Raw genomic sequence first — 72,089 nt, 5'->3', positions numbered from 1 at the left:
TCAAGACTGATAAAATGCAAATTGCTGCAGTGCAAAAAATTCAAATGAATTCAATGAGAGAGCGCTAGGCAAATTCCAAATGAGACATAGACAAGGCTGCTGCTAAGATTTCTAACTAACAGTTCTTGAGTGTTGTTAATGTTGTTGTTGTTGCTGTTGTTGTTGTTGTTGTTGGTGCGTGCTGTGCGGCAGTCATTTAATGCCATAAACTGGCGCCAAGCCATTCGCAAGTCTCAATGACACCTGCACGAATTGTCGTGTAACACTTTGAGTTTATTTTTGTATTATTTGTTATACAGAGTCTCACACACACACACACACACAGTGGCTGTCTGTGTGTGCCAATCAACAACGTGTTTTGTGCGTCTTTATGATTTCAAACTGTGGCAGCCCAAAACGAATTGAACATAGCGCATTGGACCAACGCGGCGTATGCGCAACGTAGACATGAAAAAATGTTGGTCGCGTGGGCGTCGCGTCTTCGCGTCGAAAACCGGCCCCACAACTCTAGCCATCTAGCCATTGGGATTTGTTTTTATTTTATTGCAATAATAGCCAACAACAAATGACAGAGAAAAATGCTAATAACAATAACAAAAAAAAAAAAAAAACACATAAAAAACGCGCAGCCAAAACGAGTTTAAGACTCTTGGATTTTTGTTTCTCGTAAAATTTAAGCTACGTATGCTCTATAAAGACTTACAATTCAATTGAAGCTTAAATCTTTAGCCATAGAGTATAAGCCGATGCGGAGCGCCCAAAGTTTAGTTAGCCAAGTTTTTTATTGTGTCGCCAGCCTCAACTTTAATCAAGTCGCATATCTTTGTTCGCTTCGCATATTAAAATTTTGTTATCGTGGGTTTCTGCGCATTTAATTTTTATATTTATTTTCGTTGTTGTTCCATCGCTTTATATATATTTTTTTGATATTGCTGAACTACCTGTTTTTTTTTTTTATTTTCAAACAAATCACAAAACTGCAGTTTTTATTCTTTATTTATCTTCATTTGTGTGTTCGTTTGTGTGTGTGTGTGTTGCTCACTTTGTGTTTATTTTTGGCAGCGCCCACTCGCTCATTGGAATCGCTTAGAGTTTGCTGCTTTTTTTGGTCTGCACAAATTGAAAATTGTCATAAATAATTTTCAACAGCAAAGAAAATCAATTAATTTGTTGTAGTATTGCTTTTGTTAAAACTTTGTCTGGCTCTTTCTCAAATGCTAAAGCGTAGGCGTAAGCTTTTGTTTGCTTAAAAGAAAAATCAAATAAATTGTAGCGTATATAAAATTTAATAAATTTAGACACTTTTGCTTGCCACTTGCCACACGCAGCGACCTTCAGCGTCCTGTTGCACTTTCACTTTTGCGCTGTTGCATCTTTTCATGTTCAACAGCTAAGCAAACTCATCATCAGCCCAGCGAGCGAGCAACTCAACTTCAGAACTGAATTTAAGTGCTTAAGCTCTCAAGTTGCACTTAACTGGCAATGCTTAAGTTTGATTTGAAATTTAAGTTGGCAAAATATGAAGCAGCGCTTAGCGTTTGTTATCGATAGTATCGATTGCGCTAAGTGCATAGTATGCAAAAAAATATTTAGTATAATATAATATATTATTACACTAGCTAAATAAATTTAACATATATTACATATAATTAAAAAAAAAAACGCCTTAGCTATAATAGCAAATAATATCGGTTATATTTAAGCGATTTGAATTATTTTTTTCCTTTTTATTAAATCAATTTAATATAATAATCAATTCAACTTAAGAATTTTGTTTATATAATAATCACAAAAAGTACTGGAAATAAAAAAAAATCATTGTCTCAAAACAGATTTATTATGTTCCTAGTGAAATCGAAGAAATTTATGTATTCTAGGTAGCTCTCTAGCTAATCTGCTACGATGTCTATATAGTTCTACCCAGTTTTTGCCGCTCCAATTGATTTCTTTATGCATCGAACGTAAAAGTTTAATTTAAATTGAGTTTAAACGTAGTTTGGGTAGCTTCCAATTCATTAATGAATCTTTTAAATAATAGTTAGAAATGCTTTAAAGCCTTTTGCATATTTTGCAATTGTCCTTAAGCACTCAAATGCTTTGAGCAAACTTAAACGCTAAACTAAGCACTTTGGTGCAATTCAATATTTGCTCAGCTGTTGGCCATTGCCCATTGCCATTACCATGGCTATTGATGTTGACATGAATATTACTGTAATTTGGTTTCATTAAGCAGCTCGGAGTGAGCCAACTTTTGGCTCTTTTGTGGCTGATGATGTGCAACAGAATGTTTTGCGCTCTAGTAGCTGCCAGCTAAATTATTTTGTTGCTTGTCAGCTGAGACAGACACAGAGAGAGAGAGAGAGAGAAAAAGAGACTGCTGAGCAAAAGGTAGCAAAAGTACGTGCAAAAGTTTTTTTGGGTACAACGAAAACTTTGGCAGTCAAGTTAAGCGTGAGAGAGAGAGAGAGAGCGAGACAGCGATACTTTACTTGCATTCTAATTAAGCTCTAGATTAATTGTGCGCTGTGCTTTACTTGCCACTGCAACTGCCACTCAAATACACGAAACTCTCGGCTCTGGCTCAAAGCCGTTTACAGCGAACAGAATTGTAAGACACACTGCGCTAATAAACTTGATTGCTAAGCGAGTGGGGGTGGGGGTGGGGGTGGGACGACTTAACGTCTGTCTGCAGCTTCTTTTTCTTTAACTGTAACTTTAGTATGTGTGACTTGCACTGGATTTTAATTAATTTACAAGCTGCGTGAGAAAATTTACAAAAAAATTTATTATACGCATATTTATTGCCTAAAGTTAAGCCCATAAACTTATAGCGCTTTATCAAAGTCTTTGCGCGTGCGCAGCGACTATTTGTTATAGTTGTGATTGTTATAGGTGCTGACAAATCCAAGTGAAATAAAAATAAATAAAAATCTTCAGAGAAAAACAAACAAGCGTTCAAATTAGTCAATGTTTGAATTTGGCAAACACATCGTAAATCATTTGCAATAAACTTTAAGCAAACACACAGATACACACGCATACTAATGCAAACGAGCGTAGCCCGAAAACCCAAAGAGCTGTCAAGGCGTCATCATCATTTTGGGCTTTTGTTGTTGTTGTTGCTGCTGTTGCTGTCGCTGTTGCTGTTGCTTTTGTTGATAATCAAAAAAGTAGACACATATTTTATGACCACGCCAAGCGCTGATAATTTGTAGTTGTTGTTGTTGCTATTTTAAAGCGTATATATTTTATAAGGCATTTTAAGATGGCTTCAAGATATAAAATATATTTTAGTAAAGCATTTAAAGTAGCACAGCAATTTGTTACTAGCACATCTCATGCCGCATACGTCAAAGACGCTGCTCAGGTTTCAGTTCGTTGTAGTTGTGCGTTCGCTCTCTCTCTCTCTCTCTCTCTCTCTCTCTCACACACTCTATTTCTGTGTGTGTGTCTTGTGGTCTACTTCTGGTCTGCTGTCAATCACAATTAACTAATAGCTCTGCTCTGCTTTGATTGCCACAATTTCTGATATACAAATGAATGGGCAAATGTTTAAAATATAGACATACCATTGAGCTCATGAGCTTCAGAAAGCTTTTAAGGCAAATTCTAGCTGCAGTTAGCATCATTTTAAATCATTTTTTGCACTCCCAGTTAGTTATGGGCCATTAAATGTTGTACTATCTTCTTATTTTTCAGTTTGACGCCTTAGAACTAATAAAAAAAAATGCTATGTATGTAAATATTTTAATTTATATTGCATTTGTTATCGATAATATCGATTAATTACAGCACTTATGCTAGAATATTTATTTAATACTCTATACTAATTTATTTATAGCCGATAGTATCGATTGGTTACTTAATTTTAATTACTGTCTTGTCTATTTTACATCATTAGCTGCTTATTATTTAGCATTATAAATTGAGAAATTGTTATTAATTGTAATTAATTTTATAGTTTAAAGTTCAGTTGCCTGTGTTATCGCTAGTATCGATTAAGCACAGAATTTAAACTATAATTGTCAAGTGCAGCCAAATTATTTGAAGCAATCTAATTCTAGTTCAAGTTGTTCGTTTTATAATATTGTTTAAATAATAGCATAAACAATTAATTGTATTAACTGTATATTTAATTCCCAATTACAAATTTGCGCCTGTTATCGATAGTATCGATTGACCACTGTATTCTATTTTGTGTCACTCACTTCAAAGCTTATCGACATAAATAATTTAACAATTAATAATATTAAATGTATTTTTTGCTTGTTCAAGTTGCGCCTGTTATCGATAGTATCGATTGACCAGCGAATTGCTGCTTGCTGTCCGCTGTCAAGACAATTTACGTTTTGTTTTTCGCTCGACTGTCAAAGTCTTATCTCAAGCCATGACTGCCTGTCTTGCTGCTTAGCAGGTTTGCATCATTTGTTATGCTTATGCAAAAAGTGAAAAAAAAATGAAATACATACACATATTGTTATCAGAGCAAGACGATGGCGGCGGCGGCGGCGGCCAAAAACGCAAGCGAAACACCCAAAAAAAAAAAGAAGTCAAAAAACTTATAAAAGCAACTCCCCAAAGCAAATGCTAAAATTTTGCACACGCCGCCGCGCGCTTATCAGTGGCTTGTCAGGCCTGCCTGCTACACCCCCCGCCCAGTAACGCTGCACCCGCCCCAGCGCCAGCACCAAAAAGTCTGTGGTTAAAGCTGAAGCTGAAGCTGAAGCTATTTCTCATTTTGGTCGGACTGTTGGAGTCACTTTTAACCTTTAGTCGGTTTTGTTGGCGGCTGTGGCGACGTTTCGAAATTGAAAGTTTTAGTTGTTGTTGTTGTTGTTGCTGCTGTAAACTGGTTTACTGGCCAAAAAATCAACTGCAACTGCAATTGCTGCTGCTGCAAGCGAATAAAATTCAAATCCGAAATCCAAAATCCACAATAACCAGACCCAACCTCAATTTCTGTTCTGCGGTCTCTGCCGCCAGAGTCTGAGCCTGACTGCTGGCCCTACCCTCAGCCACTGCCCGCGCCGCCTTCTCTTTTATTTCAGACATGCAAAGCTGCAGCTACGACTTTGGCTACAGCTACGACTTCGACTTGGTTTTGTTTATGGTGCTGGCCCACTAATTTCTGTGCACCTCCTGTCAAGGCACACACACACACACATGGACACAGTGTGTGTTGGCAAGTAGACAAGTCAAAGCCACTAATTGGCACAGTAGCAGCGCCAAACGTGGGCGTGGCTGCCTACACTCCCCGCTTGGAAAATCCAAAAAAAAAAAAAAACCCGCAGGCGAAAAGCCGTTTTTCAGTTTTTCCAGCAACTCGTTGTTGCTGCTGCTGCTGCTGCTTTTGCATTTTCTACATCTTCGATGCACGTTTGATATTTTGCTCAGGTTGCTGTGCAACTTTTTGAGCCAAACCCGAAATTATTTACAAGTTTCTTTTTTGTTTTTTTTTTGTTTTTTGCGGCACATACTTTAACCTTTTGCGCAACGCTGATGACGCATGCACCTGCCACACGACACATATTCGCTCTCTCGCTCACTCTCGCTCTCTCTTTCGCTTTGTCTGTGCTGCAGGCAAGCAAAAGTTTTGGGCTAAACGCATTGCCAGAGATTAGAATTTATTTCCGCTTGCGTTTTATGTCTTTGGCTTTTATTTTTATTTCTTTTGCATTTTGTATTTGGTGTTTTCTCTGTTTTCACTGATTTTGTTAGCACTTCACTGCGTTGTTGTTTTCATTTTCTTTTTGCGGCTTTGTTTTTTTTTTGTTGAATTGTTGCAAAGTTTTGTGCTGCAAACTTTGTTGCCTTTTGTTTCTTATATTTTTTTTTTTTTTGTCGGCTAGCCAGACTCAAGCCTCACCCTTCAAGCGAGCACAACGCATTAATTTTTAAAATGTAAAAGGCATAAACAGCATCAGCACAACATCCGTATGTGCATAGACTGCTCCACCCTCTGATATATATACACACATGTACAGGCAAGGGCAGGACACCGGAACGGTACTCCAGACAACTGGGTTCGTAGTATTTGGCATAATTTCAAGTCTGACTTGCTTCTCTCTCTCTCTTTCGTTTTTGTTTGGGGGCTTGCTGCGGTCATTGCAGTTGCAACTGCCAACTTGCAACTTGCCACTTGTCTTTCTGGGCTACGACAGCTGCTAGCATGGCCAACAATCTGTGGCATGCCGCGCTGTGTCAGCGCAACAACAATTGCTTGTCATTAACTTTATTAAATTGTTTGCTAATGCCTGCAATTCAAACAGAGCCCACAGAGAGAGAGAGAGAGAGAGAGAGAGAGCCAGAGGTGCATACAACTTTATATATCAGATTAGCAAATCAGAAGAAGCAGAAGAAGCAGCAAAAGCAATTAGAATTCATTTTGAAAAGTAAAACATTTCACTCATAACAAGTACAAAAAGTTGAACATTAAGGATTAGACTTAAGTCATGGCTAACAAATTTAAGCTTGAACTAGCAGAGCTAGAGCTTAGTTTATTATGCTAATGATTTATAATTAATTTTAATTATTATAAATACTTCTAATTTCAAAAACATGCGGATTTAGTTATGAAATTTGTCTCGCTTTTTTTGCAATTTGTCGATTTGGTTCCCAGTACGTCTAATTTTTATAATTTCTAGTGGCTATTCTGGTAGACATTTCATGCTTAAACTACAATAATTCAAACTTATTAAAATAATACCAAATATATAATTTTTCGAAGTCCGAAGTTGCCACTGAAAACTGTGAAATCTCTCAAAGTGAATCGTAGGCGAATCGCATGACATATAGAAACTTTATTCTAGCTACTTGCTGAGTTCTGAACAGTTTGAAGTTAATTTTGGTTTAGCTTGAATTTGATTTGAAATTTGTTTGATGTTGAGCTTGATGTTATTATAAAGAAGAAGCGCATTTTTATTCATTTTCAAATGCTTTGTAACGAAAATAGTTGATTAGTATATGGTTAATATAATTTCAAGGAATTTTGGCTGCATATTTTAATGTAATATTTTAATTTAATATAAGCAGCAAATTCAGAGGCAACAGCAGCAGCTTCTCGGCTTCAATTGGGTTTTGTTGTTCTGTTGTGATTAACAAATTTAGAAGAAATTGACGGCAACTGCATAGACTGACTGACTGAAAGCCAAAGCTCAGCTTTGTTGCATATTAATTCTGATTGCAACTAAATCAAGTACTAATTTTTTAAATCTATATAATTTAGCTGCAGTTCTAATTGGCTTAAAGTTGACTTGCAGTCGTCGTTTGATGCTGCAGTTTGTTTAATTGCGCTTTAATTAGCTTGCAATTGTTGTTGCCTTAGCTAACACACAATGCAAACATGCCACGCCCACGCCCGAACAAGCAACACAATAATATAACATACATATGTCTGTTTATATATGCGAGTTGCTGTTGCTGCTGTTGCTGCTGCTGCTGCTGCTGCTGCTGTGAAGAAAGTGTGCGCACTAACGTTGAAGCTTTGTTTGTATTTGTGTTTGCCTTAAAAAAGTGTTGGCTGTATGCGTGTGTGTGTGTGTGCGTGTGCCAACTCAAACAGTCAAGTGTCGTGCAGTGAACTGTCAATAGAGTGTACCAAGCATTTTTTTTTTTTTTTTGCTGTTGTTGTCGCTGGCTGCAGATGAAGCAGACAAACAAAAGCGATCAACTGCCTCAGCCGCAGGCCTCTGTGCGCTCTCTCGCTCTGAGCTTGCTTAGAAATTCGTCTAGCACCTTGGGCAGACCAGCGCTAATGAGTGCTCGAGTCCTTAGTCTGCCAGCCAGCCAGCCAGTCAGCCAGCCAAACAACTTCCTGCTTCCTACCCAAGCAACTCCCATGCTGACTAATCCATTTCATTCAAGGCAGCAGCTACAGCTTCAGCTACAAATTTGCCCAGCTGTGTTTTATTTTATGAATGAACTCACATTTCATTCATTTCATTCATACTGCGATGCGCTGTGGTAAATACTACGGCCCGTACTACTCGCTTTCGTACTTCAAGCAGCTCCAGGTGACGACGACGACAGCAACTCAACTCTCGAGCAACATGCAATGGCATGCGCTTATTATGAGTGCCACGTCACAAGGATATGCTTCCGTCTTGCCCCAACCACCAAAAAAAAAGAAAAAAAAGAAAAAGAAAATAGAAAACCCACATATATTGCATACTGCTGACATCGCTGCTGCTGCTGCTGCTGCTGCTTCTTCTTCATCATGCTGCTTGCCAATTAAAATGCCACCGCCAGGCACATGTGCCTCTCGCTCCTGCTGCCTGTCTAGCCCACTCCCCACTTGCTATGCGACCTCTTTAATGACGCTAAATCAAGCGTGCTTTGCATTTTTGCCTCAGCAGCGGCTGAGAGTGAGACGCAGTCACCACATCCTACTCAGCATCCTGCCCAGCTTGCAGCTCTGCTCTGGTAGCAACATATCCTGTTTGGCTAACGCTGCTGCCTGCAGCCTTGCACTGTTTACACTGTGCTGCAAAATTTTGTTAACCAATGCGCACATTTATTTAAGCAACTGCAACTGAAATTTAAAGCAAACTTCTTAAGCTTAGCCACAATTTATTTTGCATTAATTTTGAGTTTAAAAAATTTAATTTACACTTGCTGTTTGGCAATTGTCTTGCTGCTATTTCAAAATTTCGTCATGTTAAGTTAATAACAAATTTTTGGACAAATTCCGCTGCCACTTGATTTGCTGCAGTGTTACCAGGGCCAACAACCCATGGTGACATGTGCTCGAACTTTCAAGTGCCCCTGACGGCCCAGACTGCGACGATTTTTTTTATATTTATTTTTTGGGGCGGCGGGGCGTGGCCAATTAGCAATGGGAATAGGCAAAAGGGTTAGCGCCTGGCCAAATGAGTCACGTGGCCCAAGCGAACGACAACGCCAGCGACAATTTTGTCGACCCTGAGAATCTCAATAGAGAGCGAGAGCGAGAGCGAGAGCGAGAGGCACCCACAAAAGTCAGGCTGACGTGACGTTGACAAATGCTGCGGACCGTTAACGAGCCGCAGACTTTTAGCTTTACCGTTAGCGTTGCAGTTAACGTTACCGTTACAGTCAGCGAGTGAGTCAGTCAGTCAGCTCAGCCATCGAGGGTTGGTTAACGCGAGCGTAATCAGTGCACCTGCAAATGGACACGCGACTAAAGCGAATATTAAGCACGTATGGATGTGCATTAGGGTGTGCCAATTTCTATGAACTCGAAAATAAATTAAAGTTTTAGCTAATCAAACTTACTTTAACGAAAATTACTTTGCTGCTTTGCTTAGATTTAATTTTGATAATTTTTGTTTGTCTGCTTGACTTACATAAATTTATTTTATTTTTATTTATTTATTTTAACATAGAATTAATTCTATATTACAATTATGTAGCCAGAGCAACTGAGGCCTTTAGGCTATATCTTATATTTAATTTTTTTTACAAGATTTTTGAATATCACTTTATTTTTTGATATGCATATATTTTTATTTTATTTTATTTTTCTTATGCTTGTCTCTGTTTCAGCTTAATTGGTCTTTAATTTAATATATTCTGTTAAAAAAAAATTATATTCTGTTAAAAAAACATTATTTTATTTTTTAGTGTCAAACAGAAATTAATTTTAGCGCTTTACTTTCTTGATATATATTTGAATACAGCAAAGATTGGCATATTAATTTATTTCCAAACTATTATACAAATAATAAGTAAATTTTATAACTAACATTTAATGTAATATAAATAACAGTTATTAGACTCAACATCATTTTTGCTTATTATTCTTAGTTTAAAATTAGGCATCGTACGAAATCGATGCACCCTAATGCACCCACACTTTCGCTCTCCCTCTCTCTGTCTCTGTCTCTCTTGCATAGCATTTACCAAAAGGAGAGACGTTCATCACTCCACTCTCAGTCGCCTTACGCTTCAACTATCTCTTTGCATGCCACTGACTCAGTCAAGCGCAAGTCGTTGCCGTTACCTTTTTTTTCGGACGCACTCCCACTCGCTCCCTCTCACACTCCCTCTCGCTCTCTATGTGTTTGATAAGCGCAAATTATGCAAAGCACAACAACAACAACAACAAAAACTGCTGCCTGCACTTGATGTGCTTCCTCTCTCTCTCTCTCTCTCTCTCTCGCTCTTTCGCTCACTCTTGACTAATTGCAGCGCACGTGACGACGCGTCGCTCGTCGTTGACTAAAAGCATTTGCAGGTAATTGTAACCAAATCGCCTGCAAACGTAATGCGAAACTGATTGAACGTTGTCCAGTCCTCTTTGTCTTCTTCTTCTTCTTCTTCGTCCTGCGTCATTATCAGCGATCGTCCCGTCGCTGCTAATTGCCAACATGCATACATAAATAGATATCGAACTGTCTAAGAACTGTAATACGATATGCATTACTTATGACTCACTCAGCCGAACAGACTCTTTACTTTTAATTCCGAATAGCAAATGCATTCGATTCCAACTCGAAGCCGTAAATAAAGCTAAAGATATAGCATTCGAATTCAGCTGCGTCTTCGTTTCAGCGCTCAGTTCCAAAAAACGTCCCAAAAATGTTAGTAAAATATCAATGACTTTATAAGTTGTTCCAAAAAGAATAAAAATATTAACCAGAGAGCAATCTTTTCTATATCTATTATTCCATTTTTTATTGCGTTAGACTTTGAGCAGACATGAAAAGTTTGCCATTTTCTCTAATTTGCGCATAGAATTGAAGTGAACATGGAAAAAAAACCTAAATTTTGAATTTCTTCTTCTTGAATCATACGTTGTAAACTCTTTGGACTCAATGAACATTAAAGTATTTATATTTATTTTTTAATTAAATATAACAAAATATTTTATTCTCAAAAAATAAAATATAAAAGATAATATCCTTATAATTCAATCAACATTAATGAAACTTGCTATAAAATTTATGTAAATTTATTTATAATATATCTTAAGATATTAGGCAATAATTTGAATACAAATTGCATTACATATATGTATATATTTTTATTTAATTATATTTTAAATATCTTTTAGGGCATCACAGCATTCAAAATCAACATCACTTTGAGCTGCTTCTATTCACTTAAAAGCAAAAGGTAAGTTTTATTTGTATTACAATTTTCATAAATAGTACAATTTATTAAGCTAACTACCAACATTTAATATAACTGTTAGCTCTGCGCTGTCTACGATTTTGTTTGATTTTAAACAAAAGGTATTAAAGATTTTTGTTGGCAGTGCTGACTGCACTTTAAAGTTTTAGAATATGAAAACCGTTTTAACATAATTCATCGCCTGCTTATTACTCAATCAACATTTAATTGCATTTATTTGTAATAAAATTACATGCATATGCATAAAAATGAGATTTGAGTGAGTGCGCAATTTAAAATTCCGTTTGGTCGTCGCCAAAATGCAACGTTAATTATCTTGTGATCTATGGTATTGTGTGTTGCATGAAATATGAAACAATTTATATATGGGACATATGTATGTTTGAATGTGTATAAATGCCCTGCACTAAAATTGCAATACTTAAATTAATTTATTGTTTGGCAACATTTTGCTTTTTGTCCATTTATTATGTGCTAGGGACTTTGGGCATTAGGCCTGCTGACCTGAACTGACCTGACCTGGCTCAAATGCCATAGTTTGTTGGTCAGAATGCATTAATTGTGTGGCTGGCTCTAAAACAATTCAATGTAGATTAGGGTGGCTCCTTTTACAAAAGTGTAACAAATTTAATAAAATGAAATTGTAAATTTTGAGAAATGTTACCAAGCAAATTAATCGTAACTATTGCAAAATAAATATAAAAAAAATCTTGTTAAGCAATAATTTAAAGCTTAAAATAGTAAAACCTTAGCCATATAAAAAATTGCATAATTTATATTTAATTAAACAAATTTACTTAAGCAACAATTTTAATTATATCGATTATTATTATTTATTTATTATATATTATTTATTATTTATTTATAATCTATTTATTATTTATTTATTATTTATTTTTTTTATTTATTATTTATTTATTTTTTATTATTATATTGAGCTAAAAATAATAAAACCTAAAGCATTAATGAATTGCATGATTAAAAAATAAATATATAGCTTTGAATTACACGTCAGAATTAAATTTTTCTTTAAAAAATATGCTACAAATTTTGCGTAAATTTTGTTAATTATTTTATAAATTTTTGCAGCCACCCTATTAAATATTCATATGCATATGTGTTGATCTCTTTGAAGCCTGGCACTAAATGCTTTGCAATATTGCAATAAATATTTATTGATTAATTAGCTGCTAGCGTAAATTAAGTGTCCAGAGTATAAGTGTGTGTGTGTGTGTGTGTGTGTGTGTGTGTGTGTTCTTAGCCTTGAGTGCCATTAACCAAAATGTTGCAACTTCTTCTGTTGCTCACTCAATATTTGCCACTAGCATTATTTTCGCTGAGCACACGATAAATAATCATGTTATGATAATGTTTAAACAGAATACACTTAATGCGAATGACTAAGCTTGGACGGGGCTTGGACGCTTAAAGCCAAAAAAAAATGCATTAATGCAATAAATATGTTTGTTTTAGCACTCGCCGGAAATGCAGGCAGCTGATGCTTTCTATAGAATGTGGTGGGGCTCATCATAAAAGAGAACTTGAGATTTAAGTGGCCATATAAGCTGCTCAGATTTCTGGCTAAACATATTAATAATATGCATAAAGAAATACGCTGGAAGGCGCAAGGCTTAAGGCTTTGGCTATGTCCAAAAGCAGTTTATTGCATTGAAAACAAACTGTAAAAAAATGTGCTTAAGCCAAAACAAGTTTAAGTCAAAGTAGGCAAGCTAAAAGAATACTGTAGTTTTAATATTCTTGTATTAATTAATGCAATAACAAGCTTAGCCAATAGTTAGTGCAGCCAATTGCTTAAAAATCTTGCTTAGGCTCGGACTCTAGCTGCGGTTCAGTCTTAACTTGCTCCTGGTTAGCCTCTTGTTGTTCACGCTCCAGCTTCTGCAGCTCTTCCAGCTCCAAGGACGCCAAAGAATCTGCCAGTTGCTCCATATCAGCCAAATAGCGATTCTGTATATCAATGTCTTCCTTCAGCACCACCAGAATCGCCTCCACATGCTGCACACTGTCCATCAATGTGAGGATGATGCGCACCAAAGCGTTGATATATTCAGGCGAATCTTCTAGATCAACCATTTTGTTTTGAAACGCGTTTAACTTTTGCGCTGGAAAAAGAAAGAAAAAAAACTTGAAAACTTTTATTTTATTGGAAAATTCAGCTAGACAACTGTTTGGGCAAACGATTTGTGAGCAAGTGAAAAATGTAGCAGCAAAGCCAATGACATGTGAAAAACAATTTGACAGTATGAGCAAAGTTAGCTGCGATTAGATCAAAAAATAAGCAATTAAATATATTTAATAATTATTGCTTTAATTTAAAACATTTGCTGTTTTAAAAATGCTGCAGCTTGATTTATTAATTAATGAAATGAGTTTGGCATTGATTAAAAACATACAATAAATTTAACTATACTGCAGGGTTGCTTATTCGATACTCTTGACTTTTTTGCGGCTTATTTAAAATGATGAATTATTATTGGAATTGCTATTTCATTTGGACAATTATAGCGACTGTCGGCATAAGTTGCTTTGATTATGTATGTGATTGTTATTATTATTGTTGGATCAGCGAGTGTGTTTATAATAAGCCAAGTGGGCTAAGGGCTAAGGGTTAACAAGAGCAAGAGTAGCAACAACTGTTTGGCAGGTAGCAGCAGCAGCAGCAGCAGCGACTTGTTATCGACGACTGGCGACGCGTTAATTGCTCAACAAGGTCGCTTGCCCCAGAGTGGACACGCCCACGCGGCGGCAGGACACACAAAATTATACAACTAACAAATTATGATTGTGGGAAACTGGCAGTGACATGCCAGACACAGACACAGACACAAATACAGATACAGATACAAAACTGTATGCCAAAGATGCTAAAGATGCTGGCACGTCTCTAATCCAAACGGCAGCCTCATTTCTGTTTGTTAATTACACTTTAGTGTGTGTAATTTTCACAGGATCTGACAGCGACGATGCGTTCACAGGAAGCGAAAGAGTGAGAGAGTGAGTGAGCGGGACAGAGCGAGAGGCGGCAGGTACAAAATGACTTCACACAAAACTAGATAAATAAATGCGCAAGAAAAAAAGAGAAAACGAGGCAAGCGAAAAATTCAAAGAAATCAATTGCAAGCCAAAAGGCACGTCCCGAGCCCAGATGAGAGCAGCGAGCACATGAATGAACCGCACACGCACACGCATCAACACACGCAGTTGTCTCTCTCGCTCTCTCTCTCGCTCACTCCTTTTTCAATGCGGCACAGCAGCTACCGGAAATGCAGCACATTTCACAGACTCTGAAGAACACAAAACCAAAACAGTTTCTAGCAAATGTTAATGGCATCGGGGATTATGCTGCAGCTGCATGAGCAGCGAGGGGTGCGGTGGGGGGTGTGTGCAGCTTGCGGGGGAAAACTGAGCAGCTTGTCTTCCCTTAGCCCAAAGAGCGAGCGACTAAGCGATGCGTGCGTCTGCACTCGCTTCAACTCTCAACTTCAGCAGCAGCAGCTGCTGTTATTAGTGGAAGATCCCTGGGCCTGGTTGCTGAACTAGTTACAAATCGCACAAATTAGTGCACAGTGGTAGCTAAATGGCTGCAAACCAAAATGAACAATGCACAATTGTTATTGTTTAGTAAATAATAAATAATAAGCGTTGACTTAACTTAAATAGTTAAGTTTAAGTTCGAATTTTATAAATTAATAAAATAAAATTCACTGCGAGTTGAAGCAAAATGGGAGTAAAAACAATTTTTAATTTAGTTTGAGCACCAAATCGTTTAAAAAATATTACAAAACAATTTTACAAATAAAATTAAAATATTTGTAGACTTACCCCACTAAAATAAATGAAATTAAATCTAGAAACTATTCAGTATAATTTGAAATAAAAATATTTAGCAACAGTTTTATATTTAGTAAGAGTTTCAAATTGAATAAATTGGCAGACAAATTTAATTCGAGCTTTGTGCTTATTAAAATTAAAATTACAATCAAGTAAAGATGAGTTCGAGCTTTGCATAGAAATAAAATTAATTAGCAAGCGAATGCTAAATAAAGTTTGAAAAATCAATTAAGCAATATTTATTACTATGAATACCAAAAATTGGCAAAGCAAAATATAAAAATTAAATAAGATAAAAGTCAAATAAATGTAGAAAATTTCTAGAGCAACTTAAAATTTTTTTATAAAAAATTTCTTTTTAGTTTGATGAGTTTTAAAATAATATTAGCTTGCAAGCTCAATTTTTTAATAGAAGTTAAAGTATAAAGAATCTATAAAAACCAAACAAGTTGTGAGCTTTGCTTATTTAAATTAAAAAAAAAGAACAATAATTTTTGTTAATTTTTGCTAGAACTATTATTTATTTATTAAATTCATGGACAGTGTGCAGCTTCAGCAGCTACAGTTAGTAACTCTGGCAATGCAGTTAGCCTTGGCTAGAGAGACAGAGACAAAGGCCAAAGTTAATCAGGCGAAATTAAACGCATTGCAAATTGTCGCCGTGGCTGCATTTTTCCCATAGGCTGGCGGCATAATGGAAAACTAAATGGAATAATGCGCATTGGTTGCATGCCTCCTACTGTTGCAACTGCTGCTGTTGCACTTGTTCCCGTACATTTGCAGCAAAAGCAGCAGCATTGACCTTTGAGGTCCACCCAGCGTCTCGGCGAGCATGAGACGTGGCGCAGCTGCAACACACATGTGGCACAGTCGCTGTGGCAGCTCCTAAGTGAATTTAATTGACACCACAGTCGGCAGCATTGGCGCAAATTCGCGCCTGCAATTAGCTTGCTGACTAGAGTGGATCTACCTTAGCTGCCGCTCCCGCTCCCGCTCCCGCTCCCTCTCACTTGGATGTGGGTTGGAGTGGGGGGTAGTCGAAAGAATGTTGTTGCATTAGTTGTGCTTTCATCGTTTTCCCACATGCTACTAACATCTTTTCCGGCCAAGGTTATTATCACTTTATTGCATTTAAATCAGCAGCGCTGCTGGCGGCTGCGCTACTTTTACTGCCCTACAAATTATGCACAGATTTGTTGCCAGCAACAACAGCAAACAACAAACAAATAAACAACAAACATTGTTGTAACCATTCTCAAGACTCTCTGCAATTGAAGAAACTTTTATAGCAACTTCATTGTGCAGGCGATTTGCCTATGGGCCAAAGCCAAGGCCAAAAGCAACAGCGTCATGCCAAAGAGAAAGAGAGAGAGAGAGAGAGACGGAGAGGGAGAGGCAGAGTGTGTGGCACAAATAACAAATAAACAACTGCGCTAAATATTACAAAATGGAAAGGCAAAAAGGTTTCAAATACAAATGTGAACTACAATTAAAATCAAAAGGCCACATGTGATTTTTTATTTTGGCAGCTGCAAATATCAAATTCGCTGATTAAAATAATTATATATAACAATAATTAATACTGACGTGCATTTTAAACGCAATTAATACAAATTTAAAGTGCAAATATTAAAGCAATTTGCTTACAACAGACATTTGATTATTTTCTTCAAAATCAAATTAAAATCAACTATTTTTGTTTATAAAAAAATTTATAGTTTAGCTACGCAAAATAATTCAGTAAGCAATTAATACAAAATGTGTTTAGCAAAATGTATTAAGCGCTTAAATTATTTAATTAAATACAGTAAATTTATATTTCCAATAGACATTTAAAAATATAAATATATATCATTGAAAAATGATTAAATATATTTGTATACAGCTTTTTAATTAATTTCCTTAGATTCTTAAAATCAAAGCGAAAATACTTTATTACATAAATATGATTGTTATTTTTTTTTTTTTATTATTATTTATATAATATTGTATTTTAATTTAAAAATTATTCTTAAGCTGAAATAGTTAGTGCAGCCATTTAATAATAATAAATAATATGTTCAAATATTTGTGAATTTTTTTATATTATATTCATATTATTTTTATTATTTATTAAATTTTTTTTTATATTTATTTTGTAATTGTAAATTATTTTTAGATTTCGTTAAGATTTCTCAAGCAGCTCGTTAAAGTTAACTATTGTCATAATGGGTGCATATAATTGTTGGATTTGCTTTGGAGCTGGAGCGCCTGTTGTCGTTACAATTGTCATTATATTTAACTGAGGCGGAAGCTGCCAAAGAGTTGCAAAGATCTTTAGAGTCAAAGAATGCGACGCAGGTCTAAGTCAGAGTTCTCCCAGACACAGACAGAGATACAGAGACAGAGTCTGAGATTCAGGTTGAGGTGTTTATTGTTGTTGTTAACGCACGCAATATCAAAATGACACAAAATACCTGAAATCGTATGTGTGTGTACGCATGTGTGTGTGTTGTAACAATAATCATAATAATAATATAAGAACAACAAGCGCTGCACTGGACTGGACATGCCATTTAATAGCCCCCCCGAGACGAGTGAGTTGGCTGTGAGAAAAAATAAAACAAAAGTGAAGAGAGCCCCGAGAATCTGTGCTAAGGTGAAAGAAGGCAAAGAGACACGAAAAAGTGTAGAAAAGAAAAACAAAAGGCCAATGCATGTGCATGAGGAAATTATTATAAATTTTATTTAATTACGACAGTTTGTTTGTTGTTTAGGAGACAAATGAAAATGTCAGGATTTTGGTAACAATCAAATGGGCTATGGGCACTCATAAAAATGCCAACAGACAGAGAGATAGAGAGAGAGAGAGAGCGGGTTCAGTAAACTCGCCTACTCAAAAAATTATAAACAAGCAACTTTAATATCTCACACACATTGATCATCATTCAAAATTGGACTTTTAAATTGACATATGAACCAAAAACTAAAGAAACGAAAGAGTAAGAGGCAACAGATCACATATAGATATAGCTACATGTACAGTAAGCCCCCCACCACACCAACACTTTCGATCAAAGTCAAAAAATCAAAACCAGCTGGGCCAAGATCATAAAATTAACCAAAAAACTGGAATTCTTTTTACGTTGCCATCCTGCATAACCTTTTTCATTTCATTAGTAATACACACACACACACATACATGTTTATATATATATAGCTGGCATATGTAGTTGTCAGGCTACGATTATCTTATCTTTGCTGCTACAGCCGCAAAACTCACGCTTCAGCCTCAGCATATCAGCTGAGAGTTCTCATCAGCTCTACACACTCTTCCGCTCTCTCTTTCTCTCTCTTGCGTCTCTGGCTCACATACTAATGATGCTCATTAGATGTCTTGTATGCGCATCAAATGCAGCAATTCCTAGGCGACAGTTCCATCGAATTACTCAACAGCCAAAAAAACATTTTTGAAATTTTAGACAGTTTGCAGCTATTTTCGTATATGAAATTCTTGCTTAGGAGGCTTCCCCACTACGCGCCTAGAGCACTTTAATAGTTGAGAACTGGCACCATATGCACTTGAGTTTGAGTTTGAGATTGCTATAGACGCAGTTTTGCTTTCTTCTACGGGGTGATGATTTGTGGCAGACAAGGCTCGGCTCAGGCTCAAGGGTGGTTCTAAATTTAGTTTTTAATGGTTTTCGGGATTTTCGAAAAGATTTTTACAGCGTCTTGTAGCAGTTTGTTGAAAATTAGATTCGAATTAGTAGCAGATTATTATGCATTGCATCGATACTATCGATATACGCAATCAATTTGAAAGCAGCGATTTAGTTTTTAATGATTTTATGATTCGAATAGATTTCGTAACTAATTTACTAAATCTAAATTATTATGCACTGCAGGCCCAGCCAAATCAGCACATGCTATCGATGCTATCGATATACGCAATCAATTTGAATGCTTTTGTCGTCATTTGCTGCTATCGATAAATACTGCATTTTAAGCGAATTTATCTGCTCGCTAATCAAACTCGTGCTGATGATCGTGTTAAAAAATTTCAGCTCAACCTGGTGCAGCTTTCATCTGTAATCTGTATAATCTGCAGTTTGACGAACTGCTTCCCATATTTTACTTTTTTTTTTAGCTCTGTGAACAAACGTAATACAAAAGGCATAATTACCCAGTCGCTTTACTTTTACGAGTAGTTGAGATTTTTCCATCGAGTTTGCTTTTGTTAATTTGTTGGCGTTTATACCTGTTTTTGGTTTTGTCGCTTTTCATTTGAAAGAGCGGCCCAGAGACAACCGCAACGAGGTTTTCCCAGGCTAAAGTAAAAGCTACGCTTAACTTAACATGCGCCGACTTAATTAAGTTACCAACCAGCTAAATTGATATGCGGGGCGGTTACAGCGCGAAAAGTAAAGAGTTATGCGCAACGGTTAAACATCAAAAAAATGGCTAAGGGTATATTAAAGTTAAGTTCATTTATTAAATGAGGCTGTATCGACACATTTTTGATATGATGTTAAATTTTAATTAGGAAATTCTAGGAAAATAATCGCAAATGTGTTCACGTGAAATATTTTCTATTACTAATAATTGCAATTTCAAATAATCACAAAATATTTAATTATTTAAAATGATAATAAAGAATAATTTTTAAAGTTGTCAGCCTTATGTTACTTATAACTATTATTTTAAAGTATTTTAGTTAATCCCAAATTATTTTGTTATTTTTGAAATAATTGAGCACAACAGCAAATAATTATTATTTAATTTTTAGTATTTAGTATTTTACTATTTGTTTTTTATTATTTATTTTAGCATTTATTATTTGTTTATTTATTTTTTAATATTTAATATATTTGTTATTTAAAGTTGGATTCGCCTAGCCTATTAATACACTTTGATTAAACAATAAGTAAATATTAGTTAAATATAATAATTATTTATTGTTTAGTCAAAGTGTATTAATAGGCTGGCTGCATCCAACTTTTGCCGCTTGTTTTTGTTAAGTGCGTTTTCATAATTTATTTGAATGTTTTAGTTAGTTACGTGGGGCCAGCTAACGACAGCAAATAAATTGAATCGCAGCGAATTAAATCAAATGAAAAGAAAAATAACTAAAAAATCAAAATGCGGGTACAGTCTGCATAAAATTGCTGGCAATTTTTCATTTGCCAAAAAACAGTGGCAATCATAAAATATATATATATATATATATGCTTCGATGTGGTAGTATATTGAGTTAGCTAGACAAAGCTATAGAGATAGAGCCATTAACAACAGAAGCAACAAAATATGTTATAATAAAGAAAAGCGTCGCATAAAAACACGACAGTTTGTTATTATTTCTAGGTGTACATATGTGTGTGTGTGTGTGTGTGTGTGTGAAACACAAAATAAAAGTGCGCATAAAAATAAATAAAACAAGCCCAGCCAAACAAATAAAAATACAAGCATATAACATAAGCTTAGAGTACGCCGCACCACTCAGAGTACCACAAACAAATTGACATTCAGTTGCAGACTCAATTTGAATGGCAGCTGCTTTGTTTTTTATTTTCATTTTCATTTTTGTTGCTGTTGTTATATAAAAATCTGAAATAAATCGCCGTAATTTGAAATTCAGTCAATGGCGTTGCAAATAAATCAAAAATTTATTGTAACGCATTTAAATGCATGCATATTTCATCTATTAAACCGTCGACTCAACTGCGACAAAATAAAGCGCCATTTACCGTTACACAGCTAACAGAGTTTAGTTTAGTTTAGTTTGAACTGACTGGTAAAGCTCTAACTAGCAAATTGAGCTTATCGATACTATCGTTTGCAGGTCGCTAGCAATTGTTTCAAAGTGCAGAGCGGGCTTTTTATATAATTCGATTGCTTAGTTGTTTAGTTGCTTATCGATATTAACGATTGCTGATGCTAGAAAGTTGCTTGAGAAATTGTATCAAAGGGTGAGCAGCAGCTTTATATTATGCTTTATTTAGTTATCTATCGATAACACAGTTGAGTCAAACGTACATTACTAACTAACCGTTGAGCTTATCGATATTAACGATTGCTGATGCTAGAAACTTGCTTGAGAAATTGTATCAAAGGGTGAGCAGCAGTTTTAAATTATTCTTTATTTAGTTGTTAGTGAAGTGTTATCGATAATACAGTTGAGTCCAGCGTAAAACTCTAACTAGCCGTTGAGCTTATCGATACTATCGATTGCTGAAGCTTTAAAGTTGCTTTAGCTGAATCTAAGCAGCTCTGCAAGTTAGTTATATTACTTAGTAGCCCAAAATTCTTAGCTGTAATTAAACTGAAGATTTCTAAAGCTGTAAACAAGTGTCGATAGTTGAGACTTTATGTTGTTGCTTCAACTTAAGCCTCTAGCTGAAACTTTTATCTATCAAGCTGCAATCTAAGCCATTGATAATTTAGATTACGACTGGCAAAGCGCTAACTAGTACTTGTGTCTATCGATCATAAGTGTTAACGCTAAATCAGCAGCAATTAGACTTGACGATAGTATCGATAAGCAGACGCCAACTCGTTATTCAAGTCTCTAAATAGTTTTTTGTTTGCCAATGCTTTCTAATTAATTGTTGAAGGCGACTCAAGACGAGCAGCAAATGCATTTGAGAGCTGCCACCTTACGCGCTGTGCAGCGGGAATCATCATGTTAAATGAATGAAATTGTCAAAAGCATTGTTGCCAAGGGGGCAGAGAGGCAACAGCTCAGCATTGTGGCAAGCTGCAGGCGGCGCTGTTTGGGGGGCAGCAGAGCTCTGAAGCTTGCAAGACTGACGCTGATGATGATGACGCTGAATGCGTCGCTGACAATGACAACGTTGATGTTGAGGCTGACGACGCTCAATGAGTCAACTCTCTGTGTATGTGTGTGTGTGTGTGTTGCAGCATTGAAAACACATTGAGGCTGCTGCTGCTGCTGCTGCTGCGAAAGGAATCAGTTTGTGCCTCATTTCCATTTCGTGCTCAAAAGCTAAAGTTTATCATTTGGCGCTAAGTGTAATTATTATTATCATTCCAATGTATGTGTGTGTGTGTGTGTGTGTGTGTCTGCTTGTCTATAACATTGAGTGACTGATAAAACATAATGTACGACATGCGCTGCTCACTTTGCCCCACTGCAGCTACAAGAAACGCTGACGAGTTGAGTTTTGTCCCCAACAACTCGCTGGCAATGATTTTTATTGAATTGCTTTATGCTTTGAAAATTTATTGTTATTATTAGAAGCAGCAGCAGCAGCAGCAGACGCTGATGATGTTGTCTTCAAGCAATTTCCACACACAACATGTCGCTGTTTGTATTTTGGGAGTAAAAAAATTTATGTGAAAATTCATAATTGGATTATGGCATTTGTTGAGCGTTGAGCGCGTTCATTGGCATTGAGGGGGTCGTCTTGTGTGCCCTGAAGCAGCAGCAGCCGCAGCAACAGCAGCTGCATGCAACATTTGTCGCTGCCGCTGGCTGACAATGAACTTGAAAGCCAACCAGCCCCTAAGCCAACGACAATGACAACGACGACAACGACTGACTGCAACATGTTGCAGTTGTTGCCTGGGCTGGGATTATAAATGCCACAAAGCTATGTTTAACAATGTGCAATGTGCTTTGGCTTAAGAGCTTTTGTTTTGTTTCGCAATAAATACAAAAGTCGATTAAATGAATCTGCATAATTTAATTTGAAGACTGCTGGCTGTGGCTGTGGCTGCAATTGCTGCATGCCTCACATATCGAGTGATCTGTGGCAAGTGCTTCGCACTTTGCTCAACAATGCGCCATAAGTGGGGGACGGGGGGGGCGACTCTTTGCTTTCAATGTGATTATCAGCAAATTTTCATAAAGAAATGGAAAATCGAAACGAAATGAAATGAAAGCAAAGTGCCAGACAACGTGGTAAAGTGCCACTGCCACGGCTTCGACTTGCCACCATTTGCTGCGTCTACGTTCGAATGTGCTACGTGCCTTTTTGGCGTTTTTGCAGCCTCTTTCATACCCAAAAAAAAAAAACACACACCCAAAAAAAAGGAACGACTCACACTTTGAATTTAAACAACAACAAACAGTCAAAAAATAATACAGCAAAGCAGGCAAAAGAAAATGTTGTTAACAAACAAAGCGCTGAGAGTCGGATGAGCGACTGAGCGACTGAGCGACTCAGCGCCTGAGCGTTGTTGCATGCCACTTTCGGTGGCTGCTGCTGCTGCTGCGTGTGAACCGTTGACAGTGACTGGGCAGTGCGTTAATGAAAACAAACCCAATCACCCACTACTGCAACTAGCTTGCCACTTAGTGTGGCAGCCACAATTGTCTGGCATGTGGAGTTTTGGCTGCAAGTTTCAAGTTTCAGCATTGGCAATTTTAATTACTTACATTTCACTTTTGGTTTTTTCTGCAGCCGCGCAAGTGCATAGACACGCCCCCCGCCGACGCCGCCGCCTCCCACAGCATTTACTTATAGCTTTGACAAGTCGCAAGTCCCAAACGTGCTATAAACCGTGCCACACGCACAAGGCGACCCAATGCAACACTCGAAACGCCAAACGAAACGAATCGCGTTCAAGTCCGAGGCTGAGGCTGAGGCTGAGGCTTTGAATTTGACTTGCGTTTGAGTTTGAGTTTGAGCTCGCGACGCGGCGGGGAGTTTTTTAAGTAATTACCGTTCGCCGTTCGCCGGTTTGCCATTCACCTTGAGTCAGCCCCCAAGAGCCGTAGCTCAAATAACCCGAAACCGTTTTTTGCGAAATTATTTAGACAGCGAAAGTAATCGCATGGCTGGACATACATTCGCTTGAGGGGGCGCGAGAGGGCGCAGGCGGGCGGTCGACAAAGTCAAGTCACAAGGCGCGCTAAAAAAAATGTAAATAGACTGTGCTGGCTGTAAAAAGAAATACCAACACGTACTCTTGGATACATTACACTTCGATACGGCCACCCACCCACCAGTTACTCGTTACTCCCTACTCCCTACTCCTTACTCCTTACTCGTTGGGGAAGCACTAAGACTGTGGCTGACTTCATTAGCGTAAATGTTTGGCAGCCAAAGTAAAAAACAAAGTGCAGACTTTTCCAAGTTCCAATCAGCTGGCAATTCGAAAAAAACACTTGAATAGACACAGTGCTGAGTTCTCTATGGTTCGCTTGATTAATTGCGAATAGTACTTAGTAGTGCTTATATACGATATACGATATAAGTTATGCTTTAATGGCATTTTCAAACTAAAATATTAAAGTTGATATTGAATTGATTGTTATTTAGCTTAAAACTTGCAGCCTAACTACATTTAAATATATTATACAATTTAATGTTAAACATTTTATTAAATAAATTTCAATTTATACGATATTTATGCAAACGATATTAAAGTGCACATTTACTATTATTATCAAAACGCATATTAGGTTATATTAATTTTACGATATTTGATACTTACGATATTCGATTTTTACGATATTCGATTTATGCATATTATTAAATTAGACATCCATTCATACATGCATTAAAATATATTAAACAGTATATGCTTATGATATAGAATAAAATTACGATGTACATGCATACGATATTCAACTTTAATAACAACAAATTACACATGCTTACAATATAAGCTGCATATAATTGAATATGTTGCATTGACTCATTTAAAGTTTTCTTTTTACGATATTCAGTTATACGACATTCGACTTGCATGCTTAAAACTATTAAATTATTAGCTCTTGTACTACACTTAATAACGTTTATTAAGTATAGCTATGAATTATTTGTTGCTTTACGATAGCATATATATACGATATGTTGTGACTGCGACTGCGACTGCGACTGTGACTGTGACTATTGTCAGCGCCAGCAACAGTAGACGACATGTCCCCCCACCACAAAGATTTCTTTTTTGTCAACGATAATTACATGTCGTCTTAAGCGGCTAAGGGCAGCATTTGAGTTGAGTTGAGTTGTGTTGGGGAAGTGAGGGGTGCCCCAAAGGGTACTGGGCCACCCCTTGAGCTGCGCCATTGTAGCTGCTGCTGCTGCTGCTGCTGCAGTTTACCGAGTGTTAGTTACATGCCCGTTGCCATAGCCAGTGACACGTAATTTGCTGATTTTGAATTTTCGTCTGGCGAGGCGGCAAATGAAATGCTTTTGCATTTTAATGCGCCCCAGACTGACAGCTGGCTCCACAATGTCCCGCTGCGTAATGAGCGGGACGAGCAGGGAGTGTAAGGGGGGGGACTACCATAGGCAGAGTCGGCAAGTTGATCTTTTGCTGCTTTCATTTCGTATTTTTATTTTTCACTAATTCTTTTTTTTTTTATATTTTTGCATAGGGGTAGTTGTAACTACAGGGGGCGTACAGCGGCAGGGGGTTTAAACTATTTGTTGCTGCCGCTGTCAACTCCAAAGCTCCAGCAGCAGCGGCAGCAGCAGCAACATCTCCAGCCAGCCAGCCTGGGCCTGTCAGCGGCCCCGGGCCATTGGCTCTCCCCCCTGTTTTTGGAACATATTTGCACTGTCTGGCAATTTTTAAGCGATTTCAGCTCGGCTACATGACTCGACCTGCTGCTGCGAAAGGGGCGCAGCGACAGCGACAGCAACAGAGAGAGAGGGAAAGAGATAGAGCATGAGCTAGAGAGGAGTGGGGCTGGTTTTTGGTGTTTGGCGCTGCATCCTGTTTAAATGTTTTCCCTTTTTTACATATCGTGCGCTCTCTCTTTCTATCTCTCGTTTCATTTTTTTCACAGTCACTCCAGTTGCTGGCAACGCGTCGTTTAAATTAAAAATAAATTTCACAGTAAACACACATAAACGCGACGCGCCAGCCAACACCAAAAAGAGTTTTTCCACTCCATGCAGACAGTGAAGCTAAACGAATTTTCAATACACTGCAAAAAGAGAAAACATTAAAATCAATTAAAGCCCTAGATCTTACGAATTTTGGTATATATATATTTTTTTTTAAATTTAGTAGGCAAAAACATTCAAATTCTAAAAATATTTTCTTGATTTTTCCATTTTATTTACACAATTTAATTATTTGCTATTTTAAACTGAATAAAATAATTACTAAAATTTTGGAATATTACAAAAAATTATTTCTTGTATATAAGTTATGGAATTTCGCGTATTGAAGAATAATTTATAAGCTAAAGCATTTAAAAATATTAAAAATTTCATGAGATATATTTATTTTTAATATTAAATTACTAAAGAATATTCAAAAGGCAAGCAATGTATTTCTTTATTAAATATTTTCATATATATTTATTTTTAATATTAAATTACTAAACAATATTCAAATTACAAGCATTGAATTTCTTTATTAAATAACTACAGTATAAATTTGAAACTCAAATATTAAAAAATATAAGCCAAATATATTAAAAAATTAAATTCTTTATTTACCAATTACCATTTAACTGTTATCAATGCTAAAATTCTTTCAATTAATGGTTTTTTTTTTTGTAAATTCAAATTCAAAGAATATTTGCTAGCCTCAATTCAAAAAATGCGAGTAGATCTGCAGATGCTAGAGCAGAGATAAACCGAAAGCAACAAAAACGTGCATACGGAATTGCTTTGAATTGAATTGGTTTTGCTTATGCGTTTTGCATTAGGAGCAGCAGACAGTGGAGGGGGATAGAGCGGGAGGGACGATGGCCAAAGGGATTTGCGGAATGGCATTGGCATGGGCGGCGTCTTGTCTTTTGTGCCGTGAAATGAGCCGCGTTTGCCCTTGAATTTGGCACAACTCATTTAACGTTTTATTGCCATTGTTGTTGTTGTTGTTGTGGCTGTGGCAGTTGCAGTTGCAGTTGCAGCAGCTGAAGATGAAGCGTGCCAAATGCCAACTGCCGCCGCTGTCTGAATGAAATACGTGTCTACTTCGTGCTGGTGGGGGGTGTGGGGTGGTACACCCTAAAATGCAACTCACAACACGGCAGATATTTTTAGCGCTGTTGCATGCAACGTCGGGGCTTGTGGCACGCGTTTTTGCAAACATGGAAATAACTTCAATGCGTGGCTGCCATGGCCGTTGGCAACAACGGGGGTCGACACCAAACTGTCCAAAGGGTCTGGCGTTGCACTAATGAACAGCAAAACTGTCAACTAAGCGTCGCATTTGTGGTGGGGTGGCATGCAACAGCGACGCGACGTCGACGCCGACGCCGACAAGTAAAACGGATTACATTAGATTTGATTTGATTTGATTTGATGGAATTGAATTCATTTGTGTTTTCCCCTTAGGCCCGTTAACTAACCCCCCCACTCCGCTAAATTAAGCCTCAACTTCCTCTGTGTGGGGACAAATTTTAAAAATAATTTCTGCTGTTTAAAGGAATTCATAATTGCTTCCAAGCATTTTAAACACAAAGTGCTGCTGCTTTATAAAAATATCGTTCGCTTCTATGGAAAGCGGAAAGTCATTAAAACTCAAAACTGACTCCAAAGTGCAGAGAGTTGTGTCAAATCAAGGCGAAATAGGAACAGATAGCAAAGGTAGATGGATAGAGATGTATATAGATAGATAGATGGATAGGTATATAGATAGATAGGTTGATCGATAGATGGATAGATAGATAGATAGGTAGATAGATATATATATATATAGATAAATATATAAATAGATAAATATATAGATAGATTGATGGATAAGTAGATAGATAGATATATAGATAGATAAATAGATCGAATAAATTGACAATTATTTTTAAATATAAATAAATTTAATTTCATTTGAAAAAAGTTATAAATATTAATTTAAAATATTAGAAAGAAAATACAAATTACTTTGTTTAAATTATTTAGAATGAAATTTATTATTTTACTTATTTTTTATTTTATTTTTAAGAGCAGAAATATTTAGATATGGTGATTTCAACATTTATTATAATATAAAAATAAATTATTTGAAGCATAAGTTTGTTTGTAAATTTAATAAAATTTTTTTTCTTTATTTTTCAATGTTTCTGGGTTCGCTAATTCTAGCAAGTTATTTTTATTTATTTATTTAATGTCGCCTATGGACACGCAAAGGTAAAATGAGAAAAGAAATTAAATTTCAAAATTAAGTTTTTATAATGGAATTGGAAAAACCCAAACAGAACTGGATTTTTATTAGTTAATTAATAATTTAAGAAGTGCGCAGCTAGAATAAAATAAACTTAATCAAAGAAGTTAGTGGTGTAACACAAAAGATTTTAAATATATTATTAACATATTTATATGACTTTTATTTTCATTGCAGTTCAGACAACTTGCTGCGAAATGTGGTGAGTCTTTGCTAAATAATTAACAAAGTGTAGCTTGGCTATGCGTTTTGGTTTTATCATTTGAATTATCTGTGCAGCAAGTGCAGCAAAGATTTTGAACCCAACACTAGCGTCTTGTGGGGATAATTGTGAGCTCGCTGGAGTTTGTGACCTACCCGACTCTCGATTCTCGGGCCAAGGGCAATTGTTGATCGCGCCGCATTGTTTATAAACAATTTTTGGTTATCGTTGAAGTAATGTTGATGTTGCTATCAGCAGCAGCCCCCCAACACACACACACGCTTAGTTTAAATGCGTGTGTGTGTGTTTGTGTGTTTTGTTTAAATTTAGAGCTGGCAGCATTGATATTCCCATGCGTGGAACATAAATTACACGACAATTACCCAGAGCCAGCAACTGAAACAAAGAAGCAGCCAAAAAAAAATAACACACACACACACATACAGTGAGTGAGTGTATGTGTGTGTGTGTGAGTAAATTGGAAAAAGCGCAACGTAGCGGACACTTCATCACTTTGGGCTTCCAGCTAGAAATACCAATACCAATACTTGCCCCCCACCCCACACCCCACACCCAACAGCTCACACCACAGACTCCAGTCAGCCACATGTTATTGCTGTCTCGCTTGCACTTTACTCACACGCGTAGTTTAAATTGCGTTTGCGTCGTGCTATAAATTTTCCACACACACACACACACGTATGTTGTTTATTTTTGGTCTTGGAAAATGTCTTTGTGTCTGCACCCCCCACACCCCCGCGCTCAGTGCAACATATCAAGCAGTTATCTGTCAGCTCAGTCAACTCGGGCTGGGCTGTGTATCGATTCAATTATGCATCGCTTCAGAATCGGCGCATCATGCAGACAACTGATTAACACGTCCCTTGGGCTCCCACAGCATCCATCAGTCGCTCTTTCTCTCTTTTCACCTTCTACACACATTTCTGTTCTTTTTTTTTTTTTGGCAAGCGAGTTTGCTTCGATTATTCCAACGATCGCCATATGCTGCCCCAAGTTGAGCGCCAGCTCTCAAGCAAGATGTTGCTCCCACTGATTGCCTGTCCCCCCCCTTAGCCGCCGCTCTGCCCATTTGGCTTTAATCGTGGGTGCCAGACTTTGATGACCAGCAACAGCTGCTGCTGCTGTGGCTGCTGCTGCTCCAGCTAAGCCAGTCCGAGTGTCATGACAGCATTGACCTTAGGCTACGGGCTACGACGACTCCAATGGCAACAGTTGCAATTGCAATTGCATTTTGGTCTAATGCCGTTTGCCAGCGCGGTGGTCCTACCCACTGCTCCCAGTTCCACTAACAGCAATAAACTCACAATTAAGCTTTGCAGCTCGACTGTGCAGTGGGTGGGGGGCATGCCGCTTGCTCGTTGCAGTGGCAATCTGCAGCGCCAAATTATAGTTTCAACTACAGCAAATCCCCAGCAATCATTTTAATGATGAACAGCAGGCACTGCAGCTAAAATAGCTCAACAGCTTCGCTCTCTCTCGCTCAACTGAGAGCGCTTGACAAGGGCAAAGATCTGTTACCAATCGCAAATACTAATGAGCGGCTGTTATGACAGCTGGGAGTAAGTGCAGCCGCCTGCCGCCAACCGCCAGCTCCAAATCCAAGTCCAAAGTCAGAGTCAAGTGCAGTTGAGTTGAGAGTTCTGTGGCTGCACTAACTAAAGTGGCTGCTTTCATTTAAGGTTCAAGCACTTTCAAAGTGCTTAATATTTATAATAAATATTTATGCGGTTAACAATAAATAATGCTTTATATTTATTGCTGACAACAAGTTTAATTTACTTAGCCCTTGAATTAGTATTTTACATTAAATTCGAAGCACAAGTTTTTGTATTTTGCATCGAGCAGGCTGAAAGAATAATAAACAATTATAAAAATTGACTTTATTAAATTTTAAAAAAATTCTAACTATTTTGTGCATATTAAAAAAAAATAATAATAATAATAACAAATGCAGAGAGTGCTAAGCCAATATATTTATAAAAGAATTGGAATTGTTTATAAGCACTTTACATTGCTCGAACTGAGAATAGTCTGTAATAATAAAAATAAAATAAAGAGATGAATATATTTAATACCATTGCCGAAAAAAAAATAAATATTAGTGAACTGTTTAATGCAATTTTTCAATAGTTGGTACGATTTATATAAAACTGTTGCCAATATAGATAGCAATAAAAATATAAAAAAAATATTCTATTAAGTGCAAAATGAATATTTACTTTGAAGCAATTAAACAAACAAGCGTATGACGCATTTATTAATTTTTAAATTTTAATTAAAGAAAGAAAACGAAACGTTGCAGCAGTTTTAAGTCAAATTAAATATGCAGCTTAATTTTAATTTTAAAAGTTATTAATAAACTCAAATTATTAGTAAATTGTTTAGAAATAAAAAACAGCGTGGCTAGAACTTCTTTGCTTAGGAGGGCCATTGCTTGCGCTGTTAGCGTTAACAGCGGCTGCTAACAGCGCGCAACATGTTCGAACATGTTGGGAGGTTCGCTCATGCCACTGCGAACGAACCGCGAACGAACCGAACCGCATGTTGTTTGATTTTTTTAATGTTGTTTACGTTCTCGTGGCGTGCGCATCGTATCGGCGGAATCTGTGCTGAGCGTAAAGAAAATTTGAGCAGGCGAGCAAGTGAACCAAAGAGCGTCTTTGCGAACTCGCGTAATAAACAGAAAACAAATTGTTTTTTTTTTTGTGGTGTGTTGAGAGCAACCTGAAAACAAACAAAACACAAAATTCTAAAAATTAAATCGTTAATGTGCAGTGTGTTTGGTGTGTGGATTACCAGTGGAAAATTCAAACACAAGCGGAAGAAATGCAATGCAGTGGCGCCACAGCAGCCGCTAGCTGCAACATTGTCAGTTGAATGCAACAAATTACAGTAATCGAATTTCGAAATAACTAAAAGTGCAAAATATATACAGTGCATAAAATCTGTTTCTTTTTTTTTAATAACAATTGTGTGACATTTTGCAACAAGCGCAGCAGCTGACAAAACGTAAGTACTGCACATAAACCGCTTTTAGCCAGGCCAACAACACTTGCCACTTTTACTTTTTGTCGCCCGCAAAAAACAAAAAGCAGCAAACAAACAACAAATTAAGCAGCTAAATTTTTTAGCATAAAGTGCATTTTATTTATTTATATTCACATTTGCTGCTGCTGCTGCTGCTGCTGCTGCCACTCAACGCCTTGTCGAACTTTAACCTTTGCGCTTGTTTGCTTTTGTTTTTGTGTTGTTTTTTTTTTTTTAGCACGCTCTCGTGGCTTTAGTTAGTTAGTCAGCTTAGTGGGCTGCGGATTGCCCTCCAGCTGTGGCTGACATTTTGATTGAACCGCGTCCAGAGACGCCCTTTCAACTGAACTCTTATCTACCGTTATTGTTGTTGCTGTTCATATTGTTGCTAATAGTTCTTCATAAGCCGCTGAAGCAAACGCACAGCATTTTGCAATATTCTCAGCTTCAGTTTGATGCTAATAAATTGGAAAAGAATTAAGCTTAAAAATAAATGCAAGCTTATAAAAAAAAAAGTTGCTTTGATTATTGCTAAATCTAAAATTCTAACTCAAAATAAGCTCTAAAATTATTTCTTACTATATTAATATTTTTGTTATGCAAACTCCATAATTTTCTTAATTATTTTGCTTTTACTCTAGATTGTTGCTTAACTTTAAAATCAGCAAGATTATCAATTCTATATATATATATATATATATTTTTAGCACTCAAATTTAGCTGCAAACTAAATTCGAAATATATTAAAATTGAGTTTATTTTGTTCTATAAAAACTTTGAGTGGTTGCTTAGCTACGATTATGCAAAAATATTTAAATATTTTTGGGAATTTTCTGAGAGATTCGAGACGAGTTAGCAAGATTTTATGGCTTGGAATAAATTAAATTAATAAGCTGAAGTTGGACTTTGGGTGGGCTTGTTTGGAAATAAAACAAAAATTTGATTAGCTGATCTTAACTCCAAGTCGCTGACTTAACAAAATATTAACAGAATATTAAGTTATTAGATCTCTTGTGTTCAGCTGAGGAATCTTTGGCTTGAACTTGATTTGAAAGCTAAAGCTAAGCTACAAATTTAATTAGCTTAGCTTAAATATTTTGCTAACAAATTAATATTAATAATACAAAATAAGTCTAAAATATTCAATAGAATTGATTAATACCGATTGTAAAATGAATGAATTCTTCAGTTATTAGTGCTATAATTAATTGCAAATAATTTTAAAATATTAAAAATATTATTAAATCAAATGAAACAAGCTTAAAATTTTATAAGCTGATTTGTTGTTGTTCTCTAATTTTTCATGTTAATGTACCTAATTGCAAATTACGCTAAAATATTGCTAAAAATTATATAAAAATATAATAAGCTTGCAAATAATTCAAAAATGTGTTTATGTGATTTGAAATCGTTGAGAAAACAAACTCAAGTTCCACAAATTGGAATTGGCTCTTGGCTAAGCACACGCTGGTTTGGCTTCAAGTGTTTAGGCCCAAATATATAACTGACTGACTTTGTTGCTTCGACTGGTTGCACACTTGAGTTTGAATTTGAGGCCTAAGTCGCTGATGGATGAGAAACTATTGAACTGCTTTTGTTTTTGCTTTTGACATTGGCTGCGGCTGTGGCTGTCACTGAAAAGTGCTCGGCGTTCGTTCTTTTTGTTGTTGCTTTTGCTAACAACAGCGACTAAGATTTAAAATTGATTTAAGCTGAGCGCGGACCACACGCTTACATAAAAAAAATGATTTATGGCTGCAGTCATTTAAAAAAATAGAAATAGAAATAGAAACAAAGAGAACCCAAAACGATTATCATTGTTTTCGAATATACGAAACTTAATTTTTGTTTTTCGTTGTTAATAGTTGGGGCTGCGAGTGTGTGTCAGTGTCAATGTTGCAAGCAGCGCTGCCGCACCTGTCATTAAACTGTGAGGAGGCATGAAAGTTCTTTTTTGTTTTCGGCCTCATAATTTGGCCCAATTTGCTGGCGTTGCAAATTGCTAAAATGTCTGACAACGACAGCCGGCGGAAGTGCAACATGCTCATGTTACAGCTACTAGTAGTAGTAGTAGTTGCCTCTTGCCTCTTATTGATTGTGCAGCGTGCTCTCTTCGGTGGCAGCAACACACGTTCGATCGTTTTGACGCGTCCTCGTCAACATGTCGAAAGTTTTTGTGCTTTTTTTTTGTCGCTTTATTTTTGGTTGGCAACGTTCGCCTGTCGCTTTGTTAGCTCTTTGCATGCCACAAATTATGTTGCTGCCACGCCACGCCCCACCCCGCTGCCGCCTCCCCAGGTCTGTCAGTCAATTTGTGACAGGCGACAATGCGATCGAGAGAGCGAGCGAGAGCGGCAACGTCTGTTGCTGCATGCAACAATTTTTGTAACAGAGATTTTTTTTCTTCTTTTTTTTATGGCAGCTGCTGTGGCAGGCTCAACTTTCAATAAGTTCTGGTAGTTTGTACTTTCATATTGAAGACGTCGCTCATTGTTAATTTGGTTAATTGGAGGCAATTGAATGCCGCCGCCGCCGCCGCCGCCGCTTTGCAGTTCATTAAGCCTCATCATGCTTGCCACAATTTTACGAGAGCCTCATTCTTTTTTATTGTCTGTCGCCAGGCTAATTAAAATATTTGCACTCAAATGCTTAAGCAATAAATATTTGTCAAGCCATAATCATTAGAAGCGAACGACAGAGCGAGCGACTGAGCGACTGAGCGAACGAACGAGTGGCAAGTTGCACTTGTGTGTTGCCCCTTGGGCAAAAGCGAGCGCAAAGTGCTTTGACCATTGCCAAATGGAAATGGAATTTCAGCATGAAAATGAAAATGAAAATGAAAATGAAAACGAAAATGAGAATCTATGAGCGGCTCTTCTTTAAAGTGCTCGGCGGCTTGGCCTGCATTGCTGATGAGCTTTAATGGTGCCGCCTTAATGCAACTGCCACCACCCCCCACCCAACCATCCCGCACAGGCAAACAGAACGCCAATTAATAGTCATTGATGGAAAAGTTGAACGCAGCGCACATTCAACTTGAAGTGTGTCCCGTTTCTTTTCTCTTCGCTTTGCTTTTTTGACTATCTTGAGTTGAGGGTTGCCAGCTGCCTCAGAAATGTATCTGTGTGTGTGTGTGCGTGCGTGTGTGTGTGTGTGTGTGTGTGTGTGAGGGTTGGCATTAAGCCCATGCAGCTCGCATGTTAAATTAGCTCAAATCTGTAGCGCAAATAGAAAATCCAACTGTGTGGCAATGCCCATAAAATTTAGCTCATTGTTCTGCTCTCCAGCCAGCCAGCTACTTCTTCTTCTTCTTTTATTATTATTCAATATGACAAAATGTTTGCCAACAAATTTATATGCCAATTCTTAAAGTTGCTTATTGCGCTTTGAGCTGCAGCTAAAATAAAAAATATTTAAATTTGTAATTTAAAGCGCTAAGTATGCAAAATAATTTTAGGCAATTTATTTATAATTTTTTTTTTAATTTCAGCAGCAATATAAAATTTATTTTAAGCAATTTACTACTTAATTTTATACAATTTATTTATAATTTTTTTTGAAAGCAAAATAAAAATTATTTTAAGCAATTTGCTGCTTTACGCAAAGAATTTGTTATAGAAAAATGAACTGTAAAATTGAATAAATGTTATTTTAATGCTTCGCTAGAGCTTTTAACTAATTAAAATATTTTTATTGTTTTTAAATTCATAAACTATTGTAAATGTAAATTCGGAAATTGCTAATTATTAATTTTCTAAAATTTAGTTAGCGTAATTTTTAAATATTTGCAAATAAAAATTATTTTTCAATTTTATTTTAGCTCACATGAATTTAATAATAAAAATTGAAAAATATTTCTTTTGTAGTCTAAATATTTTAAATTATAAATTAATTTATTAAGTAGTAAAACTTTCTTAAATTATTAACAGAAATTCGGAAATTGGTAATTGCAATTATTATTAATTTTATAAAATTCAGCTAACGTAATTTTTATATATTTTAAAATACACATGATGAAATAAAAATTATTTTTCAATTTTATTTTAGCTCACATGAATTTTATAATAAATATTTAAAAATATTTCTTATGTAGTCTAAATGCTTGCATAATAAATTAATTTATTAATATTAAATACTGCTCATGTAGTATAAATGTCTTAAATTATTAATGAATATAGCAGAAATATTTTTTAATATTTAAAAAAATTCGTATGTAAAATTTCGAGGTCGCTAATTTATTTATTTATATCAAGTTTGTTGCACAACAATTAAACAGCAAACAGCGAATTGTTTAATTGACAAATAGCTGCTAAAATTCTGCGACTAAAAGCCGCAAGCAAAGTGACTAACTGCAATTGAATGTTTATTAATTTGCCATTTGACTGTTAACAATTGTGCGGATATTGGGAATTTCCTGTCGATCAATGTGCATGTGCATCAGTAGTTGCTATAAAAAACACACACACACACACGCACACACAAACAAACACAAACGCATTTTTGAGCTGCTCAACAGTTTTTACGAGCGCGTTGTTCCTGTCTGAGCCTTTGGGTTGTTGTCTAAGCAGCAGCAGCGAACTTATGAAAATGTTTTACAATATCCTTTTTATGTTATTACAAGTGTATGTCCTTGTCGCCAGCTTTGTCAAAAAAAGAAGAAGAAGAAGAAAATGTCTGGCAACGCTGCTGAGAACGCGAATGCAAACGCTCAAGCATACAATGTCGACTCTCGCTTCCTTTTTATTTGTGTGCCTTAGACGAGAATGAGAATGAGGATGAGGCGGTGGCGAGGGCGAGGCGCGGCGCTTGGCTTGGCTTGGCCCGTCGACAAGTTCGCGCTGCGTTTGAATATGTCATTACTCGTGGCTGTTGGCTCACCCGCATCCGTCGACGAGCAACTACAATGTTGACGCCTTGCCACATGCCCCACCAGCCCCAGCCCTAGCCCCAGCGCCAGCGTCAGCAGCTTGGAATGCTGATATGTCCTCCTGCAATGCGTGTTGCCTGCCTCGGCAGGCGGAAGTGACAGTTGAACATTTATTCAGTCAGTCAGCCAGTCAGTCAGTCAGTCCGCCAGTGAGCCATGCCCAGTTGCCAGTTGCCAGTTGCGGGTTTTGCCGGCTGTCAAGACAAAAATCAAGCATAAAAGCCAAGAGCTTCAGCTGAAAGTTGAGGGTGGGGTGGGGGCTGCCACACACAATTCTATGGCAATTTGCCTGCACATGTGTGTGTGTGTGTGTGTGTGTGTGTCTTGGGCGCTCCTTTGCCGGAAACACAACGCAATGACTGAGCGGAAGTTTTTTGGAAGCGCATAAAATTATTATGGAGTCGTCTTCCATTTTTTTGTTGTTGCGCTTCTTTCTCTTTCTCGCATTCGCTGTCTCTGTCTCTGTCTCTGTCTGCTTTGCCGTCGTCACGTCAATTGCGCGACACTGAAGCTGTCAGGACCTTTGGCTAGCTCTTCATAGCAAATGCGAAGCTTTTATGGCGCTTACACTAACTTCAAGCCCCTCTCTGGTCTCGATGTTTGAATTCACTTTACTTAAGTTCAAGCGACGATTGGTTTGGGCTTGTCCTCAGCACTTCCTTTGGCATATCTTTTGGCCATATTATTTTTATGCGCAAATTTAATATTTACATTTGGCCAGCACACAGACTCTCAACATTTTTATCAACTGCGAGTTGCGAGTTCACTGGCCCCCCACCCAACCGCAAATGGTTAACTCGCCTTAACTTCCAGTTATATCTGCCGCTGCTGCTCACCAAATGGCAGTTAGATAAGCTCAACGCTCAAGTTATCAGCCGGCCAACGCTCTCAGCTGGCCTTGGCTACTGCCAAATATTGGGGGAGAGCGCGCGGCGAGTCTCCAGCTCTGGCATAATTGCTAACTAGACTCGAGTCGCGTCTCATGCAATTTAGATGAATCTGCATTTGGTAATCTTTGCATAAAATTTAATGTGGATTAATCAGCGCTTGACAGCCAACAAAAGTTGCTTAAAGCTGCCATAGATAAGGCCATAGGCATATGCAGGGAATTAAATTGCAGAAGCAAAAAAAAAATAAGCACAAAATTGTTGCAAAGCAAAAAACTTAACGAGCTTTTAAACGAATTCAAGTACAAATAAAATATTTACAAAAATAAAAAAACAGCCAAATTAAAGCACTTTAGTAGTTTAGCAAAAATATAACAAATATAAATAAAAATATTTTAGTTACAATAAATTAACAAAACATATATTTAAATTAAATTTTATATTTGATTAAGTTTATCAAATCTAAAAACAAAAGTATAACTTTAAATAATTTTTAAATTTAATTTGCAATATTTTTTGTAATCCTTTAAATAAATAAAATAAAAAATTTAAATTCAATTTGAATAAGTCTAAACAAGTGTTTGGTAAAACATATTTTGTTTAAATATATTTTAAGCAAAATTCTATATATTTTCATATATTTTTTTATTTCAATTTAATTTATTTTATGCAATTTCAATGCTCAATGTTTTAATTTCCTTTTGAATAAAATTAGCCAAGAGCTTGGCTTGGCTTGCTTGATTTCTAAACAGTTGGCTATGACTCATATTTGGAACTCAACCCTCGTAACCCCCCCGCCCCCCCCTAGCACACCCACACCAGTAATAGCAGCAATTCCAATTGCAGCCCCTTTAACGCTGACGAATTCGAAATTCTTTATCTGGGCCTGGGCCGCCTTCTTTGTGTTAAGCTGCCAGTTAAATTTTTCGGGTAGTTGTAGTTGTAGTAGCAAAACAACAAAAAAAACATAAATAAATAAATAAATGAAGAAAACGCAACCCTCACAACTCAGTTCAGTTCAGCCCTTAGCTCTTGCTGATCTGCCCACACCCACCCAAGGATAACTATGAGTCATGCTTTGTCTCTCATTTGCTTTGCCCATTTTTTGTTGTTACACATTTTTGATTCATTTATTGGGCACGTCTAATTTCAAGATTGGCCAGCTGACTTGGGACTGGCACAGCTGACAAAAGTGGCGATCAGCCGGCGCTGGCCGGCAGTGGGGTGGACAGTCAACCCCCAAGCAACGCAACACACACACGCAGCTTTTGTTTTTTTACTTTCAATATATAAAAATTTTTCTGTTGAATTTGTAAAACATTTCAAAGTACAACAAGGACAACAAGCAACCACTTAACGGTTGTTGCCACATTCATCCATTTTGTAGCTGTCTGTCTGTCTGTCTGTCTGTCTGGCTCGTGGGCATGTCCTGGAGTGCGTTTTTTTATGTTTAACTCCCACACACACAGACAGAGAGAATAACTGACAGACAGTGCGACAGTCAGACAAGCAACTCGACTGATTCATTCAGCTACGTTTGAGTTCCATTTGGTTTGTTTCGCTTTCGTGCCACACGTTCAGTGCCCCCTGCCCCCCTCCCCGTTCACTCAGCTCTTCATAGAGAATGTTTTGTTATTTTTTTATATTTATGTGTATTTTTGTTTTTATTGCATTGCATGTTTTCTTATGAATACGTCGCATATATTTCACTTTTATGCCTGCCCCACTCCCCCCACGCTCTGCTGCAGTTCGTCGGCTCCGGTGCATGCAAAAGGATAATAGAGCCTGGACTCATGAATCATGCCCTACTGTTTATCAAATGCAATCGGCCCAAAAAGTTACTGTTAGTACAGGGGAGTTCGGGGGGTTTCTATCTGTGGTTACGTTTAGGCTCCACCCATCCACAAATATGTCAATTTTTCAATTTGTTACGTGTACGGCTGCCAAACAAGCTGCAAAAATTTATATGGCCAGGCCAACAATAGAACTCGAACTCGAGCCACACTGAGCACTGTAAAAATGCTGATTGAAAAATAATAGAAAATTTAGAAGCACAGCAATGTGCATATTTCATTTAAATTAAATCAAAGTACTGAGAAAATTATGAACTGCAATTTGCACATTTTGAGTAACAAAATTGAGAAATTTATAAACTGCAAAATATATTCAAAATTAATTGTTAAATATTTGCAAATTTATATTTGTATTTCAATTTAGAAATGCATTTATTTAAGCCAATTAATATATAAATTTTCAACTTGCTGCAATTTTTAAAACCTTTACAGTAAATACAGCTGCTGAATTTGCTTAGCTAGTGTTGCTAGCTCTTTCACACAGCTAGAGACAGAGACAGAGAGCTGAGAGCTGAGAGCTGCTGCGTAATTCAATTAAAAACTTGTATTTGGTAGCTGAACGAAAAACATGAAAATTTGTGAGCTGGAAATTCCATTTGATATGCATACAGATACACACACACATGTGTGTGTAAAGGTGTGTGTGTGTGTGTGAGAGCGAGAGGGAGGGAGATAGAGATTGAGAGCCTGTGAGTAGACTATGAAACCAATTGTGGTTGAGGTTGAGCTGAGATGTGAGGTGGGAACTTGAAACCATCTCAAGTGGAGTCAAGTTGAAATCGAATGCGACGCTGGGCAGTCGATAATCAATTTGCGTTAAAGCTGCAACAATTAGAGAAGTTCGTAGGCGGCCTGCAGTGTAATTATGAGAAAATGCATAAAAATGTCGATTTTATGCGAAAAATGCGTGCCCCAATGGCTGCCAGCAGCCCCTGCCCCCCTTTTTTTTCGCTATTATGTCTAATAAACATTTTGTGCTTTACCTATAAAAGGCCAAAGGCCTGGGCTGGCCTGGCTTGGTCTGGCCGGGGCCAAATGCGGAAGCCGGCGCGACCTAACACGACTCGTGCGTGTTTATGGCCAAATAGTAGCAACAACAACAGCAACAACAACAACAACAACAACAACTTTAGCGCACAATAACAACAATTAATATGTACACAAGAAAAACCTTAAATTAATAAGCTCACTTCTTTTTTTTATATACAAACCTATATATGTATATTTATATTTATATTTCTATTTAATTATTTTTTGCTAACATTATTTTCTCTCTCTCTCTCTCTCTGTCTCCCTCTCTCACGCCCTCTTCTTGTATTTAACAGCTTTTGACAAAGTCGTTGCCGAACAGCCTTGAGCACCACCCAAATACAACGGTAAGTCTAACTGACAAAACGACAAATTGCCATTAAATAGTAGTAATCAAGTACAAATAGTTGTGCGATGAGCCAAACGCTAGGCGGGGGGAGTGGGGGGGGGAGCGCTGCCTAACATTTCTGCACTCAACTTTTCGAGGTACTAAAATAATAATGAACATAAACTAGACAAAAGACTTGCTACAATGCATAGATATAAAGCAAACATACTTAAATATATATCCAAAGTATAATTCAAAGTAATAGTAATGGCAGAAAATAGCACATACAACTGCAATATACACTTTGTTTTCAAAATATATAAAGCAATAAATTATATTAACTCTATATTAAGCAAACAAAAATTATTCATGGTAGTAATAGCAGCAAATAGCACATACAACTGCAATATACACTTTGTTTTAGAAATATATAAAGCAATTAATTAGCCTAAAAAAATTATTCATTCATACTTTGCTTGAAAAGATCAAGTTTATGCTTATTTTATGTATTTTAGTATATTTGTAATAAATCGACTGCATTATACACTTTGTTTTGTTAGAGAAGATTAGTAAATAGATTTACTTTATATACATAGTACTAGCATATTTCAAACTATTACTATTATATTTTACAACAGGGAAAAATAAAGTATATGCGACTACATTATACACTTTGTTAGCATTAAAGCTTTAAATTATTTTTTTTATCAAAATATATTAATGCAAGCTAAACAAAATATTAATAAAAAAAATCTAAAAAAAAATGCATACACTTTGTTAAAAAAAAATATTTTAAATACTTTTTTTCATTAGCTTTAAAATTCTTATAAATTTAATGCATTTGCTATTAATTTAATGCTTAATAAGCTAAACAAAAGTTGAGCATAGCCGTTTTTTACTGCCTGCAAAGTGTATAACATATAATTTTGGTGTGTACATAATAATTGTAAAAAAAAAAACTTTTATTAAACAAGAAATTTGCTGAAACTTTATTGAGCTCGTTAAACAAAACAAGTTTTCATCTATTTTTTATTTTCGCTTGCTTACAAGCTTTGAAATTTTAAATACTTGTTCTGGAAGCTATATACGTCTTTATTATAGACAAATTTTAGAGCATATGCTTAACAGTTAAAAATAATAGTAAATGCAATTGCGCATAGTTTAAAGAGCAGTGAAAAATAAAAAATGTGCGCATATAAAAAATAAAATAATGTTGAATATTACAAAATACAACAACAACAACAAATGGCTATAACAATGACAAGAGCTGCCCACGCTGTCAAATGCTTTGGGGCCACCATCAGAGCTGCAGCTTGTAGCTTGGCCAGGTTTTGAAGTTGGTCAACAACAACAACAACAAAAGCAACAACTCAAAGCTTTGGCGTTCATAATAATTAGTTATAATCGGATTTAGTTGCTTGACGCTGGCGATGGCGACAACGTTAGCAAAGGTGTCGCTGCATGAAGCACACACACACACACACACACACACACACACACACATACATACACATGCAGTTAAACGCCCACACAGACACAGAAACTGGACCGCAGCTCTAGTCCAAATGAAAAGCCATAAAGAAAAACTTGAACGCCGAACGCTCGCGCCTTTGCCTTTTGCCTTGTGAGTGGGTCGCAGAGCTGCCAGTTGTCAATTGTTGTTGTTGCTAGTTTGTTGTTGTTGTTTGTCAGTTTGATTATTATGCGCTTTTCTAACACGTTTTGTTACGTTGCTTGCGTTGCCACAAAAATAAATTCAAACTGAGCTCAATGCACTAACTAAAACCAAAACTCAGCGCACACATGCAGCTGCCTGTGTCTGTCTGTGTGTGTGCGTGTGTGTGTGTGTTGGCAGGTAGACTGTAGCCCCACACCCCGTCTTAGTTTTTTTTTCTTACGATTTTATTGAATTGATTTTTGTTTGTATTTCCACGCTGGGATTTTTTTATTTGATTTTTATTTTTGGTTGCACTTGCTGCTGCGTCATGTGGCTCGCTAGCTGTGGCATATAACTCAATTAGCTCGCTGTGGCAAGCTAAAAGATACAGAGAGGGGTTGGGGGGGACAATGCCACATTGATTGCTGCTGAAAATTGTCAAAACATTTTTATTATAAACTAAACATTGTTCGATCTTAGCCATATTATTAAAACTTTAATTGAACAGCCAAAAGTTTCTAAACAAATTGAAATTGGAATGTGTATTGATCGGCGGCTGGGGCAGCAGCCCACACGGCCCTTGGCATGTTTTAACTGTCAAAAGTGTGGCTCCAAAGAGAGTTAAAAAATATGTTGGTGTGTGGGCGAGCTGGAACGCACCAAGAGCAGCGGGCAGCGGGGAGGAGACATAAAATATGTTAATAAGGCTTAAAGTTATACAAAAATCTAAAGACGCAGACGGCGAACGCGAGATAAAAACCCGTTCGTTCGATCTGTTGTAATACAAAACCATAAACATGAATTTCTTTAAACCAAAAAAAAAAATTTATTTTTTAAAGATTTTTTTTTATATTTTTGACAGCACTTTGGCAGTTGCAAAGTTTGAAGTTGAAGTTGAAGTTGAAGTTGCTGCGACTGCGTGTCAATGCGTAGCAGGGATCTCTGTGTGTCTCTTTCACACACACACACACACACACAGTCGCTCTCGCTCACACGCTGTTAGCTGCGTCTTAATTTCCTGCTGCGCCCCTTTTTGCTGCCGCTGCTCGAGTTTAACTTTCAAAACATCTTCTGCTCTTTTTTTTATAATTTTTTTTCTTCATTTCGTTTTTGTGCCTGCTTCTCCCCAACACAAGTAGCGTCGCCTTGGCCAGTTCCAGTTCTCTGTTGGCCAAGACCCACAGCACGAAATCAGTTAAGTTCAGGTGTTCAATTTACTGATTGAAATTCTGTTCGACGAGCAACTTTCGTTGCGCGTCCAGTTTTTTTTTTATATTTTTTGGTGTCAACCTGCTTCTGATTTTGCTGCTTCATAATTTTGTATGGCCAGCTGGGCAGGAATTATGATAGAATTATGCTAATGAGCTGGTAGCTTTAATTAGTTGCGCTCAACAAGTAAAGCAACTAAACAGAGAAGAAAAGAAATAGTTTGGCCAGAGCTGGCAGCTGATTAAACGTCAAAGCCAAAGCCAAAAGGACGCACACACACACATATGTCCTTAACTACTGCTGCTAAGCTGTGTGTGTGTGGAGCCATTAATAGGCGATTTGGCCCATTGACAACAGCCCTGCGCTCTCTCGTTGCTTTGGTCCTTTTAGGCCTTTTAGTTGATTTGCTTGTGTGCAAACAAATTGACAACAAAGTGCAAGCCTAAGCTCGAAATAAGCAACAGAGAGAGAGAGAGAGAGAGAACAGAAATTGATTTTAATTGTTAGGCATTGCCTTTTTTAATTGTCCTAATCTCTGCTGAGCGCAAGGCCCTGCCAATATTCTTAACCCTTTTTTGCCTTTGGCCTTTTTTTGCTGTTGCTGTTGCTGTTGCTTTGTTAAGCCTGCAAGGCAGAGCGAGGTACAGTTAACACTTGAGGCTGTCTTGCTACAAAAGCTGACTGCTATATAGCAGTCAGTTGGCTGTCATGTGTGCTGGTGGGTGGGCAGCCAAAAAATTGACTTAGAAAGTAGCTCGACTAAGCATTTTATATATATATGTGTGCAACTTGCAGCTGCGCCTCTTTCTTTTCTTTTCTTTTTCTTTGCTTTTTTTTTATTGATTTATGCGGCAAGTCAGTTTGGCCGCTCGTTTGGTCATTTGTTCAATCGACGTTTGTGCTCTCAGCACAAAACGAGGCCAAAACTGTAAATGACAAAGGCTGAGGCGAAAGGAAGCGCAACATCCGCAGCAGCAGCAGCAGCAGCAGCTTGCATCTAATAACTTGAGCGATCGAAACTGGTTCGCTGCGCTTCAGTTTGTTGGCTTGGCTTGGAAAATAATTAGCATTGGGGCTGGGCGCAGGCCAAGGCACATTCATCACAAAAATAACTTCATTGGCAAGTTTCGGAGTCGGAGTTGGGAGACGGGCGTAGCCGCAGCACCTGTTCCTCAGCTATAAATATCGCAAAGAGCGATGCTTGGCATGCTGCGTAAAGGATGCTGCACGCATGTAGCAAGCAGCAAGCAGCTGCAGCTGCACTTGCAACAAGCTTGTGGCACTGACCACAGCAGCAGCTGCAGCTTGCAAGGAAACCCAATGACAGGGAAGTGCTGCTGCTGCTGCTGCTGCTGCTGCTGGTTCTGGTTTGGTTGCTGCATCGATTGCTTGAGCCAACGCTATTGAGATTTATGTGTGATAAGCGTCGCCTGCAAAATAATTACTGTATCTGCTGCTTGCCCCAACTGCCAACTGCCAACTGCCAACTGCCAACTTGCAACTCCAAGCCAAGCAGCGAAAATTGAAAACTAGAGCGGAAAGCGCTGCGAACGGAAATGTTTTTATATCTTTTTTTTTTCTTTATGCGTCTCTCGTTGTCCCAACTGATTGGCAGCCACAGACATTTGAGCCATTGCCTAGCAAATCATTCAAAATGACAAAGCACATAGCAGCAGAGCGAGAAAGAGACAGAGAGCGAGTGCAAGAGAGAGAGACAGTTTTATTTAAAATGAATTGCAGCTTTTAATTGAGACATTAAAATATTTAATAAATAATAATAAATAAATTAAATAAACATTACATTGGCTTCAGTTTGATCTTGCTAAAATTTAAATATTTATAGATAATAAATTTAATGCATATTTGCTAATAGAACAATTAACTTATTTTGATACACCATTTAAAAAAAATATATAACAAATTTTTAAATATTATTTTCTATTGCTAAAATTATAAATAATAAATTTAATGCATATTTGGTAATAGAATAATGAACTAATTTTGATACACCATTTAAAAAAATACATAACAAATTTTTAAATATTATTTTCTATTAACTTTTGCATTTAAAAAAAATTATAACAAATTTTTAAATATTATTTTTCGTAAGTCAGCAATTTTTTTAGTGCACTTAATTAAATTGCATATTTTTAATGCTGCCATAAATTTTTTTAAAAATATTTAATAAGCTATACACACTTTTAGTTCAATTACGCTCTTAACTTTTATATTTATTCTCTCTTCTCTTTAACGCAACACAAATATTTGAAGCAAGACATTTTGTAATTTCTTTTTTATTATTGAATTCTTTAAATGCCATAAACCGTAAATTCCTTGCGGTTAAGCGTAACCCACAATTACGCTTGGTGCTATTTTCTTTCATTTTTTTTCATTAGTGTTAACTATTTTTTCACATGAAAGTGAAATTCGAGTTGTCCAACAGCTTCCAGTTGTAACCACTGCTCGGCAGCAGAGACATGAAATAAATAAAGAAAAAAAAAAAAAAAATAGTTGCTACAGACTCGAAATAAGTATCGTGGAGTGGCGATAAACGAGCGTGTCTATAATCACTTTTAATTAGCGACCATCTCATCCGCTGGGGCTCCACAAAGTCGAAGCCCAAATGGTTCACACACACACACACACACACACACACACACACACAGACAAACAGATAGAGTTACAGTTGTATTTCGAAGGCAAATACTGAGTACATGGGGCACTAATTTTGGAATCTCTTATTCGCTCTCTCTCTCTCGCTCTCTCTCTGTTTTCTTTTGAAAACGATTCTTTGACTTGAAACGGAAGCACGCTAATCTTTTGGTTCAGTTTTTTGGTTTTTATGGATTTCTTCAGCTGTTTCTTGTCTCGTTTAATGTGCTCTGCTATAATTTGGATGTGTGTGTGTGTGTGTGTGTGTGTGAGCGCCAATTTCCTTATAAATGCAATAAAAACAAATAACAGCCGCACAAACTACAAGCAAACAAAATTAGTTGAAGAGCTTCTTAGACGACGCCAAGTGGCGGAAACGTTCCAACTTACATATGTATGTGTCTGTCTGTCTGTCTGTGTAGAATGTAGAAAATGCGTGAGAAAATTTAAGCACAAGGCGCACCTGACGACAGTCCACAGTCCACGCCAATTGCTGACAGGTGCAAAAGTGGGCGGAGGCGAAGGCGTAGGGTGGCTGAACTATTCGAAAAGAAGTGCAGGCTAGGCCAGGCCCTTCAGCTGATTGCTTATTAGACACACACACAGACACACATGTGTGTGTACAGTTATAATAAGTAAGCATTACTTATGCACATTGCTTTGGGTCTCTGGAGTGAATCGATAAATATAAATTATGCTGTTTGAATTGGCCAGCGCCGCCGTCATTTAGTTCCAAATCAATAAATTATGCATGGCCATGTGCTGAAAGCAGCTTAGGGCAATTATAAATATATTTTTCGTCTGTTGAGCCATTGGGCTTAAGTTAGTGCTACTATCGTTACTATCGATAAGTTTAGAATTGAGTCAGTCACTTTGTTTACAAACATAGCGCTAAATAAATAATAAAATTCAGCATACTGCCTATCGATACTATCGATAAGTATAGTTATATGTATGTATGCATTGAACTATAGTTAATGCTTATCAACACTATTAATAAGTTTAGTTTTATCATCAATATAGATATTTCTCTTGCACACAGCCTTAATATATAAATAGATCTTATCTATATATAATATATAAATTATAAATATATTTTAGCTCTTTTCATTAAGCTTAAGTTAGTGCCTATCGATACCATCGATAAGTTTAGTCTTGCTCAACGTTTTTAAATTATTTATTACTTTTGTCTCGCCCTCACAGCTTCACATCGAAATGACGAGCAAACGAAAAGCGCCACTGCTACTCAGCCTGCTGCTGTGGTTGGCCTGCCAAGTAGGCGTGTCCACGCCCACACCCACACTCTATACGAACTATCAGAACCAGCGCTTCGCCATGGAGCCCCAAGACCAGACCGCTGTGGTGGGCGCACGCGTCACATTGCCATGTCGCGTTATTAACAAACAGGGAACATTGCAATGGACCAAGGATGACTTTGGGCTGGGCACGTCGCGCGACCTCAGCGGATTCGAACGCTATGCAATGGTGGGCAGCGATGAGGAGGGCGACTACTCGCTGGATATCTATCCCGTGATGCTGGACGATGATGCAAAGTATCAGTGCCAAGTGAGCCCGGGGCCAGAGGGTCAACCGGCCATACGCTCGACATTCGCCGGTCTGACTGTGCTGGTGCCGCCCGAGGCACCCAAAATAACGCAGGGCGATGTCATACACACAACGGAGGATCGCAAGGTGGAAATCGAATGCATCAGCGTGGGCGGCAAACCCGCGGCCGAGGTAAGTCAAGCCGCAAGCAAACAACAGAGTCTGAAACTGAAACGTCGATTGGGATTTCTCTTTTGTCTCTCTCTCTCTTTTTTGTTGCCACCGCAACGCCACAGATTACATGGATTGATGGCCTGGGCAATGTGCTAACGGATAACATTGAGTACACGGTGATACCGATGCCCGATCTGCGTCGCTATACGGCCAAATCGCTGCTGCGCCTCACGCCCAAAAAGGAGCACCACAACACGAATTTTACGTGCCAGGCGCAGAACACAGCTGACCGCACCTATCGCTCGGCCAAAATACGTGTCGAGGTAAGTGCAACACCACACCACAGCACACCCCAACCAACTTAACCCCGAAATGCAACACAGAGCACCCTTATCTATGAGGCTCTGACACGACACAGTCAACGCTTAAGCGCAGGACTATCAATTCTGAACGAGAGTCTGTCTGTCTGCCCCGACGGAAGTAGCCAACCCGCTATGGAGTGGGGAGAGTGTAGGGCTTGGGGGGTTCTATTAATCGTTCGGGTAATGCATAACAGTGGGGAGCTTAACTTTGTGAGCTAACAAAGCAATTTCCGTATATACATTCGATAGTTAAACTATCGATTTTTCAGCTTCTGCGAGAGAAAATGCATAATCCTTGCTACTTGTGTGTGCAGCCCTGGGCCATAGTTCAAGCTTATGCTTACACGATTTTTAATAGGCTTTGCCATGTAACTCCACACACACATGTGTGTGTCTGTGTGTGTGAGTGACAGTGACGAGCTAATTCATAGTTGAGGCCGTGCCCAATTCCCAGTTAAGTGAGGCGTGCTGTCAAGGCGCCCAGAGTGGGCGGCAACCCACTTGTCAGCTGACAAATTCATAAGCCTGTCAAGGCAAAGCAAAGTGAGGTGGTGGGGTGGGGTTGGTAAAGTAATTATGCCTAGCTTGGCAATCAGGCGCAGGCTTAATGAGATTTCCTTTTTATTTCACGACAACTCGTTTCTTTCTTCGTTTCTTCAACAGGTGAAATATGCGCCCAAAGTTAAAGTGAATGTCATTGGCACGACAGCACATGGTGGAGCAATGACTGCTAGTGGTGCTGGTGGTGGCAATGTGCAGCGCATTGTGGAGCATGCACTGGTGCGATTGGAGTGCCGCGCTGATGCCAATCCCGCTGATGTCCGTTATCGCTGGTACATCAACGACGAGCCAATTATAGGCGGTCAAAAAACTGAGATGGTAAGTGCACCCCCCCTCCCCCCACCCCACTTTCAAGCTGTGGTGCTGCAACATTGCGCAATAGTTAGACAAGTGGCTGCGGCAACATTCCAAGACACAGGCCGCGCGGCATAATTAGAGCAGCTTTTGTTGCCGATAAAAAAAATGTTGGCAAGCCAAAAGCAATTACCAATCCCCGAGACCGAGTCCGAGTCCGAGTCCGAGAACCTGTTGTGGCGGAAAAGCGTTAACGTTCCCACAATTAGAGCGGTGCTTTCATATTCATTCAACAAATGTCCAAACCAATTTCCATTCCAATTGCAGGTCATACGCAACGTTACGCGCAAATTCCACGATGCGATAGTCAAGTGCGAGGTGCAGAACTCTGTGGGCAAGAGCGAGGATAGCGAAACGCTAGACATCAGCTGTAAGTGTTACCCCCACCCCCACCCCTCACTCCAACTCCCACTATAACGCAAGGGTTCTCACCCCACCTTTGTAGATGCGCCCAGCTTCAAGCAGCGCCCGCAGTCCTTGGAGGCCGACGTCGGCAGCATTGTCTCGCTCAGCTGCGAGGTCGACAGCAATCCCCAGCCGGAGATTGTCTGGATACAGCATCCCAGCGATCGTGTCGTCGGCACCAGCTCCAATCTCACCTTCAGTGTCAGCAACGAGACCGCCGGCCGTTACTACTGCAAGGCCAATGTGCCAGGCTATGCCGAGATCTCCGCCGACGCCTATGTCTATCTGAAGGGCTCACCCAACATCGGTTCCCAGCGCCTGCAATACGGTCTCATTGGCGATACGGCGCGCATCGAATGCTTCGCCAACAGTGTGCCGCGTGCTCGTCACGTCTCCTGGACGTTCAATGGACAGGAGATTAGCTCAGAGTCTGGCCATGACTACTCCATACTGGTGGACGCAGTGCCCGGCGGAGTGAAGAGCACGCTCATCATACGCGACAGCCAGAGCTATCATTACGGCAAATACAATTGCACGGTGGTCAACGATTACGGCAACGATGTGGCGGAGATTGAGCTGCAGTCAAAGAGTAAGTACAAGCTTAATTTGCATGGGCGTAGTCAAACTACATTGAAAGGGGGTACTGCTGAACTTTAATTACTAATCAAATATAGTCGCAATTCCCAGCTGAGATATTTTCAATTACAGAATGATTCCATAAAGTGGAAAATAGTTTGGGATTATTTAATATATAAAATAAGCTGAATTATTCTTGATTAGTTGCCTACTTAACAAATGCTATAGTAAACAAATTCAAGTTTTTCATAAATTATTTTGAATAATCTATAAAATTCCCCAACTATTTCTCTATTATTCGTAATCAATAATCATTAAGTAACTCAGCGAATAGAATTGTAAATTAATCTTTTAACGCATATAAGTCAAATAATCTTATAAGCTATAACTATTTATTTTTTTGGATATATCTGAAAACTGAAAACATCGATGTTTAACTGAATTTCAACGTTTCTTACGTTAATATTCCGATACTCACCCCACACACTTTTGTTTGCATTGCTTTTATTTTCCATTTTCTATATAGAAACCATATCATTGATGTCCATGGTGGCGCTCAGTGCAGCGGTCTGCTTTGTGCTCTTGCTGATCATCATCATTCATTTCTACATCAAGTGCAAGAAGCGCACCAAGCTGCCGCCCGCGGATGTCATAAGCGAGCATCAGATAACGAAGAATGGCGGAGTGAGCTGCAAACTGGAGCCAGGCGATCGCACATCGAACTACAGTGATCTCAAGGTGGACATATCGGGTGGCTATGTGCCCTATGGCGACTATAGCACACACTATAGTCCACCGCCGCAGTACTTGACCTCGTGCTCGACCAAATCGAATGGCAGCTCCACGATACTGCAAAACAATCATCAGAATCAATTGCAGCTGCAGCAGCAGCAACAACAGCAGCAGCAGCAACATCAGCAACACCACCAGCAGCAGCAACAGACGGTGGTGCAGAGCGTGCCGATGACATTCTTGACCAGCAGCGGTGGTGGCAGCTTGACCGGCAGCATTATTGGTGCACGTGAGATACGCCAGGAGAATGGTTTGCCCAGTTTGCAGTCAACCACAGCATCGGTGGTGAGCTCATCGCCCAATGGCAGCTGCAGCAATCAGAGCACCGCCACCACTACGCATGTGGTGGTGCCCAGTTCGATGGCACTAAGCGTTGATCCACGCTACAGCGCCATCTATGGTAATCCCTATTTGCGCAGCTCCAACTCTTCGCTGCTGCCGCCACCAACAGCAGTCTAAAGCCCCCACCCCCCAACAACAAAAAGACAGTCGCCCTCAACACCAATACACACACACACACACACACACACACACACACACACACACACACACACAGCTATACGTATGTAAGACTGATCTCACAGGGCGAGCAGCGCAAGTATTCGAGGGGTAAGCAGCAAACAATTTATTTAGCAACCAAAAATAAACGCATTGTCTAATAAGCTAGAGAGAGAGCGAGAGAGAGAGAGAGAGAAGCGAGAGAGCGTGTTTGAGCAATGTACTTAGGCTTAATTAAATTAATATAGAGACTAACTAGTGAGCTACTAATGCTGCTGCAACTAACTAATTTTACATTTAAAAGTGCAGCCTGCTTTTGCGCGCCAGCCTGCGTTTTGTCTGTCGCCAGCGCAAAAACAGACTACAAAAAATTTTAATGCTGCTGCTAGTTTATTTTTTTTATTATTTTTTTTTTCAACTAGACATTTATTCATAGCATTTAGCCCAAGCCTTACAAAGATTATTTATTAAACAGCGAAACGAATTCAATTTCAATTAACTAGCAAAAAAGTTTAAGTAAGTTAAATGTAATGATTAAATATACAACAAAAATAGCAAACAAAAAAATATTAAAATATTAAAATATATGTGCATGCATTTGTTGCTCAGCGCGCACTTTTAAAATAATAAATATGCAACCATATCTATAAACAAATGCCACACTCTATGAAAAATTATTAAGCAGCTGAGCAGCAAATGTGCAACGAAAAAAAAACAACAAATAAATAAATAATTAAGCTATCAAGTTAGTGTTTTAAAAGTTTTACATGTATTATGTGCTTGCTAAGAAATGTTAAAGCAAAAGTGTTTAAATTTTAAGCAAATTATGCCAAAGTACCTGAATAGTATTTAAGTTTTTTTTTTTTTTGTTAAACTTAAGCTAAATCTAATGCGTTTAAGTAGGTTTAATGTTTTAATGTCTAAGCTAAATACTCAAACAACTTAACAGACGCCTTAACTTATGACACGCCCACAAAGCTCATGCACACACATACACATACACACACACACATACATATATGCCTAGCTGCAATTGTGCTAAGTGTACTTCTTAAGTATATCAAGTTAATTACGCATATATCCTAGCTGTAGTTATGCCATTAACATATATAGCATATATTATATTATATACACATTATATACTAGCTCTATATATACTTTTTTTTTCTTCGATATAGTTATATATTAACATAGGCCTGTAGCTTTGTTCGAGGTTTTATATATTTTGATATGCGAATATATTTGACATTTAAATGAAAAATAAAAGAAAATTTAAACAAAATTCAACATTTTTATTGGTTTTTTGTGCGCCTATATATAGTATATATATATATATGTATTTTTTTGTCAGTAATTAAGCATGTTTTATGTACACAGTATGCAAATAACAAGAACAACAACAACGTGACAGAGAACAAACAAAAATGGTAAAACGAAAAATGACAGAAAAATAAATAAATAAAAACAAAATTTATTGCAAAAATTTCGAATTGTTTTCTTTTGTCGCTTTTTGCTGGCTAATCAAACCAGCGAAACGTCGCAAAGCCAAAAACGCATTAAAGTTGGGGCGCCACCAACTGTTTGATACACTTTAGCTACATCGCTTGCATACTCAAAACTTGTTTGTGCTGCTTACAAAACAAATAAGTTAAGTAAGTAAGCGTACATTATTTATAACGATTATTATTATTTTTTTATTATGTTGGTTATGCTTTGGGAACAGCTTTAGCTGCATATCAAATTGTGTGTGTCTAGTAATTGTCTAGTCTGAGTTATTGCTGCTCATACAGTCAGAAAAATTGCAAAGTGTATAAAAATAAAAAATACTGCAGCTCAAATATAAATGAACGCCGGCTGGTGTCAATGCCAACATGTCCAAAAGCTCAAAATCAAACAAACAGCAGGCAAATTAAAAAGTAACCCCACACACACATACATATGCGCTGTGTGTGTTAATTTATGACTGAGTGTGTGCGTGTGCGTGTGTGTGTGGGGTTAAGGGTCAGGCCAAGTTGACAATGCAAACAGCAAAACGTCCTCGCTAAGCTCAACTAAAAATGCTTAATGACTGCGTTAGCGTTTGAGGGTTGCCTGTCCGTCCGTCCGTCTGTCCGCTAACATACACACATAACTGTCTGTACGTTGACGCACGATCCACACACACAGGAAATGCTGCGAGTGGGCGGTGGGCGGTGGGCGTTGGGCGTTGTGCGTTGGGTGGCAACAATGGCAACAAAGTCGCGCACAACGCACATTAAACTAAATTAGTTGCCTTTGTCACAAACGACCCTCAAAGCGCTCAACTCAAACCTTTGCTATAACCGTCTACTTACTTACGACGCGCACTGTACTATGCACCGACTACCTGTCAACGGGCCCAAGTGGCAACCAGGCTAGTGCCTGCATCAGTTTCAGCTACTCGACTCGACTCTACTACGTGCACTTAGTTGCCGGAAGTTGCAATTGCGGTTTACTGTGTTAATTGGCCTGACATTGTTGTTAAAACTATCGCCCCGAACAGCAGCAGCAGCAGCTGAAAAATGAAGCAGCAATAGCTTAACATGGATATCAAATCGGTCTATAGCCTAATCCAAACTTGCATTAGTTTCCCCCTTGCAACTTCAATTCATTTTTTGTATTTTTATTGATTTTATTTATTGAACTTTATGCTGTTGCAATTTATTTATTTATTAGTTTAGAGTAAACAACCAAAATATTTTATTCCCTTTTTTCTAGCTTCGACTTCATCTTTGTGTAAGAGATTGAAGTAAAATATTTATGCCATATATAGATTTGGGATCGGTTTTAGGACTGATTAAATTTAAGGTAAGTTTCATCCAAAAATTTGTTCACTTTGCTTTGGAATATTTTTTTGAAGTACTAAGCAATTTATTTAGAATTTTTATTAAAAAAAAATACAAAAGACTTGATTGGGAAATTTAAAACAATACCAATTTTATGATTAAAAAAATATGCAAATAAATTAAATTAAAAAAAAAAAAAATAATTGTTCAATCTTTGACTTTTCACTTTTTAGCTTTAATAACTAATAATATAAAATAATATTTATTGCTTGGCTTGCCATTTAACTATTCAAGTTTTAATTTTTATTTTTTGGCTGCTTATGTATGAGTTGACGACAAGGGTTGGAAGTCAGTTAAAGCTGTGGCGCTGATTATGCCAGCCAGAGTCACTAAGAACGAACTTTTTATGGCTTTTCACACGTACAGTACGCACCCCAAAACTAACGCCCACGCCACCCCCCAACCCCAACCACTCCCACACTAGAGCAAGTGCTTGTCTTTGCTTGGGTTACCATTTTTTTTGTTTTTTTTTTTTTATGAACAATTGGCAACTGCAGTGCGCTTAGTTGCAAGCTCAAGTTGGCGCACGTCACAGAACGAACAAAAAGAATAAAAAACAAAATAAGTGAACAGAATGAAAGAGCAGCAGGCACAACAACAAAAGCAAAAGCAAAAGCAACAGACACAAGTCACACGAAGAGTTACGATTTCATTAACATGAGATATGGCGAGTGGTTGGCCTCAGTAACTGCATGTGTGTGTGTTAGTGTGTGTGTGTTGAGTTGATTGGGGTCGTGGGCAACGTCGTGGGTCGCATTGGGCTGCTTTATGGGCTCCCAAGCTCAAGTGGCTGGACGACGACGTTGTCGCAGTGCGTTGTGTTGTTAATTGTTAACGCTATGTGTGTGTGTGTGTGTATCTGCTAGGGGTGGGTGTGTGGGTGGTTGGGTGGCTGCTAGGCAGCCTTAAGTTGCTTTTGTGGTGTCGCCTAGCTGTATGATTAGGCAAATGTTTTGTTTTTACCCCCAGCTATGCACTAAAAATGAAATGGCCAAAACGTACGCACACATACAGTCACACACACACACACACACATATGAGTTGACTGTGTGTTAAGCCAAAAGTTTGGGCATTTGTTGATGTTGCTTAATGTGCTGGCGACCCCGCTCTATGAAATGTGTAATTGCTCTTGCTTATACATGTGTGTGTGTGTTCGTATGTGTGTGTGTGTGTGGTTGGTGGTGTGCTGAAGTTGAATTTCTTGAATTAATAAAATGTCTTCATTATTTAAATTGCACGCACGACCGCAGGCCAAACATTTGGCCACATTGGACAGACGACAGGCAAACGCACAAATGTGCTGCTGCACACAAACAAAACCAACAACATATGCACACACACACGCATGCAAACACACACACATACAGTCGCACTTATATTGCTTGTCGTTTGGCCCTTTTTGCTGATGTGTTAGTGCGGCCAAGTTAATTAGCAGCTGGGGAATTGTAAAATATATTAATATTGTACACATAGCTACTCAACCGAGCCACCCAACCAACCAACCACCCACCCACCCACTCCAACGCCACTTACTCGCACCAGCACCAGCAGCTGCACCACAAGCACCACAAAACGCGCGACCCTGTTTTCTCTCTTTTGTGACCGCTCTGGGACGTGGCCACACAACAGAAAGTAGTTTGGCTTATGACTATGCCCCACACCCCCACCAGCCATAGCACCGCCCCCTTTTACCGCTTTCAGTCTTTAAGCCAGTCAACTGCAATTGCAATCAATACGCGACTGACAAAGCTCAAGCGGCTGTTATAAGTAATTATCTAACTATATATAGAACTGGCAATTGGGAAAATTATTCAGCTGTCTAGATTCGTTCGCTAAATTTAGTTTGTTTCATTTTCGCTATGCACATTGACCACATATTCCAATAAAATTCCACACTTAATAAAACTTTCGAATAATCAAATTTCATAAATTCCATTTTATATAGTTTATAAATAGAGCTAAAGTTGAATTCAAGTATTAAAATGTTCTTAAAAAATATAAATTTTAAATATTAAATTACATTTAGATTAGGCTTGCCTAATTTAGCTAATTAATTAATTTCAAAAGCTTTGTTAGAAACAAACAAAACTTACGTTTGCCCTTTGACATTTAAATTGATATTAAGTAAATCAATTGTATAGCTCAGTACGCTATAGTATAATACATTTAATGAAACTGAATAATAAATATTTTACCTACATTTTTATTTGACTGCTCTGATTTAGTTTCTAAAATTCGCTTATTATTTTACACTTTCTCAATTCAACTTAAGAAGTCAAACTGCAGTCGTTAAGTTGTAGCGCCATCTGTTGTTTATATCTTTTAGTTATAGTAACAGCTACTGCTGGCAATAGATGGCGCTAATAGCGATTGCCAAAGACAAAGACAAAGCCAATTAATTTTGCTAACATTTTATTTTTACAATTATACAATTAAAAAAAAAAAAACACGCATTTGTTTATTTTTAGACTAAGACAAATAAATGCAAAGTATGGCAGCTGGGGAAGCTTCACTACTTGAGTCCGCCTGTGACTTCAATGGCAGCTCCAGTCACATAGGACGCCTTCTCGGAGGCGAGGAACGCAATCACCTCGGCGATCTCCTCCGGCTTGCCGAGACGTGCCAGCGGGCACTTTTGCACCACCTGCTCCTTGATCTTGTCTGGGACGACGGCCACCATGGGCGTGTCTATGTAGCCGGGCAAGATGCAGTTGACCCGAATGCCGAACTTGCCCAACTCCTTGGAGGCGACCTCGGTCAACGAGATGACGCCCGCCTTTGTGGCCGCATAGTTCGCCTGCCCTACGTTGTTCATCTTGGCCACAATGCTAGACAGATTGATGATGCTGCCGCCCTGCAGCTGCTGCTCGATCATCGCCTTCGCCAGCTGCTGCGTCACCAGAAACGTTCCCTTCAGATTCACACTGTACACATCGTCGTAGTCCCGCTCCGGCATCTTCAGCAGATAATTGTCACGCGTTATGCCCGCCGAGTTGACCACAATGCTGGGTGCCTGCTTGTAAATCGAGAGTGCTGCTGCCACAGCTTGTTGCACGCTTGTTAGTGAGGCAACATCCACTTCCACTGCCGCCGCCGTGGCACGTTCGCCGTTTAGCTGATTGGCCGTTTCCTGCGCCGCCTGCAGATTGCGATCTGCCGCAATGACCTTGGCCCCGTCACGTGCCAACAGTCGGCAGGTGGCACGCCCAATGCCCGAACCGGCGCCTGTCGCAACAACAACAACAACAACAACAACAATGAGAACGCAGTGAGTACAAAGTTCAAATTTATTTAACAACATTTACCTGTGACAAATGCCACTTTGCCTGCAAGAATCCCGCAGCTGGCCATTCTACTCTTCCTCTTTAGTTTGTGACTTAGACAAAAATAAAATACACAACACGCCACCTGCTGCAACAACAACAACAACAGCTGATAACACTCAATCGTAGTGTGACCATAGCGCTGAAAATCAAACAAAATCAAGCTAAATTTAAGCGATCTTTTATTATTATTTATTTAATTGCTTTTGCTGTTTATTGTTGTTTTATTTACTTCATGCGTTTTGCTTTAAAAGTTTAATAAGAATTTACTTTAAAGCTGATTGTTGTGCTTAATCACAAATTTAGCTATTTTCCCACTACGAAATAAGTTGAAATATTTGGCAAATTGCTAAAATTATTATTTCAACCAATTTAATTTAAAACTTAATTGCTTATATTATTTATATTAATATTATTTATAATATTTGTTGCCTTTGTTTATTTCTTCGGCTCTATTTGCATCACTGCGATCGCTACGCTCGCTTAAAAAATTCGTCAAATCGCTGGTGGAGCAACATTGCTCCACACTTAACGAAACACACTTTCAAATTCAGTTTTGTTCGCTTAACGAATTCGTCAAATTGCTGGAGGAGCAATGTTGCTCCACACTTAACAAAACAGAACTTCAACTATCTTATTGACAAATTCTATTTAAAGCTAACTAAAAGATTAATAGTAAATGATTTAAGGGGATTGACAGTATTTACGAAGAACTCTTAAAGGACTTTCTCTAAGCGATCAGTACTTTTTATCTATTTATTTATTTATCTAAATTTAAGAGATTTATTGCGATCTCATTGCAATGGTCTTTAAGTTTTTCTGTTTATTCCTAAATTTGTAAATTTATTTCGTGACAGTTTAAATATTTAGATTGTTATATAGCTGTGTTTGAATTAGTTTTGGAATCTCTGCTTCAATGCCATATCCTATATGTCCATATGGGTTTTAATATTGTGTTATACAAACGTAATTTGTTTTCTAGACTGAGCTACGATTTATCGCCGGCATTTCAATCTCATTTGTCGGAGCTGCGAGCTTAGCTGGAGTTTTCTCTTGGCTTTTATGTATGCTAACCATGTGAGTACCATTTAGACTAACCGGAGGGCAATATTCGAGCCTTGGCTCATTATTTTTGTCAGTATTCTTCTGCTGGAAGAATAGGTAAGGCTTCTGCCTGAGTACAGAATGGAGTTCTATGTGGAGTGTATAGAGGTCTGGGCAGCTATATCCTAAATTTGTTGAATTTCGATCCATTCGCATTTCAAAATGAAAACAATTTTCTGTTCCCTCAAAGTTTATTGTAAACATGAATTATTCCAATGGTATTAAATAGTAAAGCTGTGGCTGCAGCTGCTGCTGCGCTAGCTGCTCTGCTGGCGCCTGCGTGCGCAGCATGACGTCACCACTGCTGCTGCTGCTGCTGCTGCTTCGGGCTAAGCCAAACTGCCGCAGCAATTTGCGTAGGTAACGCTTCGGCAGCAGCAACAATTGACGCTTGATGATGCGCTGCACTTTCCGCCAGGGCCGACTGCCAACGCGATGATCCTCCACCCCTGGCAACGAGAGATGCAGCTTCTGGATTAGCTGCTGCAGCTGCGAGCCGCTTAAATGACTCAAATCCAAGTCGGCAGGCTCCACTGCCGTTTCGATCTCGTTCTCCTGCTCCATCTCGCTCAGCCGCAGCTGCGGGCAGATCGCAGCCAGCGTAGCCGGCAACAGCAGCGCAATTAACAGTAGACTCCGATGCATGATGAACTTGCTTCAATTGCTTGGCAGCGTTGACTGCGCAGCGGCTTAAATAGCGCAGCGCTGTTCAACACTCCAGGGCATTAAAGTAAGTCAAGTGTCCATACACTTTGCTTTGCCCAAAATAAATTTGCGGTATCTTCCAATGCTGCGGCAGCTTTCATATTTAATTTTTTCATTTCTATATATATATAAAGCAGTTATAGAAACTAATAGTTGAAATTCCGCACTTATTATTGTTAACAAATTTATGTGTCAATCGTAGTTTAACTCATTCAGTATTTGTAAATATTTCTCAGTCTAATTTCGCAAAGGGAGATTTGGTAATTATTCTCTAGCACTTATTTCATTGGGAATCGATCGCTTAAAAAAAACTTCTCTAAATTGATATTTTAATCTTAATTTTCTTCTCTTCTACTTCACAAAACTTTGACTTTGGTTGTTCCACTTGGAATTGCTCAAAAAACGAAGAACACAAATATAAATTTTAGAAAACAAAAGACTGCAGGAACATTACTAAATGATCTATTCAAAAAGAAACCTTCATCACTGTATGTGCTTCAAAGTTTCAGTTGAATTCACATTTGATAGCTGCTTGATTTTTTCTGATTGAAAAGTTTCTCAATATCTTTTATCTTGATCTTGGAAAACTTCGAGTATGCAATATTGAATTTGAGCATATTTAAAAATTCTATTAAAGCGTAAAATTCTATTAAAAGAGTAAAGTCGATTGCAGAGATGTTTGAAAATTCGAATAGAATAGAATTGTCTGTTCAAAGTGTATATCAAAGTTGGGCTTGTTTTATGGAATTGTGAATTTTTTTATTTAAGCTTCAAGTTAAATTAGAATAAATTAGAAAAAAAAAAATTGTTTTCGTTGCGTGTGGTTCAAGTGGCGATTTCTATGGCTCTCCTTCGCTCGCTCTCTCTCTGTCTCTCTCGCTTAGGCAATTGGCATGCGTGGGCGCTTGTTCTTATTCTTCTTGTTCTTGTTCTTCTTGTTCTTGTTCTTGCCACCGCGACGGCGATTGTTGAAACGCTTGTTCTTGTTGCCCTGGACGCGTCGGCGGACGACGCGACGCTTGTTCACGCCCCGCTTGGTGTTGAGCATGACCTTCTGTCCGTTCTTGAAGTAGCGACGATAGCGTGGAGGAATGCGCACGCTGATCATCTGGCCCTGGCCGCGACGTCCGTTCTTGCGGCGCAGATTGATGCGATTGTTCTGGCTGGCCTTGGACTCGGTGGCGGAGCCGCCTGCTGCTTGGTCCGCCTGCTCGGTGTAGACCTCGTACTCCTGGGCGCCGGCGGCGAGCGCTGCCTGCATCGCCTGCTCGTCGAGCAGCTCGGCATTGGCGGCCATGGCGAGGCCAGGCATGGCCTGCGCATCGGCCTCCTCCTCCTCCTCGTCGTCGTCAGCGTGGGCGGACTGCTCGTCCGCTTGTTGAGCGCCATAGCTCTGACGTCCGGTGGGCGTGGTGGGTGTGGTTGGTGAGGTGGGTGAGGTGGGTGAGGTGCCAATGGTGCCCGTGGCAGAGGGTATGGTGCCGGTCGATGTGACGGACACGGTGGGCGAGGTGGGGCCTGTGCTGGTGCCAGCGCCGCCAGTGATGACAATGGGTATGACCGGCTGCTGGTTCTGGCCAAACATGTTCTTGAACATGAGGAACTTCTTGAGGAAGAGGCGACCGCTTGAGGGATCCTTCTTGCTCACATCCTGTGCATCCTGCGCCTCCAACGGAGCGGCAGCCGCATCGCTGGCACGCGCCAGCGGCGACTCGTTCACATGGATGGGACGTCGCGCCGCCTGCGCCAGGCTCAGGCAGAGCAGCAGACTGCTCAGCAGCAGCAACGTCGCTTGATGCTTCTTCATGTTGCAGTGAGTGGAGTGTGGACTTTGGAGACTTTGTAGTGGAGTTGGCTGGGCGACTGACCGATCGCACTGATTGGTAATCAATGTTTGATAGATTATTCCGCAATTCCCAAGGCTTTTATACTCGCACGCATCGAGCCCAAGTACTCACAATTTCTAACTGTAAATGGCCTAGGGACACACAGAGGCCCAGCAATGTGCTTTGGCATTACAATTGAATTCAATTCAATTCAATTGGTATTCAAATTCTTCAGCGGCCCTCAAACAAAATCTTAACGCTTGCAGCTATTTGCGCTACTTTGGGTCCGTTCTTCGCATTTTGCGCCATCTCATCATCAACGCTCCACAGTCTCCACTCAAGCATGCCAAAAAAAAAAAAACTTTTGCCGGCCTCTAATTCTCAGCTTTCGACCAAACTCCCCCTCCCCGCCCCTCCCCACTCTGCCGCATTCGTCACGAAAAGTGAAAACCAATGAGTTTCTAATTGCAGAAGTAGCAGCCAAAGTTTAAGGTTCATCCCAAATCTCCAGCTGCGCAGCCAAATGTTGACCCACATATGTTACACAAAAATAAGCCTAAAAATCTATTCGTTTTAACTTGTTTGCCAACGATTATTTAGCATTAATTTATGCACATTTTTTATATATATCAAATATATGTCTAACAAACTATGAGGCTACAATTTTTAGGTCTTAGCCCTAGTTTCGCTTAATTTTGAATGGCATTTAATTATAATAAGTCTCATACTTAACTTTAAAAATTATGCATTGGACTCTTTATCTTTTAATCTCAATTATTACTCAAGGAGTTTCTCAAATTAGTTGAATTAAATCGAATTAATACATTTAAGTAGGTTCTAGTTGGTTCGTCCTTAACTATTCTTGATCGTTATTCGGAAATGAGATCCAAGGTCGTATAATAAACTAAAACAAAAAGATTTGACATAAAGAAAAATTTACTACATCTTGATATAATTCAATTAAATTAAATGCTTCAGAGTATGAGCAAGCGTGGGATAATGCTGAGGGGTATTGGGTAATGGGGAGAGGGTAATGGGTAATGGGTAAAGGGTAATGGGGAGAGGTAGTAGCACTCAATAGGTAAAAGCTGTAAGTTCGCTGACCCAAGCAGCAAAAAGACAAAAGCAAATACCCAGAGGCATCTTCATTTTATCTGTCTCTTTCTCTCTCTCTCGGTCTATCTCTCCATCTCGCTCTATCTGCTACTGCTGCTTCAAGTTATATTCCAAGGGCTCAATCCTACCAAGCGTCTCCATTTTGTTGGCCTTTGTTTGGCTTGGGATCTGCAGATCCAAAACTAAAATGTATTGAAGTAAAAATGTTCAATGCACTTGTTAATAATTTAAAGCTTTTATTAATTATACTGTCATTTAGACCATAGATCGGTGACCTTAAATTCGTTTTCAATTTTTTATACAGAAAGCTCAAAAAAATTATAGCTGTAGCTTGAAACTTTCAAAAATATTTATTGCAATAATTTAAGAACTGACTTTAGACGAGGTAATTAGTTATAAATAAAAACATTTTTTTAAATCTTAGCATCCGAAATTATTGGAAATTATTGTTGGAAACGCTTTACAATTTATACAGATTATTTGTTAAAAATATTCAAGTACATTAGATAACATAAATAATAAATAAAGTATAATAATTAAAATTTTCATAAGTGAGAATTTTATGAAATTCCATGCATATTAAAATGCTAAATAAATGCGGGACTTATGCCTTGTGCGTGATCTTGATGTTGTCGAAAAGATTCTTCGGGATGATGTCGACCACGTCGGCAATGAAGGTGCTGAGCTGATAGCAGGTGGTGGTCAGAGAGGCGAACATGGTGACGAACTTGAGCATGCGAATGGTCGACTCGTGCCAATTGCGACGCATGAATCCCGTGTTGTAGCTATAGACCTGGGAGGCCATGAGCAAGGCGAAGCCGCAGAGACCGCAGCAGCGATGAGCCAGTGCCACAACGATCAGGATCTGGCGTCGAATCTCCGCCAGCAGCATCACCAGACCCGTAAAAAAGCAAACCAGCATAAGCAGTAAACCCGCCAATCCAAACACCGCGTGCTTGCTCCGCATGTGCGGCCTGTGGTGCTTGCGCTTGTACCAACTCTTCAGTGCCACGCCCACGCAGCCAAAGTTCAGCGCCAGGAGGCCGAACGTGGCGTGCGCCAGCATCCGATGCCGCGTATGCAGCAGCGCCTCGCCAAGGCAGAGCATCAAGCCCAACGTACAGAAGAACGCATGCTCCGCACTCCGGGCGAGTTTCAGCTGCAGGCACTTGGTCGCCACCACCAGCGTCAGCCCAATGAGCAGAATGCGCGAGAGAACGGCGCAGATGTCGTAGAAGATCGCACCAGTCACCAGTGGCCACTCGAAGTTCTCAATCTGCACGCCCGTCGCATTCGTCTTCTGCATCTCCGCCAGCTCCTCCGGCGTCAGTTCGTTCGACATGGCGGCAAGTTCAAAGTCAATTCATTTACTATATGGGAATTTAAAAGCGCAGGCTACTATTTTGAAACATTGTTTGTTAGCTAATCAATTGAAAGAAAAAAACAAAGACAACAAGTTCTTATTGGTCACATTATTGTGGAGCCAGCCATCTTTCAAAATAATTCGTATTCAATGTCAATGTCAAATAAAATGGCCGAATGCACATGCACAATGGGCACAGATGCCTAAATGCTGTGCTAAACAGTCTTAAGTTAAGGCAGTCTAGCTGCAGTCAAAACAAAATACACACGTGTCCATCGTACGATGCATTGCACATCACGCGTTTACTCCATTCCTCTCTCTCAGCAGCAAAGCAGCGACGCTTTCGTTCGCTTGCTGCAGCACAAAACGATCGAACGAAGGGCGCGAGCAGCGCAGCTTGCGCTCTCGCTCTCACAAGAAAGCAAATGAGCTGCGAACAAGCAGCGCAGCTTTACAAGTGTGTGTGAGTTTCGTTTTGCTTTAACTGCATTAACCGCTATGCAAGTAGAAACTAAAATTAAGAGCTAGACCGCCTTAGTTTGTAAGCAGCACACGCGTGCTCTAATAGATTTTGTGTATTAAAATGTTAAATTGTGTGCAATGTGTTTAATAATATATATATTATAATCAATAAAGGTTAATGCACAAGTGCAAGTATGTGTTCAATTGAATGTCGCGTTAAATGCAACTAGTAAATATTTAATTATTTCTTAGCAAGTGCGTATTGCAAAGTGCGCTCTTCTGCTCTTAAGCTATGTTTTTTTCTTTCTCTTATACATACATATGTATATCAATATGCTAAATGTAAATACATATACATACATATGTATGTATAAATATATGGTACAAAAGGCATAATCATTTACAAAAGTGTAAATAGTGCATATTTAATTGCTTAAATATAAAGCTTGCTTAGCTGTGAACGCCTGCGTGCGAGAGAGCGCTGTCTCTCTTTCTTTTCAAGTGCATCTGTTTTTTTTTTGTCTGTAGTGCGAAGATGACCTAACAGTTGTCGGCCGAACTTGACTTGACAAGCGGTAAGTGCACTCTTTAATTAATTCTCTTTCTTTGCTTCAAATAAGAGTGCGATATGCCTCTTCTAAGTTAAGCATTCGCTCTATGACCTAACGGCGCTTTCAATTCTTCTTCTTGTTGTTTGCATACGCAATTGCAATTTGTAGGCTGCGGCATATTTAATTTGTAAGCTAGAAATCAGCATATAAATAATTTATTTATTTATAAAATAAAATAATTTATTCAGTTTATATTGAAAATCACTAAAAAGTTACTTAGCATTTGTTCTTCAAGCTAAAAGAAATTAATAAAAAAGGCTAAATAAGCATAAATATTAAATTAGTAGTTGAGAAAATAAAGGGAATTTAAATTGAAGCCTTAGAGCGCTACCATAGTTCTCTATTTAAGTAAGTTTTATTCTGCTTAGGTCACTTAAATATTTCGATTTGATATTCGATTTGATTATTTGGATTTATAAAATTATGTGCAAATCAATTGCAGTGAAAATCGCTTTGACTAAGCAAAGAAAATAATAATTTTAAGGTATGCGCATATTTATGGGAAATAATGGGAAAAGGCGAAGAGGAAGAGGAAGACGGAAAGCAGCAAACTGCATTTGGCGCTGCTTGCCACATTTAATTTTTCACTTTTGCTGCGAAAATGCGAAAAATTTGTTGGCTTTTCTTACTTCTGGTCTAACTTGACAGCATGGAAATGTGCACAAGAGAAGGAGAGAGAATTAGTTCTTAAATAAAAATAAAAAAAAAAAACCAAAAATGAAATGAAAGAAGTGAAATTTGCATAAAAATGTGGCACAGCTTGTGGCAGAGCAATGAAAAATGTTGCCCAAAGAGTTCGAACAGTGTCAAATGTCAAAAAGCGAACAAGTTAAGAACACACACACGCACACACACATACAGACAAAGCTTAGATGCTATGAATAGAAGAGCACACAAATTGAAAGCCAAGTTCGAAATCAAAGCTAAGCAGAGACGCAGGCTGAGACTAAGACTGAGACGAAGCCTGAAAAGTTGAAAGTTCAATGCACCGCACGCAAAAGAAAGAAAAAAAAAATATATAAAACAAAAGGCAAAACCACAAGACACAGAATTTGTTGGATCTTTTGTTAGCTGGGCCAACAGGTAGCAGCCGCTTGGCAATTAACAAAAGCTGGGCAAGAGTTCAAGACGCTAAGCGACGCTAAGCAGATGCAAAAATTAAGCAAAATTATTGGAATTTCTTTCACTGAATTTCTAATTATTAAGCCACTTAACTGATCGTTCACCTCGCCGGACAAGCGGGACAAGCAGCACGTGGAATCGCAATCCCAATCGCAATCGCAATCGCCCGGAGGCGCCCAAGCCAAGCGGCTATCATCATCACTCAGAGGCTTGACAACTGGCCGTGACGAATGATGTTGTCAACGCCATCGCCGTGCTTAACACTACGGGCTACAAGTGCGGCAAGTGCTCGCATGTTGGCCTAATATTGAATGCCCCCAACCCCAAACACACCCCCCCACAGTCTCAGCTCCAGCGCTGTTCATTCATTTGTGGGCATGATTATGCAAATTCAGGCTACAAACTTGACTTGGCAGCTTCTCTTCTATCTCTTGTTGTTAGCGCGGGTGATTGAATGCCGATGCTGCTGCTGCTGCTGCTGGCCTCAGGTGCTAAAGCTATAAATGATTGTTGTTTTATTGTTCTCGCTCCCTCTCACTCTCTAGCTGTCTCGCTCTGCGGCAAGTGATTATAGCTGGGAACTGAGCAATAAACATGCCAACTAATTGCTGCTTACAGTTTGTGAAGCAATTGCTGCTTGCATTACAGTTTGACAGCCACTGTGCAGGCAGCTGGCTGCTTTGATTGCTAGCTGACACAAGCTGCTTGCTGCCTGCTGCTCGCTTACCGTTAATTTATGCAACAACTCTGACCCAATATTGATTTGCTTATGAATATGCGTCCAATGGGTCAATGCACGCATCTCAATTAATAGAAATAGCGTTAGAAAGAGATAGATAGATATAGAGTGCGAACCAGTTTGGTCTTGGGTTCACTTGGGGTCAAGACACGCACACGCACACGCACAAAAAAAAAGTTGACTAATAAAAAAAAATGTTAACAAAAATTTATTTTTTTTTGCACTTTGTTTTTTGTCTTTCGTTTCTTTTTCTTTCGCACATAGTTTATTTAGTTTTCATCAACCTCAGCCTGCTGCTCTTCAATGAGCACAGACTCCGGTTCCGCCTCTGGCGCTGCCTCTGCCGGCTGCTGCTGCCCCAGCGAGCGTCCGAATTTGTGCAGAGCGTAGCGTCGATTCTGCTGCAGCAGATCGAAGTAGGGATGGAAGTCACCATAGTTGACATAGCGGCGCGCATCGCCGTACGCCGGCTGCACATGACGCGAGAGTCCTGGCTCATTGTCCTCGCCGACGAGTATGTACTGCTCCTGCTCCGTTTGGGATTGGGCGGGCATGTTGGCCAAGGCGTCGGCGACTGTTGCCGCCAGCTGCTGCTCACTCTCGGAGGCTGACTGCGCTGGCTGGCTGCCTGGCTGGCTGGCGTCCATGGCTGGCGCCTTCTCCACAATGGTGCCGGGACGTATGCGCGTGGGCAGAACATTGCCGGCACCCAATCCCGTGTTGGCTGTGGTCACCGGTTTGGCGGCAATCAGCACGGGCTGTGGCTTGGGCTTGGTCTTCTGCTTGGGCTTCTGCTTGCTTGTGGTTTGGCGCGAGGGCGGAATCTGTGGCGCTTGGAAGAGATCCACTAGAGAAGCATCCGCCAGCAGCGGCAAAGCGCCAGCGGTGAGCTGTGGACGCTGCTGCTTGCGCTTCTTGCCGCCGCCGCCGCCGCCGACGCCGCTGATGGCGCCATCGGGAATGTTGAGAATGAGCGGCTGGGATTGAATGTTATCCGCCAGCGATACGACTGACTGACGCTGGGGCGGCACAACGCCCAGCTGGCTCCAGGGTATGGTGATGTACTGGGTGGGCTGACCCTGGCGACGAACGGGCACAGTGAGTGGCGGCTGGCGCTGCTGCTGGGCTTGAGCCTGCAGCTGCAGCTGGAGCAGCTCGGGGGCCACATAGACGGGCTGGCCATTGCGATTGATCAGCAGCGTTGCCTGTTGGGGGCGGCGCAGCTTATTGGGCGTGGCACTGCCACTTCCGCCCTTGCGCAGACGCTGGCCCAGCTCGGCGGGGGATTGGCCAAAGGTCAGGCGACGCAGTTGGTTAATGAGATTCTGCTGGCTGCTCTGCAGGAAGTTTTGGGTCTTGCGTGAGGATTGGCTATAGCGCACGGGCAGGAAGCTTTCCTCGCTCTCCAGTTCCTCCTCCTCCTCCTCCTCCTCTTCGTCGTTGTCATTGAAGGCGGCTACATCGTCATCCTCCTCCTCCTCCTCCTCCAGCTCCTCGTCTTCGTCGCGCTGTGGACGCAGCATGGCCAAAGCTGGACGACGCACTGCCGCCGGCTGCTGCTGCTGCTTGCGTCGCTGCGACTGCGCGGGACGTCGCTGCTGAGTTAACTGCTGCACCTCCTCATCCTCATCGTCCTGCTCCTGCTGCTGTTGCTCATTCTCCTCCTCGTCGAACAGCTGCTCATAGCGATTGCCATTGAAGTAGTCCGCATCATCGTACTCATCCGACTCCAGCGAGTCCAGGCGATTGTTGAAGCGATTGGGCGCCGGACGCTGCTGCAGACGATTGCGATTGGCATTGGCATTGGCATTGAGATTGCCGTTGCGACGGCGATTGGGACGCTGCTGCAGACGCACCACAATCTCCGGTCGCTGGGTGGTGCTGGTGGTGGTGGTTGGTGGGCTCGCGGTGCTGCCAGCGGCGCCAACGCGCACCGGCGTGTCCATCAGCGCTGGCAGACTGGGCAGCGCTGGGATCTGCTGTCCGGCAGCGGCAAGACGATCGCTGAACCAGCCGGAGACGGAGCCCGCCAGCGTGGAGAAGCCGGAGCCCAATCCCTGGCCGGGATTCATGCCGAACAGCCAAGTGCCTGGCGAGCTGGGCGTGGCATTCGTTGCAGGCGTCGCCGCCGCCGCCGCCTGCTTACCCTGCAGCTCCTCCATTGAGGCCTGGCGCGGCTTGAAGGCAATCAGTGGATGAATGATAAAGTCGGCCACGGTGTGGGGCTGCGACTGCGCGGATTTGCCCTCCGCTACAGATTCGATGGGCATGGCCATGGCCATAGGCATGGGTGCGGGCGCGGGCATGGGCGCGGGCGTCGGCGCTGGCACTTCACTTAGCAGCGGCGCCGGCGTTGGCTTCACCATCACCTTCATCGCTTTTGGCTCCTCGGGCATTTCCGCTGCTCACGCACAAAGATTACACCGAAAAAAAAAACATTGACAAAAACACAAAACAAAAAATTTCAAAAAAAAATATAAAACAAATTTAAAGTTTGTTTCTATTGCCAATTACCAATTAGCGCCATATCCGCTATGGGCGACTCCGTGGACTGCTCCACGGGCTCCTTGGCTGCCAGTTTGGCCACCAGCTTGGGCGCCTTTTCAGCCTGAGCCGCGGCCAGAGCCAGCAGCAGCCAAAGCGCCAAAAGTTTGCACATTTCGTTACGATTTAATTACTTAACACACACACACACACACATACAAACACACACACACACAGACAGAATTTAGAATTTGAATTTGTTGGTTCGCCTCTTTTGCTTTCGATCCACAGACGGACGCCTCGTTTGCTCAACTGTTTGAGCGTGCGCGGCGTCTCGAGCTTTTTATGAAGCAGCTACAAATTGAGAGCGAGAGCGCGCGCAGAGAGCGAGAGAGCCGCACATAAATTATGAGTTGTAAGCTTGGGTCGCAGTTCGTTTGCGGGTCGCTTGACCTCAAAATCAAAATCAAAATCATATTTCCTGCTTTTCTCTTTGCGCTTTGCTTTTGTTGCTTTTCATATTTCCAAAAACTAGTTCATGAACTATTTGAAATTTGTTTGGTTTTCGAACTGCACCAGGGCTGCGTGCAAGCAGCTGGCGAACTAGTTCGCGCTAACGGTTTTGCCTCAAATTAAAGCTATGCAAATCAAATTTATTCATTGGTTCTTTCAAATTTAAATTCAGGCACGAGTCCGAGTCCGAGTACCAGTGCTCAATTCTATTGAAATTATTAGTCAACTGATAGCAATCAAAAATTAATTATTAATTTCTTAATCAGCAGATTTCTATAACTAATTGTGCAATTTAAAATTAAAGCTAAAAAAATGAATCGAACGACAGCAAAACTTTCCAATAACTTTCTAACTAACTTTGACCTCAGACTTGACCTCTCGACCGCAGCAGCTTTCTTCCAACACACACACACACACACATGCACACAGTGGAGCTATACTAATGACTATTTATGATTCTTTTTATGCATTTGCATTAGCATACGGCTTAGAACATTTTACGTTCTCAAATATCCCTGAAATTTTTACATAATTTTGTTATTAAACACAGCTGGAGGAATTCGAATAAACGAATCTACATAATGCAGATCAAACATAACAAATTAACCAACGATTTTGTAATCTTTACAGCATAAAAAGCTTGAAGAGTTCTTTACCATTTTGGATTCTTATGCCCATTTAAATTACATGTGAAATCAATAAAATGCTTTGATTTATTTCTTGGACACCAAGTTGACCCAGATGACCTCAAGCTGCTTTGTTTTTTAGCCGCATTACTGTTATGGCAAATCGTAAATAATAAACTGTTTTCAATTTTGCATAAAATCACTGACGTGTTGCTGGGGCCACAGTGGAAAGTTATTAACAAATACAAATGAATTAGTTTGGCTCGAAGTTTCTGAGCCGCAGGCACTGCCCACTCAGTTCACATCTCCCTCTCGCTGACTGCTCCATGCTTGGTGGCTTAGGCTTTGGCCTGAAAAAATCAGCGATTTCCACAATAAATTGTCAATAAATAAAAGCTAACAAATTTATATGATTAATGATAGTGCAGAGAATTCATTGCTAACTGCTGTGTGTGTGTGTGTGTGGCACCCTGTATGGCCTTTGGCCTGGCCTAACAAAAGAATTATAAATTAGCTCACTAATCATGCGAGATTTACAATCTGTCTTAACTTAACTGAAACTTATAAATAGAAACAAAAAGCTAGAAACATTGACAAATTTCCGAGAGAGAGAGCGAGAGACGCAAGAAAATAATTTCTAAGAATCTGCTGGAAATTTCATGCTTTGTCTTTTAAGATTTGAATAAACGTTGCTAAAAATTAGACAAATTATTATATATTTAATTGAATAATAATAATAACACTTTAAGTTCTTCTGCTCTGGCTCAAGCTCTAACTCAGTCTTAACAGCAATTGGATCTTGCTCTCCAACTTGCTCCTTCTGCCCATTCTCCGGTTTCAGTCTTAACAGCATTCACAGCTTGCTTGGCGTGCTGCTCCTCCTCCTCCTTCTTCTGCTCAGAGATTTGCTTTATGGTCGCCAAGGCTTCTGCTACCTTCGCCATATCATCCAAGTAGCGATTTTGAACTTCCAACACTTTCGCTGGACTAACCTCTGGCAGTCGCCCCATAATCTCGTCAAAGTGCTTTACACTCGTCACAATTGTCCTTATCATGCGTTTCAAGGCCTCGAACACTTCGTCATCAGCATTGGCGAACATTTTATTAACGCCGTTAAGCAAAGAAAATCACAGACATTGAAAATTTTCACAATGTAAGCAAAATGAGCTGCAATTGGAAAAGAATTTAAATAATTGTATGCAAAATGAGCTGTAAAAAAGCTGAAAAATAGCTAAAGCTGAAATTAGTGTTGTAAAGTTGCTAAAAAATGAAGCAAATAATTATATATTTGAATGAATAATAAGATATAGCAACAGTTATCAGTTTTGCTGCTCTAGCTTCGCCTGCAAATATTTCTCAATTATCGGATTAACCTCTAGCTCAGCCTCTAGGTTAGCCTTTTGTCCAGTTTGCTGCTTCATTAAGCTTTCCTTCATTGCTGCTCCTTATCTATAAAGCGTATTTCGATTTGCATGCTCCCTTCTTCGGCAGATAGCAGCAGCTGCCACAAATCCTCATCCGATTCCAGTGTTGATACACACAAGTGTATGTGAGTGTGTGTGTGCGCCCTTTATATTCAATCTGAAGAGCTTGAATAAAAAACAAATTCCCTATTTGAAAATTGAGTGAGAGACTCGATTAGGCAAAGACATTCTTGGCAATTGAATAAATAGCAGCAAGTCCTAGTGCAAATGTAAAAAGGATTAAGCAGTATGGAAATTTCAAGGCTATAGCCTTTTTATATATTTTTTGAGTTGAATATTTTTGTATTGCTCTGGCTTTTATAAATGAACTTAACACACATATGCGCATTAAATTATTATTATTAAATAATAATATTGAAAAATTAAGATTTTCTATATAACAGACGAATTTATAGCTGAATATATATTAAATATATATTAAAATTAAGCTTGGTGTATAAAAAGGAAAAGATTTTTTTGGCACTGATTTGTTTAAAACTATATTTAAAAATAAATGCAAAATTTCAAATATTTTTGCTAATTTCAAGTAATTGCGAGTTATTTAAAAATGTAATTATAAATAAATTATGCAAAACCCAAAGTAATTGCAATTCAAGCGCTTAAATTTACAAAAGCTATAAAATAAATATAAATAAATTAAAATAAATAATAAA

General features: G+C 39.1%; 5 protein-coding genes across 6 annotated transcripts; 1 reads left to right on the top strand and 4 right to left on the bottom strand.

Annotated features, from left to right (window-relative positions):
* Positions 1-28,214: 28,214 nt before the first annotated feature.
* Positions 28,215-51,101, top strand: LOC108605502 (irregular chiasm C-roughest protein). Of its 2 annotated transcripts, none has more exons than XM_017995251.2 (8): positions 28,215-28,237; positions 40,278-40,328; positions 47,031-47,564; positions 47,669-47,869; positions 48,572-48,787; positions 49,091-49,193; positions 49,269-49,817; positions 50,331-51,101. In XM_017995251.2, the coding sequence occupies exons 3-8, from the start codon at positions 47,043-47,045 to the stop codon at positions 51,053-51,055; spliced, it is 2,316 nt and encodes a 771-aa protein (XP_017850740.1). In that variant the 5' UTR covers positions 28,215-28,237; positions 40,278-40,328; positions 47,031-47,042; the 3' UTR covers positions 51,056-51,101. The 2 variants fall into 2 exon arrangements, with proteins under 2 accessions (XP_017850740.1, XP_017850739.1); XM_017995250.2 differs by lacking the exon at positions 28,215-28,237 and adding an exon at positions 30,821-31,267.
* Positions 51,102-56,405: 5,304 nt separating this feature from the next.
* Positions 56,406-57,372, bottom strand: LOC108606912 (estradiol 17-beta-dehydrogenase 8). Its single transcript, XM_017997453.1, has 2 exons — positions 57,264-57,372; positions 56,406-57,183 (listed from the first exon to the last, which is right to left on the bottom strand). Exons 1-2 carry the CDS (start codon positions 57,307-57,309, stop codon positions 56,471-56,473), a joined length of 759 nt encoding a protein of 252 aa, XP_017852942.1. The 5' UTR covers positions 57,310-57,372; the 3' UTR covers positions 56,406-56,470.
* Positions 57,373-59,970: 2,598 nt separating this feature from the next.
* On the bottom strand, positions 59,971-60,897 carry LOC108605049. Its single transcript, XM_017994617.1, has one exon. It carries the CDS (start codon positions 60,895-60,897, stop codon positions 59,971-59,973), a length of 927 nt encoding a protein of 308 aa, XP_017850106.1.
* A 1,714-nt stretch (positions 60,898-62,611) lies between these two features.
* On the bottom strand, positions 62,612-63,420 carry LOC108606913. The gene has a single exon (XM_017997454.1). The coding sequence runs from the start codon at positions 63,372-63,374 to the stop codon at positions 62,637-62,639; it is 738 nt and encodes a 245-aa protein (XP_017852943.1). The 5' UTR covers positions 63,375-63,420; the 3' UTR covers positions 62,612-62,636.
* A 3,178-nt stretch (positions 63,421-66,598) lies between these two features.
* Positions 66,599-68,617, bottom strand: LOC108605048 (histone-lysine N-methyltransferase 2D). Its single transcript, XM_017994616.1, has one exon. It carries the CDS (start codon positions 68,615-68,617, stop codon positions 66,599-66,601), a length of 2,019 nt encoding a protein of 672 aa, XP_017850105.1.
* Between the last annotated feature and the right edge of the window lie 3,472 nt (positions 68,618-72,089).

This window comes from Drosophila busckii, chromosome X (genome assembly GCF_011750605.1).
Source record: "Drosophila busckii strain San Diego stock center, stock number 13000-0081.31 chromosome X, ASM1175060v1, whole genome shotgun sequence".
NCBI classification, from domain to species: Eukaryota; Metazoa; Arthropoda; class Insecta; order Diptera; family Drosophilidae; genus Drosophila; species Drosophila busckii.
This window is presented reverse-complemented; position numbering and strand designations above follow the sequence as displayed.

Excerpts from the sequence above, each read along its gene's own strand:
- LOC108605048 (XM_017994616.1), bottom strand. The coding sequence starts at position 68,617 with ATGCCTATGGCCATGGCCATGCCCATCGAATCTGTAGCGGAGGGCAAA.
- LOC108605502 (XM_017995251.2), top strand. The coding sequence starts at position 47,043 with ATGACGAGCAAACGAAAAGCGCCACTGCTACTCAGCCTGCTGCTGTGG. Across the intron at positions 47,870-48,571 it reads CGGCCAAAATACGTGTCGAG|GTGAAATATGCGCCCAAAGT; the intron begins GTAAGTGCAACA and ends TTTCTTCAACAG. Across the intron at positions 49,818-50,330 it reads GATTGAGCTGCAGTCAAAGA|AAACCATATCATTGATGTCC; the intron begins GTAAGTACAAGC and ends TTTTCTATATAG.
- LOC108606912 (XM_017997453.1), bottom strand. The coding sequence starts at position 57,309 with ATGGCCAGCTGCGGGATTCTTGCAGGCAAAGTGGCATTTGTCACAG. Across the intron at positions 57,184-57,263 it reads CAAAGTGGCATTTGTCACAG|GCGCCGGTTCGGGCATTGGG; the intron begins GTAAATGTTGTT and ends TTGTTGCGACAG.
- LOC108605049 (XM_017994617.1), bottom strand. The coding sequence starts at position 60,897 with ATGAAGAAGCATCAAGCGACGTTGCTGCTGCTGAGCAGTCTGCTGCTC.
- LOC108606913 (XM_017997454.1), bottom strand. The coding sequence starts at position 63,374 with ATGTCGAACGAACTGACGCCGGAGGAGCTGGCGGAGATGCAGAAGACG.